The 66,569-nt window shown below is 49.8% G+C and overlaps 1 pseudogene; it reads left to right on the top strand.

The window, feature by feature from the left end:
* Positions 1–17,635: 17,635 nt before the first annotated feature.
* LOC144129720 (gamma-interferon-inducible lysosomal thiol reductase-like) lies at positions 17,636–18,279 on the top strand (annotated as a pseudogene).
* The last annotated feature ends 48,290 nt before the right edge of the window (positions 18,280–66,569 follow it).

The following is a 66,569-nucleotide window of genomic DNA, read 5'->3' as shown; positions in this document are numbered from 1 at the left end:
GATGAGGTCTTCAATTATCTGTGCTGGGGTTTCTTCCCAGTAGGCGTTAGTGATTACTCCTCTTACTGCACCATCCGGAGGGGCGATGTAGGCGGTGACGGTGTAGGCTTGGGTTCGAATTGAGATTTGTTTGATGGCGACCAGGCGTAGCGCGTCGGCTTGATGCTGGGTACTCATCGTGCAGGTGTTGTTTAGGGGGTGGATACGCAAGTTGGTGGCGTCCGGGACTTGGAGGTCCTTGGCTGCAGTTATGAGGGCCAGGCGAAGCTGGCGCGGTTGAAGGTCGTTTAAGTCCCCCTGTCATATGTATTAAGGAGCCTAAATAAAATTTTAAAGGAAAAAGAAAAAGAACCCAAGGTGGTCGAAATTATCACAGAGCCCTCCACTACGGCACCTCTCCCTTCTTTTTTTCTTTTACTCCCTCCTTTATCCGTTCCATACGGGCGCGGTTCAGATGTTCAACGATATATGAGACAGATAATGCGCCATTTGCTTTCTCCAAAAACCAAAAGAGAAAGAGAGCATAGGGGAGAAGTAATATGTACAAACTACACAATAAGAAATGTGTCCAGGTTGTGCGTGTTATTGAACTAGTCACGCGCACAACCTGGACACATTTCTTACTGTGTAAATAGTTTGTACATATTACTTCTCCCCCTATCCTCTCTTCCTGTCCCCTCACCTCTTTCATTTCATTTCTCCATTCTGCCTGCTACCCTTTATTTCCGCTGCCCCAGCTCAGTTGCATCAGTATCGATTGCAGATGCCGGGGCTAGAAAAATACTTTTCTTGCTTGTTTATTATAATATTAAAACCACTTACTAATACATCATATCTTTTTCTTCTGCCCGACGGATCCTCCACCGCGGGGCCTGGAGCACCTTAACCCTTTCAGCGCTGAATTATTTTTATGGCGCGGAAATTTTTTTTTTGCCTTAAGTACTCTAATTACCCAACAAAAAGCATGTTACAATCAAATATTACCTTTTGGACTCATTGATGTTCGAGATTGGATCATGTCCTATATATAGGACATCAGGGCTTGGAGGTTGTCAGAAATCAAAACACAAAGTTGCAATCTGAAGTTTATTTTCAAACAGAAACAGTTGTTTGGAGCTTTTTCTAGCAAAGGCTTAGGCTATTGCGTATGGAAGGCTCGAAAGCAGTTCTTTGCTGCAGATAAGCAAAGGTGCACATTGCACTTTTGGCACTTCACCTTGGGCTTGCCTTTGCATCCTTCAAGCTTGCATCGCTGCTGCTCTTCCTCTACTGAAGGCCAGTGACCAGTTTGGTCGTACCGAATGTCTTAGATTGGCCTCACTTCAATCAAGTTCGGCCCCTTCAGCGGCTGAAGTGGAGAGGAAAATGGCCGTCCGCGCTTCCGTGGCAACCCGGCAGAGCAAGCTTTTGCCAAGCTCTCTATTACATTCAGAGTGAACTCTAGTAAATCCATTTGATCCTTCATTTTGATTTTTTGGTGCTCGGCATGGCGCCTGTATTCCAACCACGAGTTTGTGACGCACAAATTGAAAAAGTGCGTTATTACACGCAGTGTCCATTTCTTCGATCGAATTGAGGTCCTGTAGAGGGACACCAAAAAATCTGTCTTGTCTACTCCCCCCATGCTTTCGTTGTACTGCTGCACAACTGCTGGGCGTTTCACATTTATGAAAGCCCCGTCTGCTTTGCTCAACCTTGTCACATCGCCTAGATCATCAACGCCAAGAAAATTCGATGCCAGGTTTACTGCTCGATTGTCCATCCATCGTGTGATCACAATTTTTCCGTCGCTGCTCACGAGGTAGTCTGATGACCCTCTTCCTTCTTTTTTCAGTTGTTTTTCCGTCTTCAAAGGGCATTTTTCAGTTCTGTTCTGGCGAATAGTGCCAGCAGCATAAATTGTTTTCTCAAGCAGCACACGGAGCACAGGCAGGGAGGTGAAATAGTTATCAAAAAACAACTTGTGCCCGATGCCATCAGGTATCCTGGATGCTAAATGGAGAACAAAGGCGCCTGTTACTCCGAACGTTTTCTTGATTTCTGAGCTAAGTTCTGTTGTGGAGCCTTGGTAAACGAGAAAATCATAAATTGTTCCCGACGCACCACACAACATGAACACTTTGACGCCCCAGGGGTTTGGCTTGCCTTTGGTGTATTGCTTGATATCAAGCTTCCCTTTGAACGGAATGATCTGTTCATCAATGCATAGGTGCTCCTCCAAAGGAAGATTATGGCATCTTTCTTGAAATGAATTCAGAAGTGGCCTTACTTTCCACAAGCGGTCATTATTGTTGTGATCTCCATTTACATCTACAATATGAAGACAGTTCCTGAGCTTTTCAAAGCGATTCCTGCACATGTTTACAGATGCCAAAAGTTCTGTTTTCATTGAAGGCTTCCAATACATGCGCAGCCGTGGATAGCGCAGAACACCCATTGTCAAATGAATTGCAATAAGTTTTCTGATTTCTTCTTCATTTGTCAGCACTGATTTTCCATCTTGGAAAACTGAGTATGTGTTGGTCTTGTCGGCTAACTCAATAAACACGCTTTTGGGCACATACTTTGAAAAATACTCGTAAGGCGTGAGAAGAGGATCGCGATAGCTTTCGTTCTCGTCAGCTACCGGCTTGAATTCAGTAGCTGGCTTTTCAAATGGTATCCTGCACCAGGAGCCGTACTCTCGAGCGCTCTCTTTATCCGGCTCTTCCTCGTCAGACGAGTCAGATAGCTCCTGCTGGTTGTCCCAGTCGCCGTCCACTGCATCGTCTAGCTCACCTGCTTCGCCTACCTCTTCTTCGTCATCGTTGATGTCCGATATATCGCCGTTGCCCAGTGCAGCAAAGATAATATCCGGATCATCGAGACGTGGCCTTCTTGAGCGAGGCAATCTCCTTGCCGAGTAGAACAACGCAGTAGGTATTGTCGCACCTACATAAAAAACAACGCGAAATTATTGCTCCCGTAAAAGTAAACACCGAACGCCCCCAAGTGAAACCTCCCGCTGATCGCTAACCCTTGAGCCCTGGTGTCCTTTATATAGGACACGTCATTCGTGGCCTCTTGTGACCGACATACAGCCCAATGTAGAAGCTGCTCTATGATTTTAGCATCTCGAAGGTCTTAAAAAGAACGTATATAATTCTCAGGGGCAGCATGCAAATTAGTCGTTGAGTAAACCAATCGCAAAATCTCGCTTACCTTCACTGCCGTCGCCCGCGCACGTTGTGACCGTGTAAGTACGCCACAGCCGGTGACACTGTCGATGCGCTCACCTCCCGCGATGCGTGGGTCGGGGTGCTGCTTGCGGAGATGGTCGTGGATGGCCGCACGCATGTCCTCTTGTGCAAGGGGCAGATCGCTGCCAGGTAGTTGGTGTGCTGCGGTCGCGAGGTCGTCAGCTTCTTCGTTGCCTGCGATGCCGCAGTGACCCATTGTGCACGCACGGCACAACCTCTCTGCGCGAGGCGCTCGATGCGCGAGCGAATGTCCCGCACTAGTGGGGTACCGCGGCCGTTAGATTGCAGGCGGCTGAGGGCGGCGCGGGAGTCGCACAGCAGAGCACTCCTGGGCGGCGGAGGGCCGAGGGTGAGCAGCAGGTCCAGCCCGAGCCGAATCCCCATCTACTCCGCCGTGGTAGAGGAGCCCAGGAAGGCTGCGTGTTGCTGGCTGTGCAGTCGCAGGGCGGGGATGGTGGCCGCCACAGCAAAAGAGCAGCTGTCGCGGGCCACTGAGCCGTCGGTGTACAGGGAGAGATGGTCCTGGAGCTCCTCGTGTATGACGGCTCTGGCCAGCTGCTGCACAGCACAGAGTGGTGTTCTCCGCTTTCCCGCAATGCCGACGACCTCTCGCTGCACCTCCGAGGCAGCAGGCCAGGGCACGCAGGAGCCGTAGGGGGGTGGGCCTTGGGTCAATTGCAATTGCTCATGATACTGGGTCATTAACGTTTTGGTGCAGTAGGGCACGAGGGGGAGGGGGGTAAAAGACCTGCATATCCTAACTCCCGTGTGTCCATTAATGTTTTCACAATCACCACCACCTTCCTAACCTGCTTCTTCCTTCCTAACCTGCATATAAAAGCGAAACGCAAAGGCGCCAGTGTGCTGCCGATATTACTGCACGTTAGATGCCAATCTGGTCGAAATTTTTGCAGAGCCCGCAACCACGGCACCTCTTTTGTCCTTTCTTTATTCATCCCCTCCTTTATCCCTTCTGCCCCGCCGCGGTGGCTCAGTGGTTAGGGCGCTCGGCTACTGATCCGGAGTTCCCGGGTTCGAACCCGACCGCGGCGGCTGCGTTTTTATGGAGGAAAAACGCTAAGGCGCCCGTGTGCTGTGCGATGTCAGGGCACGTTAAAGATCCCCAGGTGGTCGAATTTATTCCGGAGCCCTCCACTACGGACCCATTTGTTCCTCTTTTCTTTCACTCCCTCCTTTATCCCTTCCCTTACGGCGCGGTTCAGGTGTCCAACGATATATGAGACAGATACTGCGCCATTTCCTTTCCACCAAAAACCAATTATTATTATTATTATCCCTTCTCTTACGGCGTGGTTCGGGTGTTGCCGAGATGTGAAAGAGATACTGCGCCATTTCCTTTCGACAAAAACCAATTTAGAATTTACGTGGTGACTTAGCGGTTAGGACGCTCGGCTACTGATCGGGATTCCCGGGTTCGAACCCAACCGCAGCGGCTGTGTTTCGATGGAGACGCAACATGCACTGACATCTCACAGCACACGGGCGCCATAGCGTTTCTCCATAAAAAAGCGGCGGCTGCGTTTTTATGGAACCAAAACGGTAAGGCGCCCGTGTGGTGTGCGATGTCAGTGCACGTTAAAGATCCCCAGGTAGTAGAAATTATTCCTGAGCCCACTACTACGGCACTACTAAGTGCCTTAGCTCTCACTCATCACGTTTCGACATGTCGTGGGTTCTAGGGTTCTCACGGTCTAGGGTTCTCACGGGAGCGCATGCATTCATTCAGTGAACACACGCAGGCCTGCAAAGCCGAGCGTCGGGTCACCCTCCAGCTCATCAATCCCCCGAAAATTATCACCAGCCACTTTGGATTGGGTTCCAAACATGCACCTTACCCTCTGGAATAATGTCGACCACCTGGGGACCTTTAACGGGTGCTATGCGATGTCAGTGCACATTAAAGATCCCCAGGTGGTCGAAATTATTCCGGAGCCCCCCACTACGGCACCTCTTTCTTCCTTTCTTCTTTTACTCTCTCCTCTATCCCTTCCCTTACGGCGCGATTCAGGTGTTCAATGTTATATGCGACAGATACTGCGCTATTTCTTTTCCCCAAATCCAAATATTATTATTATTGTTAAACGCTAAGGCGCCCGTGTGCTATCCGATGTCAGTGCGCGTTCAAGATTCCCAGGCGGTCAAAATTATGCCGGAGCCCTCTCCTACGCCACCACTTCCTTCATTTCTTCTTTCACTGCCTCCTTTATTCCTTCCCTTACAGCGCAGTTCAGGTGTTCGCCAATATACATGAGACAAATAGGGCGCCATTTCCTTAACCAAAAAGCAATTTTCATTTTCTATTCACCAATGCTAACCGCCTCACGCCGAGGTTGAGGTGTCCACCGAGAAGTGAGACAGCCTTTTCTCGTGAACCATATTTCCACGTGACTGCAAAATGAGCGTGTGTCTGGAACCATAGTGTCAGACGTGAACACTGGTTCATATGCCCTTGAGCGAATGTTGAATGTGAGACTTTGCTTATTGCTACATTGCAGGTTGCTTAGAAGTCAAAGTATTGCTCGCTGTTTTAGCACGGCAAGATATTTTTTCTGTTGTTTTTGAAACAAGCGGGCACAAATGGAGGGCTCCTAAGCGTATTTCATAGAATATCAACCACCTGCTACAGCATCGTTCCTCTGTGGTTTTTACAGTAATACCTGCTTTCATGTGAGGCCTTCATTCATGGCCGTAAAGAACGCAATCCCTGCTTTCTTGTTAGAGCTTCACCCATCGCCTTAAAGAAATTTAGCCGACGATTGTTCTTTATACGCCGACGTTCGTGTGAGTAATTCGATTACGCAATGTATTTTGACGCCGAAAGCTCTGTTTCCCGTGGTCTGAACCTTCCCTAGAACCCTGCGGCGTCTGCGACCTTGAAGGTGCAGCAATAGATTTAGCTGCCCCAGAGTGAACACACCAGCTTCGCTGAGCACTGCACGGGAGCACTATGCTATTGCCGCAGCCGATTTCGCCTCATAATGAAGATGATGACCTCAGGCTTAGCGGTACATACTCTCGACGGACGTTTGGACGGGGTTAAACTACATTGCACACAGTCGTCTTCATCAACTTCGATCTGCTGCGCGAACATATGAGATTAGGTTAACCTCAATCAGAGCTCAACTTTGGTCTACGCCGCCGTCATACGTCCCGACGACCCCGCAAAGCAAAGCCATAAGCCAACTAGGGTAACCATATGCTTTCGCACGTGTTCTGGTTTTAAGTGTGTTAGCTCGCACTCATCACGTTTTGAGATTTAGTGGGGTCTGCTACCACCCTCGATTACAGCGCCATCGGTGGAAGCAACTACTCATTATGTTTCGATATTTCTTGAGGTCTCCTTCCTTCCCTTCTTCTCTCAGTTCATCATATATTCCTTACTTTACGGCGCGGTTCGGGTGTCCACGGAGATATGTTAGACAGTTAACGCGTATTTTAAAACCAATTTTCATCTTCCTTTTTTAAATTTTGACCACTCGGTCATCGGACAAACTTTTTTCGAGACTTTTGCAAAATTTCTGCCCTCAGGAATTCTATCTTGTCTACTGTAGGATGTGGGTGCTATAGAGCGAGTGTAAAAAGCGCAGGTATATACGTTGCATCTGGCTGTACAAATAGGCTGCAAAGCGACAAAACTTTTATTCCTGTATTCCACCTTGCTACCCTCACAAGCTGAATTTGTAGACGGCGCAGTTTTCGTTTTTATTTCGGCGGGCGCTCGAAGCGAGCGGACGTGTCTTTTAGCTCTCTGCTCCTTCGGACGCTGGGTCTAAGGCTTCGCGGCGCTTCGGGGTCTCCCCATTGAGGCCACAGACACCGTGAACGAGTGAATGCCTGTGTTAGGCGGTGACAATGAGCAACGCAGGGCAGGCCGCCCCCGCTCACGATCACGGAGACGAACGCCATCCAGAGCAAGGTCGTCCAGCACCATTCGGCGAATGCAGGCCGAGATCGCTGATCTGCGGGACAGGGTGAAGTGCCTGACGGCGGCGCTCATCACTACCTCGGAGAACCTCGAGTCCGTCATCGGGACCTTGGACGTGTCGCCGGTGGACCCACGCCTTCTAGCCTTGAGGGACGCCATGGCGCTCGCTCACCAGACGCAAAACTCCATGGCGGCTCCCTCCCCGCCATTTCTGGCCACTCCTGCGCTTCCTGCCGCCATTGCTACACCTGGGGAACCACCTATGATGCCCTCTCCCCCTGATGCTGCTGCTGCGGGCACACAGCGGACAGCTGCAGCCGAGGAGAGCATGTGCACGCCGATGTACGCGTCTGTTCTCGGAAAACGGCGACGCTCAACGGGGTCCGAGGAGGTGAGGGGCTCGGAAACCAAAAGGGACATCGCGGTGGCCAAGCGGGAAGCTCGAAGTCCCCCCACCGTCACTGTTCCCTCTCCCTCCACACTCGAAGGAGTCGGGCCTTCCCAGCACCAGCCCCATGGAGCGCACCTCCAGCCTGCTGCTGATGCTGCTGCTGTTGCTGCTGGGGCGACGGCGTCCGGAAGAAAACCGGGTACGACCTCACGAAATCCCGCTGCACGAGACCAGGCTGCGTCTTGGGCTTCGTCTGCTGGCAGCGAGCGCGCCCAACTCCGCGACGCTCCGCAGCAATGCGCAGCAGACAGCGGCGACGCTAATGCTGGGGCCAGCATGGTCCCGTGGCGCATTATAACTACCAAGGTGCAGCGGCGTCGGAGAGCTGCCCAGGAGCGAGCCGTGGCTGCCATGGAGGTCCCGTCCAGCCTGGTGGGGGCGGTGCTGTTTCGGCCCGCGAACGTGGGCACCGCCTTCATCAGAGAACAGGGCTGGGAGTTGGCCTAGGTGATCGAATCCCGCTCGGGCGTCCTCTCCGTCCGGATAAACATGCAGCGGAATGTGGTGGCAGTGGACGCGGGGAGCAGCGATGCTCTCCAGGCCCTGCTAGCCACAGTCGTCATGCGCGGCGTGCCGGTCTGCGCGAAGGAGCCTCCTCCTCGGAATCAATGTCCGGTGTGGACGGGCGCAGGATGGTAGTGGAGCTGCTAGCGGCGGCGGAGTCAACGGTACCGATGGTATCGACGTCTCTGCCGGGCAGCACACTCGCTCTCCGTGTTGCGGCGCCGACACCCCCGGCGTTGACCACCATATTCAAGCGCAGGCTCGCTGTCCGCCTCTGCCGTCCCCGACCGCTCCAATGTGCCAAGTGCCCCAGCTTGGGGGATGCCACTGAGGTGTGCCGTGCTCTTTCCCTATGCACGCGCTGCGGCGGGCCGCTGCCTTAACTGCGGGGGGCGGTACGAAGCCATTGACCCAGCGTGCCCGCACTGGCAGCGAGAGCGTACGTCACGTGGCCACTTTAATGGCCACATTCATGGCACCGATGTCCAGGCGGGTTGTCCGAGGCGCACCCAGGCCATAACAGCGGCCCCAGCCCAGCAAGATCAGCATACGCCGGGAGCGCTTTCTTTTGCGCAGGCCGTCTGGGGGGCACCCCAGCAGCAGCAGCCATCCAAGCAACGGCAGCGCCGGCAGCGGCAGCGGCGATCCGGTTGCCATCGCGCAGAGCGACGGGCGCGACGGACTGACAGAGCCGCCGACTGGACTGTCTACAACCGCTTGGACGCAGCAGCGCGCCGCCACGCCAACAAGCTATACCGCCGGCACTGGGCTTCACTATGCCAAAGGATGGAGGAAGATGTCAGCTCGAGGAGGCTGTTTGACACCCTGCGGCGCATCACCGAACCACAGGCAAACCGTCAACCGCTGGCCGCCCTCGCAATCGCTACCCTCACAAGCTGATTTCGTAGTCGGCGCTGTTTTCTGTATGACACAGCTGTAAGGATTCCGACTGCGTAGCTTTCTAGCAATGCGGGGCATGATTTTTATGGTGTTATATGCAGCTAAGTACTGATCAGCGCAAAAGGTAACATTAAACTCAGGAGAACAGTGGTTGCTTCCTTGCATTTAGCCCTGTATCAGTAGGTTACATTCCGCCGTCGTGCTTTCAGTGCAACATTTTTAACACCAATCTGTAGCGCCAGGGAGCAGTTTACTACCCGTGTAAACGTAAAATATAGCTCTCTCACTAGTACGTAGTGAGCAGTCGTGAACGTAATCCTTCGTCGCAGCTACCGTATTCTTTACTATTCGTAACCGCAGTGACACGCTAAACATTACGATGCACTTCCCACATAGGGTCACTAGTGTTTGCCCCGACAAATAAAAACTGACTGAGCATTGTACGCGCCACATCTCCTCTCTTTCAGAAGGTCTTCTCTCAAGACCACATGATAAAATGGCCACTGGTTGCAAATTCGCCTATTTACGAACATTCGAATAGTTCTTTTTCAAATAGCAGAATGGTTTAACTTGACACTGATGCAATGGCGTCGTTCAGGTTTTCTTTTGACAGATGGGCTACTCCCAGTGTCACGGCAAAGACCAAGGCGCAATAAAATAGTAAAGCCTACCTGGTGCATTCATCTCTCAACTGATTTACACCAACAGGTGTGCCAGTTAAAGCTGCTACCTATATAAATTACTCCTTTGCACCACCTAAAAAGCTGGAGCGACAGCCACCCGTGGGCGGGGCACGATGCAAATGGCATCGTCATTGAAGCCACACTTGAAATACTGTCATCATATTTTGGACTCAAGTCACAAAAGCTTCCCTTAGGTATCAGTTACACATGACAGGAAGGTACGTTGACGCCACGCCACTCGTTACAGCCAACGCAGCGATAGCCCAGCAATGTCAGCTAGTCAGAATTGCAACGTTTAATCATAAATCCATCTGGCGATGGAGTTTATTTAATCGGCCAAATCTAGAACATCAAAAGCCGACCGGCAATCTCAATTTAAAGCAGCCGATTGGCCCCTTGAAAAACGAAACCTGAAATGCACTTCACTACCTCCCGCATCCCTTTCCTCCCAACGCGTTTCTAGTTCCCCCGAGATTCGAGAGACCGGCTCGGATGTGGCGTGGATCGGACGCTCGCGCGAACGCTACTCGCTTCACCCATGCCCACCGCTGAATTCAGCGACGGTCAACACCAATCTTGCCTGGATTTCGTCTTCGAAGCTCGGACAACGCCGTCGGACGCATCGGCAAGTCCCTTTTTGCCTGTTTCTGCGGACTTTTCTGCGTTTCGGCTCTCGCCGGTACGCACGGCCCGCTAGGCCCACGCCAGGCCTAGCGACCCCGCTCTGACGGGGCTGTGCCGCATTATCTGAGTGGGATCTTCCTCCAACATTGGACATGGAAGTCACCGTGGAGGGGACTGACATTAGCCCCGAAGAAGTTTCGCACCAATATGGTTGGTTCACCGTCTGTGAATCGAAACGCTCCGGTCACGAACGCCAAAGGAATAACCCCGCGGCACACAATGGAACCGATCGCGCCGAGGGACAGGGCAGCATGCGGCACTCTGCCGACTCCTCTGCGAAAAAGCTTGGCCGACGACTTGCTCGACAATCGGTGGCGTCGAACCTACCTCGCCTATCCAAGGGCCTAACAAAGGTGATATTCCGGCCATCGGGCGGCCTCCGTATACTCGAGAGCTGTGGCCAACTCGGAATCTTTCAACTCATCCGGGACGCCGCGGGCCTCACCTTGGCAGAATCATCTGAAGACTGCATGCTACTCAACTTCAAGCAACACACCATACTGGTGGCCACCCATTCCGCGGTACGAGTGGAACGCTACTTAAACATCAAGGAGCTCATCTACGGCGCGAACAAGATCGCCATCACCTCGTATGTCGCCACGCCGGATGGCAGTGGCAAAGGAGTGATCCAAGGCGTTCCGAAACATCTATCGGACGCTGACATCGTTGCGAACCTTCAGCATCCATGGAATCCTCCAATATGTGGAGTCCGGCGTATGGGTGCGCAGTCGCAGACGGTAATCATTCTCTTCAACGGTGAGCGAGTTCCCCGTTGGATCAGCTTCGGTGGTGGCATGATTCGCTGCTGCCTCTACAAAAAAAAATACGAAGTGTGTTCTTTGTGCGGACAACTCGGACATTGCAGAGACGTTTGCCCGGACCCGAAAAACGCTCGCTGCCGCGGATGCGGCGTGGCCAATCCTCCTGAGACACATAGCTGCGAGCCTGAGTGTGCCTTGTGCGGTAAGGGCCATGAACTGGGCAGCAACAAATGCCGCGAAATCTACCGCACTCCATACATTGTCAGCAAACGCCGCCGGGAACAGGAACGCCAACATCTGACCCAGCATAGCCAAGAGTCGCCGCAGTCTAAAGAGCGACGCAGGCGCTCCAAAAGCAGAGGACGAACAAATTATAGACATCGATCCAGCTCCTTTCCACGACTGGAACCGAGAGGCCGGTCCGCCTCCAAATCCAGGACTCCTTCACACCAGCCACGGAACCCCGGTTTGAACCAGGACGCTGTCGGCACGCAAAAGGAAGGCTGGGCAGATAAAGCCTCCCAGAAATCTAACTCCAACCCCTCTGAGCTAGCAGACCTGAAAGTGCTGGTAGTGAAATTACTTCGTGAGGTCGAGGACCTAAAGAAAGAAAATGCCGCTCTAAAACAGCAACAAATGCAGGCTGGGTCACCGCCTACGACCGATGGCGCCAATAACCCTACCCCCTATACCTCCGCCGGAGCGGACATGCATGCTGAATCAACGCGGGCACCCCCGCCTAAGCGAAAAGCAGGCGATTCCCTGTCCGAAGGCCAAACACTAGCCGACACCATTCACAAAATTGAAGAAGCGCAAACGCAGACTAACAGCACCCTCATTCAAGTGCAGCTTACAATGACTTCCATCATGGAAGAATTATGCAGACACCGGCAGGAATTAATTAACTTAGGCAGCTGGCAGCAGGAAGCAGAGAGCAGGCTCCTTCCTCACAAAATTCGCAAACCCGCTTCTTCTGAAGCGGTATCCGACTAGCAACAACATGGCGCCACAACCCAATTACACCATCTGGCAGTAGAACTGCCGAGGATTTAGCCGCAAACGAGCTGTACTCCAACAATTCCTCAACAATAGGGACGGGCCAGACTTAATCGCACTACAAGAGACACAAACTAATAGCAAGCTAGCTGGGTATCAATCCTTTTCATCGGGGGGTGGAACGCTTGGAGTCACGACTCTTGCCAAACGAAATATTACGGTAGTACAGCACGATACCCCAGTCACAAATATCACACACGTGCTAGTCGAATTAATTCCGCCTAGGAAACCCGACCACAGTCTGTTTGTGCTGAATGTCTATAGCAGCCCAAAGTTACGGAAAGCAAGCTTCGGCCCGCTTTTTCAGGCGACCCTGAAGCTCGCAGGCAATCACCCCGTCATTTTCACGGGAGACTTTAATGCCCAACACCCGGCTTGGGGTTACGCACAGGAGGACATTAAAGGTAGAAAACTGTGGCTCACCGCACAACAGTGTGGATTGACTCTTCTTACAGATCCACTAGTCCCCGCCCGCTGCGGTAACAGTGTTTCCAGGAATACGTCTCCCGATCTGACTTTTGCTAAAAATTCGGGCACTCCAACATGGATAAACACTCAACAAAATTTCGGCAGCGATCACTACATATTGGAAATAGTGACCTCAAGTGGCCCCAAACGTCGTAGCGCTCGAGCCCCCACCCTTGTCTATTGGGACACGTTCCGCGCTAGAAGAGCCGCCCGAGAAGCTGATACCCCCGAAATAGTAGACATAGATATCTGGGCACAGGATCTTTGTCAAGATGCCAAAGCAGTCACCCATACGTTAGACCATGCTGACCACCTGGAGATTGCGGACAGCCGGCTTCTTCACCTATGGGAGGCAAAGGGAGGACTCGAGAACCGACTCAAACGACAGCGGTGGAACCGCAATCTGCGCAGAAGAATAGCTAGGCTAAACAAGGAGATCGAGGATCATGCAGCTAAACTTACTCAACAAAACTGGGATGACACATGCAACCAAATGGATCGCAATATGGGAGTCTCTAAGACTTGGCACTTGCTCCGTCATCTACTTGACCCTACAGGTAGCAGAACTGCAGAAGCTTGTGCATGAGTATGCAGGCCCACCAGAGGACCTTTTCCTTGAACTTAAAGATAGATATATTGGCAATGCTCCTATCCAAGCCTTCCCAGATTATGCTGGTCCGGAAAACACGCAGCTCGACTCCCCCATTACTGTGGGTGAGGTTAGGGCAGAGATTGCCAGGCTAAACTGCAAATTCGCCACTGGCCCAGATGCAGTATCCAACAAGATCCTCCGCAACCTGGATGAAGTGTCGCTACAATCACTAACTGAGTATATGCAGAAATGCTGGTCGGAGGGCTCCATCCCACAAATAGGGAAAACGGCAGAGATCATTCTCATCCCAAAGCCAGGGAAGGCACTCAGCCTTGAGAACCTCAGGCCGATTTCGCTCACGACTTGTGTAAGTAAGCTCATGGAGCACGTAGTTCATACCCGCCTCAACCGGTTTATGGAGGAGAACGAGCTGTACCCTCCAACCATGATTAGATTTCGACCAAAACTTTCTACGCAGGATGTAATGCTTCAGCTCAAACATCAGATTATTGAGGCAAAAACGCGGGACACCAGAATAATTCTTGGACTTGACCTGGAAAAGGCCTTTGACAATGTCAGCCATGATGCGATCTTGGAGAACCTTCATGAACTCGGGGTGGGAGCCCGGACCTTCAACTATATCCGCGACTTTCTCTCAGGTAGAAAGGCGCATTTTCAAGTAGGAGGTCTCCACTCGCATGACTTCCCCCTCAGCAACAAGGGCACCCCGCAGGGATCGGTCCTATCACCATTTCTCTTCAACGTTGCAATGTTGAAACTTCCTTACCAATTAGCGCAGGTTCCGCAACTCCACCACAGCCTCTATGCTGACGATATCACCTTGTGGACCGCCGAGGGCAATGATGCAGAAATCGAGGAGAGACTACAGCATGCAATAGATATCGTGGGGAACTATGTAGACCCTAGGGGGCTGCGGTGCTCTCCAGCCAAATCTGAATTTCTCATATTCCGCAACATCAGATCCCTTGCGCAAACCCCACCGGCCATCGAACTCAGTATTCGCGGAGTCCCCATTCCTCGTGTGCCCAAAATTAAAATCTTGGGCCTAATTCTACAAGAACACGGCTTCAATGGTGACGTAATTCGGAAGCTTCAGGGAACCTCGCTGCAAATTATGCGACTCATTCGCCGCATTAGTAATCGCCACTCGGGCTTGAAGGAAAGCAATACTCTCCGTTTAGTACAAGCCTTTGTGATAAGCCGCATAGCTTACGTATGCCCTTACCTACATCTCAAGTCAGCTGAACAAGAAAAAGTGGAGGCCATACTCAGAAAATGCGTCAAACAGGCAGTTGGGCTACCCATGCACACACCGACTGCGAAAGTGTTAGGTCTCGTTCTTCATAACACCCTAAGCGAGATTATTGAAGCGGTAACCGTCTCGCAGTACGAACGACTATCGGCCACACCAACTGGCAGACACATTCTGTCCACACTAGGCATAACATACGAACGACAAGGCGGACCCACAACTGACCTTCCCAAACATATACGCCAGCTTCTGGTCATTCCTCCACTACCTCGGAACATGCACCCAGATTTCCACGCTGAACGTCGTACAGAGAGAGCCAAATCATTAGGCAAACGCTTTCTTAATGATACCTCTGTGGTATATGTAGATGCGGCAGATTCTTCGGCTGACAAGATGGTAGCTGTGGTCACCACGGAACGTGGTACACTCATAACTGGGGGCACTATACGCACTCAGCACACACATGTTGGAGAAGAAACAGCCATTGCTCTAGCCATTGTGGGATCCTCGGCAGAAACCATTGTCAGCGACTCAAAATTGGCTCTACGTAACTACATGTTTGGAAGAATCTCCCCACAAGCAGCACGGATTCTGCTAAATTATCAGCCCACGCGGCGCATTCGCCTAATCTGGACGCCTGCTCATGCTTCCCTTGCTGGTAATGAGGCGGCTCATAACCTAGCTCGAGAACTGTCCCGCCGAGCTGGGTCGTGCAGCCCACCCGCCCTATACTGTGGCAAAGACAGGTTGTTTTCTTACAGAGAAATCCTGCAGCACTACAGGCTTGCAAGACTCAGATTCCCCCCAGCAGATAAAACGCTCTCCAAGCAACAGGCCAAAGCCTGGCGTAAACTTCAAACTAACACCTATCCAAATCCCCAATTGTGTAGCTTCTATTCAGAAGGATTCTGCTCAAACAAATGCAAAAATTGTGATGCGAAAACCCGATCTAAATCATAAGATCTGGAACTGCCCGCAGTCCCTACCCGCGAGTCACTTCATTACCGACTCTGCTCATTGGGAGGCTCTATTGCTCAGCCCCGACACGGGGATACAGATCAAGCTCCTCCAGCTGGCTGAAGACGCCGCCGCTGCCCAAGGGATAGCGGCCGCCGTTTAAGCGGGGGGCGACTTCGTGTCGCTCCTCTATATCCGTTGGAAATAAAGTTTCATAACCAACAACCCCCGAGATTCAGGCAGCAACTGCACTTTTACTTTCCTCAATATCAAAACAACGTTATTCGTTATCATTCGCAACGGTGACATGTTCAGGTAGATGTTCTTCTAAAAAGCATGTTGAAAAGTACCGCCTATGAATATTCCTTTCCCCCACAAGCAAACTCTTTAACATTCTGCCCTTCTGTCCTTTGAAAATTTATATGAACAAAGTGTTATACTCTGACACTTTCGGAACCCTGCCTTCAAGACTAAATAAGTTGCTGCCAGAACACTAGGTAAAGGTCAGCGCCACATTCTTCTTAAATGCTCAACCAGATACGACAAAGCAAGACCAGGTGCATATGTCTTCACAATATTTAGTAGTCTTCATGATCATGTATTGTGCGCTACTTAAAACGACCTTAAAACGGATGTCAAAATCTGAATATTTTAAGGCCAAAATATACAGAAAACACGTGATTCGTTTTCTTTCTTTTCCACTGTGTAGTTTCCTCACTATTTGTGTTTCAGTGCGTGTACACTTATCATGATATTTGTAGTGCCTTTACTTTTCGCTCGCCGATGTTGCCCGGCTTACTCCTGCAAGCCCCTTCTTGGCTTTATATGCCTCAGTCTGTATTTATCACAACATAATGTGGCAATAATATTAATATTATTATTATTATTATTTTCATTGGCAATTATTTCATGCTTGAAACCAATAAATGCAAGCCATTAATAGACAACCGATAACGAAAAAAGAGTAGAGTGCACTCAGAACATCGGTGCTAAGTATCGTACAACATTATATCGGTTTTGTACCGCCATAGTGAGGAAACAATTAAAACCTGTTTTTTTTAAATGTGTTAAAAATCTGTGAAACGATCAATACACCAGAAATGATGTCAAAAAAGAATTGGCTAAAAATTAGGTACCTTGTCATACGAGCGATAAAGATATTACATTTTACTATATAAGCACTACTGCTACAGCAACTTTAACAGCTAAAACAAAAAAACAGGTTATAATTACAGAAAACAGTCGGGAACAGAATACCACGCATTTTTGGGTCGAATACACTAGCGTGCCATCGTTTCAAACGTCGAGCAAATTTTGAAGATTATTTGCATTGAGAATGTCTAAAAGATTGTTGTCTTCATTTAGAAATGTTCGAGAAATTACGCTTTTACGGTACTTTCCTTGCATAGCCTTCACGTTTGACTACTGAAGCCGTTAGGCCTCTAATTATTAAGATTACACGGTACCTGTATAATATGAATGTTGTGTTTTGCGCTCGCCTAATGGTAGCAAAAGCTGCTTTATTTTTTATGCTTACAGAAGAAAGAAGATACGCTGATTCTTACATAATTTTCTTTGTATTTTTAGGTAAATCCATGGCTGGGTCACAGCTCTGTCGGAAGGACTTGTTGCGTATATTGTCTTTTTGTAGGCAAATTAAACTATTCTTTTCTGTGCAAGTAATCGCAGCCTAAGTGTGCTTGTAGAATATTTTTCTTATGTATCAGGTGTTCTTTCAGACAATGTTTTCTGCAGCCAAACATCGAAGACCACCTGTGCCACGTATAAGTGCAATGACGCTTAAGTGGCGCAGAATTTGATGATCTGATTACGAGCAAAAAACAAAATAGAATAGAAAAAATAGCTTGGGAGTAACAAATATTCTTAACATATAGCGCAAAGAAGATAAGTGGTTCAATGCCTCTTTACTTCTCACGGGAGAACACTCCATCTTATCAAAACAAAACGGCCTGACAAAGTATCCGCCTTAAGCATCAGCACCGATAGCCAACGTCAATATCAGCCAAGTTGAACAAAGCATTTCAGACCATCCGTCAACCATCGGAACGTACGGTCACCAAGACAGCGTCCGTGCTCCGCAGGGTTCTCAACACAGCAGAAATGCAGTCCTTGCGTCTCTCAGTCATCGCTTCAGCCGTCGTCCTCGCTTGTGCATTCTCTCCGCCGAAGCCTGTCAATGCGTCAACAGGAGGAGGAGCTCTTGTCAAAATAACTTATTTTTTTTACGAAGGCCTCGGCGAGGGTCGTCACAGTTTCATCCTGAATCAACTGCGTCCCACTTACGACAGGCTGGTAGACTACATCACCCTCGACCTCTTGCGGTTCGGAACTACCCACATGAAAGTCGTCAACGGTACCGTCATTTTCACGTGTCAGCACAGCCTGAAGAATGCTACGTCAGCGAGGTCCAGACGGGCGCAGTTAAATATGTCCACCCTCCCACGCAGCTGCTACATTTCATCGCCTGCATGCTTTCGGACACCGACTGGCCAGTGCTGGACATGTGCAGCCAGGGACCCGAGGGCAAGCGGCTGCTTTACGAGATGGGCAAGAGAATGCGGGGACACTACCCTACCATTGAATACGTGCCATGAGATGAATTCAATTGCGTTCACAACGAGACGATGGAAGTATTGGCCAGGCACGACCTCTTCAGCATGGTGTGTGACCTGCTTAAGCCAGAGAAGCCCTACGTGTGCAATACTGCTGAACGTGACCCTGGATATTGCTTGTCAAGATACTGAATGTGTGCACGGATGGCATTATGAGCTTCCTGTGATTTCAGGAGAGCGTATTTCTTTCTACGCATGCATAATTAGAGGGCGACTAGCCGACGACGCAACTCAACAAACAAAAATAGGCGTCTCCTTCTTCAGTCGGCAAGGCAACCTGGGCGTTAAATGCCTATATCAAACTATTAACTTCAGTTGGTGCATCACACACATGCTTTCTTTCATTTTATAGTAGGCGCAGCCAGATCCAGCCTATCTATAGTATTCCAGATTATGCGGCTAATTAAGGGTAATTTTAAACGCGCAAAACCAACTTACGCATCTCGCCCGTCCTATAGAATTGTCACACTATGAATGCTTGACGTTTAACTGCAAACTTCGTAGTCATGACCACATCCAGAGGTAGACGATTAAAGCAGAGAAGCACAACCGCAGGTCTCGTTTACTGATGCTTTCGTCAAGCATAAATTCGGTAATAAGCTACGTTATAGCAGGAATCACAATCCTGATTGTTTGTATTTTTGTACTTGTCTTCATGTCTTATAAACCGTTTTACCGCCCAGATGGTGCTGTGAACGTTGTAAAGCGATGTGAGGCCTAATGTGCAATACGGATTCGCGCACTCGGCTTAGAGATTGAGTTATACAGGAGAATAATTAAACTGTTTATTGAAATAAGTGAGGCGTATCAGTTGATGGAGGATCCCTTTGCGAAAACTAATACGTTTGGATTGGAATATACTTATGGATATCTATAACGTATTTTAACGTAATTTTGGGTTGATGAATGCACTAAATATATGCCGTAAAAAGGGTCCTGAAATTTGATGCTTTGTATTCGAAATATATTTTTAAAATTTGTAAGAAAAAAAAACATGCATGCTTCAAACATGTTTCAAACAGTGAAAAATTATGAATGTGGTTTTAGCAACTTTCAACATATGAAATGTATACTTTCGTAAATATGAAATTAATGCATTCGAAGTATGCATCACTTAAATCATGCCTCGAGCACGTTTCTAATAGGTGAAAAATTTTACACCTTGTCAATGTATTAAAAGTGTACTTTCGCAAATATGAAATTAATCAATTCGACGGATACGTCACTTAAACATTTTTCGAGCCCATTTCGAACCCGTGAAAAAATATGTATGCGGTTTTAGCATCTTGTCAATGTATTAAAAGTGTACTATCGTAAATATGAAATTGACCTTCCTTATCAGCAAATTTGAAGCACACTTTTAGCTTTCGTAGAACAATCTAGTGCTCGAAATCGGGTTTCGGGAAATGGCCTTTGCATGTCGACTATGTATTGAAAGGATACTTTCCACATAATACAATGAGCCGCCGCGGTGGCTCAGTGATTAGAGCGCTCGGCTACTTATCCGGAGTTTCCGGGCTTGAACCCGACCGCGGCGGCTCAGAACGCTAAGGCGCCCGTGTGCTGTGCGATGTCAGTGCACGTTAAAGATGCCTAGGTGGTCGAAATTATTCCGGAGCCCTCCACTACGGGTACCTCTTTCTTCCTTTGTTCTTTGACTCCCTCCTTTATCCCTTCCCTTACGGCGCAGTTCAGGTGCCCAACGATATATCAGACAAATACTGCACCATTTCCTTTCCTTCAAAACCATTATTATTATTATCTCAAGGACGCGCGTGTATTCGTTGGTTGACAGTTTGAATCCTGACTGAGCCTGAAGCAAGTTACGACTAACAATTCGGTTCCAGATAGACTGCAGATTCGAACGCGACCACATTCACGCTTGTGCGACAATTTGGGGGCCCACACTCTTTGTGCAAAAAGCGCCTCCCCGAGCAAGATAATGTCTCTCCTCTCGGGGAGGTGGGGGGGGGGGGGGGGGTATATATTAGCCAAGCCAAGTATCACGCTTCTCGGAACAGTTCCTGTTTGCTGACGTCGCTTTCCGTCGGCATTTCCTGCGTGGCGACATCTTTCCTGTTCAGGTCCCGTCACGTGACATTATATTGCCACAGAATTCTTGATGACAAAGCCTTTTATCTGGGATTGTCTGTCTCCTGATGCTCACAACCAGTTCAGTCATTACTTCTTCTATTGAGAACATTAATCAGTATTATACGGTTAATTCGACTAGCATACCTTTTGCAAGCCGAAGTGAATATATTTTAATGTATTAATCGCATATTTTAGTGTATCTTTAATGTAGTGTAATGTATTTATTGTATATTTTTAGCATACTTTTAGTTTATTTAATATATATTTTAGTCTTTTTTACTGTATTAGTTGTATGTTTTAGCGTATATTTAATGTACTTAAAGTGTATTTTTGTAATATTTTAATTGAACGCGATTTGTATTTTAATAGATTTTTAACCAATTTAAATATAATAAGCGGACAGAAATTGCACTTTCGATGCATTTGTAAGAATGTTCAAAATAGTACTCCTAGCATATTTAGAAATCATTCGTATGGTAATTTAATCATGGGGACAAAAATGCAAAATACGAAATTAATACAATGTATTCGATATGCATCTTTAGCACAGCCTTTTTTCGCTACGGGATGGCCGCTAAGAGGAGGAATGCTTGCGAAATTAGCTTGGGTAGAATATTGGGCGTGCTCTCATCTGGACGTTTTCAGAGTTTTTTGGCGACTGCGATCTCATGCTATGAGCGCTTTTTTCCTGTTTTGAGATTCATTTCGCTCCAATTGTTGTCCAAATCAGTTAAATGTCGTTCCAAAATCTCCGTGATCTTGACGCCAAAGCTGAGGCTGATTTATTTATTTATTTGAAATTCCTTACAGGCCCATTGGGCATTGTGTAAGGGGGCGAAAAAAAGATATAATACAGTGCATTAATAACCAAAGGAAACAAAAGGAAACGTACGCGACGCAAAATAATTCACTACAATACAGGATAATGGGCTTACCGAACGTGGAAACAAAGCGCGATTAAGGCAAACACGGAAACATGGCAAGCAAACATAAGTAAGAAAACATCCCAATGGCACGAGTGTAGCAGCAAAGCAAAGAACAATAATAGACTTGAACGTAGGTGTGCTAAATGACGGTTTCAGTGAAATATGTGATGAGTTTAGAATGGAAAGATTCTAGATTAGACGCGGAAGCGATGTTGTCTGGCAGATCATTCCATTATCTGATGGCTCGTGGTAATGCAGATGAGTTAAAAGCCAATGTGTCACCATATATTCTTGCGAAACTAAACTGATTATATAATCTTTTCGACGTGCGGGATGAGACATCGAGTTGAAATGAGGTAGTTCTATTGAAGTGCACATATTTGTGAAATAGTGTGAGGAGAGCGATGTCACGGCGCGTGCTTAATGATTGTAGAGAAAGATCTGTTTTAATCTGAGTGACGCTTGAGCGGCAGTTAAAGTTTCGTGAAATGAATCGTGCTGCCCTGTTTTGGATAGATTCTAACGCGATGATCATGTTCTTATGATAGGGAGACCAAATGGGAGAAGCAAATTCAAGTTGTGGGCGAACAAAAGTGAGGTATGTTAGTTTTCGAATATTAGATGGTGAATTTCGGAGATTACGGCGTAGGTATCCTAATGACTTTGAGGCGACGGCACATATGGATGAGATATGGTATGACCATGAAAGATCTGAAGAAAAGTTAACGCCGAGGTATTTGTAATGTGATACGTGAGAGAGTAGATCATTTTGAATACGGTATGTATAGCTAGATTTGTTATTTTTACGGGTGAAAGAGATGACTTTGCACTTGGATACATTAAGAGTCATTAACCATGAGTTGCACCAGTCGTTAATAGTAAGGAGGTCTGATTGGAGCGCCAGGTGGTCATTAGTAGATCTAATAGGGTGGTATATAATGCAATCATCCGCGAAAATTCGCATACTAGAAGTTATATTATTAGGTAAATCATTGATATAAATAAGGAATAATAAGGGACCAAGCACACTGCCCTGCTGTACACCGGAGTTAACTGGGGAAAGGTTAGAGGACAGATTATTAACAAATACGAACTGTTGGCGATGCGAGAGGAAGTTACGAAGCCATGTTAAAGTTAGCGAGTCTAGACGGAGTGATGATAATTTTGAAATCAAGCGGTAGTGAGCTACGCGGTCGAACGCTTTGGCAAAATCAAGGAATATACAGTCAGTTTGAAGGTTATTGTTCATATTAAAATGCAAATCAGTTGTTAGTTCGAATAACTGTGTTTCGCAGGAGAGACCCTTTCTAAACCCGTGTTGATTAGTGTAAAAAAAAGTTATTCTGCTCAAGATGACTAAAGACATGCGATGAAATTATATGTTCAAGCATTTTGCAGCAGATGCACGTGAGAGATAGAGGACGGTAATTTTCAGCGGAGTTTTTGTTTCCAGATTTAAAAATTGGCACTATTTTAGCTATCTTCCAGTTTGAGGGTAGTATTCCTGTAGTTAATGATTGCTGAAAAATATGAAATAAAATTTTGCTTGCCACTGGAACTGTATTTTTAAAAAATTTTGAACTAATGCCATCAACACCAGCCGAAGTAGATACCTTAAGAGAATTTATGAGACACGTGATGCCTTCTTCAGTCATCTGAATAGGTGTCATGTAGCGGTAATTAAGATCCGGAACTTCCGGAAGGGTGGAATGATCTTCAGAAGAGAACACAGATGAAAAGAAGGTGTTAAATATTGAGGGGCACTCGTTGTCTGAGATGGGGGTGTTGTTACTTTGTAGAGAGATGGAACTATCATCACGCTCAGGGCATACTTGTTTCCAAAACTTTTTGGGGTTAGTTTTCAAAAGGGCTGGAAGATCATGTGAAAAATATTTGTCTTTTGCCGCAGATAAGGCGGAGCAATAGAGTTTTAGTGCATCACTGTACTTGTTCCACGCAGAAATGGTACAGGCACGCTTAGCAGTCCGGTATAACCGCTTTTTCTTGTTCCTTAGTTGTTTAAGCCTTCTAGTAAACCAGGGATTAGATTTATCTTTAGTTATTTTGATCACAGGGACAAACCGGTTGATCAAATATGAAATCTTATCTCTAAAAAGTATCCAGTTTTCCTCAACGCATCGGTTGTTAATTGAAGGTAGAAATGTGTGATAAAAGAAGGTTTCTAGTTCTGTGTTGATAGCTGTGAAATTAGCCTTATTATAATCGTGAATCTTTTTTGTTACATAGCCCATAAACTGAACCGGGATGTCAACACTTAGCTGAAGTAAATGATGATCGCTGAATCCCTTTAAATGAGTTACTGATCCTATCGTTTCCGGTGCTGTAGTCAGTATCAGATCTAGTATGTTAGTGTCGCGTGTAGGTTGGTTTACAACCTGGAATAGGTTGAAATCGAGCGTCAGGTTACAAAACTCTGTAGAAATATGACAAGGTGATGATAGTTGAGCCCAGTTGATTCAAGGAAAATTAAAATCTCCGATGAGATAGATGCTATGAGCAGGACATAACTCTGTTGCTTTAGTAATACTGATACGCAATTCATTAACGAAAGGATGACTAGAATCTGGCGGGCGGTAACAAGCGCCTATCAGAATCCGATACGCGCTTATATACGAGAGTGAGTGAGTGAGTGAGTGAGTGGGTGGGTGAGTGAGTGAGTGAGTGAATGAATGAATGAATGAATTAGTGAGTGAGTGAGTGAGTGAGCGAGTAGTGAGTGAGTGAGTGAGTGAGTTGGTGAGTGAGTTAGTGAAAAACGTTATTGATATCTAGATTCCCTGGTCCTCTGAGGTCTTCAGATAGCTTCGTTCATCTTCTTGCAGAACGGTCGGTTGCCCTTAGTCCTGGGCTCCGCTGGATGCTGCTGCCAGTTGTGCTCGCCGGATCAGAAGTCCTTGGTCGACCCGGCGATCGCTGGAGAGCACTCCCTCCCATTGCTCCGCACTCGGGTTTGATATTACGGGTACCACGTGTATCTTCCGGCATGCCCACGTTATGTGATACAGATTGGGTGTTTCGTGGCACCAGGGGCATTTGTCATTGCACTGTGTGGAATGCATTTCGCTGAGTACGTTTAGGTTCGGGTTCGAGCCCGTTTGTAGCTGCCTCCACACCACAGAGTCATCTCTGCTTAGGGAGTTGTGCGGTGGCGGATACCGCTTTCTGCAGCCTTGTAGTAATTTAGTATCGCCGAATACTCTTGGCGCACAGGTTCGGTCTCCTCGAGGTCGCCTACGTTGGATGCTCGGTAATAAGTGTACCCTCGAGCTATCCTGTCCGCCTATTGGTTCCCTGACACTGCCGTGTGTCCCGGCGTCCATACTATTGTATGCCTAATTGGTTCTTCGTTTGGCTGTCGTTGTGTTATGTGGTCTCCGGGGTGGAGTACGCGGAGCGCTTCGTGCCCTATTCTGCCACATAGGTAGTGGCGGCACGCCGTTTGTGAGCCTGTAAGAATTGTTAGAGACCGTTTAGACCGATCGCCCACCGGTGCCGCTAGAGCAACGGCCGCTTCTTCAGCATCGGCTACCGTACAGTCTTGTAGTGATGCGCTGGTGATCTCGCGTAGGTTCGAATCAATCACCGTCGCTACCGCGTTGCAGTGGCTCTGCCCCTCTGCTCTGGAGTATGTGGCTGCTTCCACGTGTACCGTCGTTTCTTGGGGCGCTAGTGTGTTTTGTAGGTATTCAGCCCTCGCCTCTTAGCGTGCTTTGTGTATGTTGGGATCCATGTTCCTGGGTAAGGGTGCTATATATTCGAGAAAAATATTCCTAAACGCCCCAAGCTGCACTCACGTTACACGTTGGTCGCACGGCCTTCGCAGCAGGAATGAAATGATGTACCGTAACAGTTATTTCCGCATATCAACAGCCCTTGCTCGAGACTATATGGAAATACTGGTTTGCGTTACACAGGTCCCACCACACGGGGGAGTGTAGGTCGCCGTACTGGCAACGCATGGTGGTGCCATGCTTACTGTTACATGTGGGGACGCATGGGGCAGTAATACAGTAAGAAAAGGACGTCGGTCTGTATCATCTTAGGTTTCGTTTCCTGCCTTGTTCAACCATACCGCTCGACGTGCTCCGAGGCACTAGTGGTGCGCCTGTTAGTGGGTCCTCATTATTCCAAGGCTACTAGTGTGGAGTTGCGGAAAGCAGGACCGTTGAGAAGCCAACCGGACAGCTTTATACCCACCAGGCAAATCCCGGCACGAGCACGAGACGCCCGAGACGGGTGCCAGTCGCCGCGAGCCTCCCGCGAGCGCGCAGCAGCGCTGCCAAGCCAAGCGACGCAGATGGCCTAGCCACTGCATGTAGCTACTGCCTACAACAGCTAGGCGTTCTGGAAATTTTGAAATGTAAACGGGGCAGGGGTAAATAACTTCTGCATAAGCCATTGTTCAGCAAATACAGATGTACAGATGTCAGCGCCAATTCCTCCCATAGCACCCGGAGGGAAGCCAACGAGAGCATTGTATAGTCGTCATGAAAACGGTATCGAAAAGAAAATGGCATACTGTTCCGGAGTTCCCGGGTTCGAACCCGACCGCGGCGGCTGCATTTTTAAGCAGGCATAACGATAAGGCGCCCGTGAGCTGTGCGATGTCAGTGCACGCTAATGATCCCCAGGTGGTCGAAATTATTCCGGAGCCCTCCACTACGGCACCTCTTTCTTCCTTCTCTCACTCCCTCCTTTATCCCTTCCCTTACGGCGCGGTTCAGGCGTCCAAAGATATATGAGACAGATACTGCGCCATTTCCTTTCCCCAAAAACCAATAATTATTATTATTACAACAGGCTCTGTGGGCCATTGGAGACAATCTCACTGTCATGTATATGGCGTTGGAGTCCAACTGGAAAAACCTGCTTTGATTGCGTTCCGAACACTGGATAAGCAGCGCACCCTCCCTGCCGCCCTGGGAGGTGGCATGCAGTTAATGGTTGATCGCGAGAGATTGATCACGAAATCAACGCTGCGGCCTAGCTATTGCTGCAGTGCAGCATGTCAGTCACGACGCTTCAGCGCAAACGCATTCAAGCCATATCTCTCTCAACATCGGCACATGTATCAAAGCACGAATGAGGTGTCCGCATATATACAGGCAGCCAGTTGTGCGCCCTTCCTTTGCTCAAAGTTATCGCCGTCAAGTACATTGTCGACGCCAACGCCAATAAACACAGTGAACGCCGACATCTTTTGCTTTGTATATCCTGGATTAGCTGAGCTAATCCACATTAATTTTTTAAGCCGGGCCACTTCAGCTCCAGGCAGCTCATCCACCGACTAGAATAAACAAAGTATATATTTCCTTTTTGTTATGGACAAAGCTAACTGCATAATTAAACAGATGGGAAGGTGTACAAAAAATGACGGACAATTTACCGTTTTCAGTTATTCATATTAATTGGTCTTTTGGGAAAGGAAATGGCGCAATATCTGTCTCATATATCTTTGGACACCTGAACCGCGCTGTAAGGGAAGGGATAAAGGAGAGAGTGAAAGAAGAGAGGAAGAAAGCGGTGCCGTAGTGGAGGGCTCCGGAATAGTTTCGACCACCTGGGGATCTTTAACGTGCACTGACATCGTACAGCACACGGGCGCCTTAGCCTTAGCCTTAGCGTGTTTAGGCCAAATGCGAACTACGTGCGCTCGCATTTCGGTTTTAATTTCGGTTTTGGGTCCGGCTCGAGACGGCTTAAGAGGGAAATGCGATAGCTGTGTTCTGGATCCATTACGCTCGAATCTAAGCTCACTACGACATCCAAAGCACAGCACGTTCTGTGCTTTGTTCTGCTGATGCGATGAAATAGGGATCTAATGTAGTGGGGAAGCGATCAGTTCGCGCCAGCGCGCATTCGGAACCCACTCGCGGCCATTAGACTGTTTGCCATAAAGAGTTTTTCATAGTTGGCCAGAAAGCCTGCTGGCAGGCTGGCTCAGCAGCTGGGCAGATTTCGACTTGCCCACCGTGGCAGGTGGCCTGCTACCCGCCAAAGGCTTCGGACAGACTAACCTCGCGAATGCTGAGATTGGGAATTTTAGTGCTCGCGAAATAAAGGTTGCTTAGGCGTGACAATGTTGTGGTTGAAAGAAGAGGTGAGTAATTTAAATATGTTTTGTAGACCCGCCCGAAGGGTAATGCTATTCCTAGCTATTTATGAGCTTTCGTCTGAACCTCGGTGTTTCAGGTACTTCTGTTAAGGTTTGTTTGCCAGTAACAAAGCAAAAGGAAATATCCCGTTGTGTAGAAAGTAAACAAGACAGCTAGTAGTCAGGACTTCGCCTAATCAATTCCGACTGAAGCTGCAGTTTTTTTTTTATTTTTTACGCTTTTTGAAGCGAAAAGCTTCACTACGCCAGCTTTACGAGGCGTCACCTGGGCCGAAAGTGTGACCTTGAATGTAGCTAGAGGACAGTGGGACAAGCAAGTTTCACCTTGAATGTAGCTAGAGGTCCGACCATGAGCATAACTGGTGGTAGTCAGGTTCGACACATGGCGTAATAGAGCAGCTGCTGTTACGCCAACTATCTCGACTTCGACCATTGATCTCGACCGTTGAACTTGATCTTCGGTCAAGCGGGAAAGCGTCTGCCGGCAACGCATGCGCAGGTCATGAAAGTGAGTTCTGCATAAAACGCTGGTGCACTTTGATGAGTTCAGCGGAACGCTATGTGTGATCGATGTGGCGACTGCCGTGGAGAGCAGTATATGTGCGCCCCACCCACGTGTTGCGGTGAGGAGAGGAGGCACTTCAGGTGTGCTGTCTACTCCCTCCGTGACGTCACACACCTTGACCGAGCGGAGCGGGAAAGCGTCCGCTAGAATCGCGTGCGCAGGGCATCTAAGTGGGTTCTGCATAAAAAGGCAGGTGCGCTTTGATTTGTTACAGTGGTCTCCCTCCCAAGTACTGACCGAGCCCAGTATCAATACCTGATACCAATACCAGATTCTTCGTGCCAATACCTGATACTTGATTTAATGTCTGCTGTTGGTCCTTGTACACAAGGTATTAAACTTATTTTTGGAATATGGCGGAGTGCTTGACGCACTCTGGCACCGGTCGGCCCGGTATTGCACTGCATCCGGGATCGGCCCGGGCCCTATGGGCCTATTAGCCCGCGGCGCCTTTTCTATCTATATTTCACTCCTATCCTTTAAGTCTCCTATTTTCAGCACTGGGCAGCGAGCGTGGCTCGGCTTGTGCCAGTATGCAGGCTCATACTCTTTCCCTTTTCCACTTCCTTTCAGCAATCTTAGTCAGTCGGTCTGTGATGCGTTCAACCTAACACCAGTTGTGTTCGATGCGACGCCTGCAGAGGATACCGCCAGTCGCTCGCCCACAAGCGTAGCCAGGAAAAAAACAGCGTTTCGCTTTCGGCCAGGGTTAACCACAGCTAAGCCACCAGCAGCCTTTATTTCTTCCTTCATAACCTGCCTCACGGTGCGGTTGAGGTATACACCGAGAATTGAGAGAGCATTTTCTCATAACATTTCCACGTGGCTGCGAAATGAACCGGAGTTTCTGGAACCAAGATGTCAGAAACGAAACCTGCTGCTTATGAGCTTGAGTGAATATTCATTTAATATGAAACTTGGCTAAATGCTTCATTCGCGATTGCTGCGTAATGAAATTATTTCTCGCCGATTTAGCATGGCAAGATATTTTTGCGTGATTTTTTTAAACAATCAGACACAAAAGCAGTGCTCCTAAGCGTGTTTCATGGAATATCAACGAGCTGTAGAGGAATGGCTGTTGTGGCTTTTTCAGCAATACCAGTGTTCACGTTAGGGCTTGATTTAAAAATATTGGTATGCAATGATGTGCAAAAAGAAAAGTGATTTTGAAGTGTCTTTTTACGCCGAAAGCACTGTTTCAGAGGGTCCAAACCCAACCACGAATCTTGCGGAGTCTGTGGCCTTGACGCTGCATAATATACAATTTGTTTCTGGGGAAAGGAAATGGCACGGGCGCCTTGCCGTTTTTCCTCCATAAAAACGCAGTCGCCGCGGCGCCCGTGTGCTGTGCGATGTCAGTGCACGTTAAAGATCCCCAGGTGGTCGATATTATTCCGGAGCCCTCTAGTACGGCACCTCTCTCTTCCTATCTTCTTTCACTCCCTCCTTTATCCCTTCCCCTACGGCGCTCTTCAGGGGTCCAACGATATATCAGACAGATACTGCGCCATTTCCTTTCCCCAAAAAGCAAATAATATTATTATTCAGTATCTGTCTCATATATCGTCGGACACCTGAACCGCGCCTTAAGAGGGAACGCGACAGCAGACGCAGCGATCGGACGCGTGGCACATCGGCTCCGTCGATTTTCGACTGGAACCGCGGCAATCTGATGTAACACCTATCAAACCTGTGCGACTGCATCTGTGAAGTCAGCAGGATCCTGGAGACACCGATCTGACCCGGCGACGCCCAATTTTTGGCCATTTCGAGCAACCCTCCGCATCACCACGTAGCGGTCGAGCTAAGCCTAACGGCTTCGGCTCCCCCGCCGCTGGCTGCGGAGACGCCCGCCGGTCAACCGCTCAACATGGCTCTGCCTGAACGACGCGGCTACGACCCCACGACTCTGTCGTGGTCGTCTGTCCCTGCAAGCCAACTAGAGGATGGCCCATCCACCATTTCGGCGCAGCAAGCTGCCCTTTTTCAAGTCGTTGAAAGCCGGCGCCACCGCCGGCAAAACGCCCGAGGAGCTGCAACGCCCAAGACTCCTCTCGACAAATCAGCAACGGGAGACGCTCGCGCTCCGTCTTCTAAATGTCCACAAAAGTCATTTTCACCAGTCTCCAAGTGGACGCCGAAGCCGACGGTCAGGATGAACCCTGAGGATTACGTGATCGTGCTGCGGCCACGCAGTACGGTCGCCCTCAAGACAGCAATCCAGCAAGGTGAGCTCGGCGCTGCCATTTCGGAACTCATCGGCAGACAGCATATGAATGCGATTACAATTTCTCCCAATTGGGAGCAAAACATTATCGTCTGCGGCACGCAGAACCCCGAGGTAGCTCAAAAGCTTCTGACGGACATCCAAATTACAACCAGCAAAGGATCGCTCCCGCTTCACGGACACCTCAAGCTCACCGGTGATGTGTGTCGTGGTGTGATTTCTGTGCATAACCTTGAAACCAGCGAATCCTTGAAACATAGTGTGCAGTGGCGCGGTGGTGATTTAGTCCATGTGCGCAAGCTGGGAAAATCGAATGTAGCTGTGTTGACTTTCGAGGGACGCAGCGTTCCGCGTTACGTCCATTATAATGCAGAACTGACTCCCGTCAAGGAGTACAAAAAAACGGTGCCAGCGTGCTACCGTTGCGGCACACTGGGGCACCGGGTGGACAACTGTCCCACCCCGGTCAAGGAAAGATGCGGCCTTTGTGGTCAAAACGTGGGGCTTGGTACTGAGGGGATGGCCCCCCACGTCTGCAATCCTATGTGCTTAATCTGCGGGGGCCCGCACCTCACCAGCTCCCGCGAATGCACCGCCAAATTCATCAAGCTGCCGCAGCCAGGGCCCAGGACGCCATCCAAGGGAGCCAATTCCGGCGCTACACGGGGAGGGCGGCAGCAAAACAACCAGAAGACGCCACGACGTGGCGTGATGCCTCCCCCAGGCAAGACAGCAACGGTAACGCCACCCCCCGGAACAGCGGAGTTCCCAGCTCTCAGCGCTTCACCTGGCGGCGCCGCCTGCAACCAACCCAAGGAAGGCAGCTGGGCGAGGGTCGTCTCCTCTTCTTCCCCTCCTCCCTCCTCCCCCACCAGCACGGCCGAGACGCAAGAACTCAAGCGCGAGCTCGTCCTCTTGCGAGCTCAAAACGAAAAACTAGCCAGCGAGCTTAACTCACTCAAAGCCAAATTCCCTACTCCGCCCGCGTCGAGCGACGAGGAAGAAAATATCACAGACAGGGAGATTCCTACTAATGTGGAGAGTCGCGCCGCGGCCCTGGAGAGCCGGGTGACCGCAATTGAAACACAATTGGCTGACCTCCCCCAAATTATCCACGATACCATTGCGCGTCAGGAGGAGAGTGTCATCGCACAGGTGACCCAAGCCGTAACTCACATTATCCAAAAATGGATAAAAGACAATCCGCTCGTCCTTAAACGCGTAGGGCCTATCAGGGACGATAACCGCCCCTCCAAATTCAACAGAGTTATTCCCGATGAATTTGACTTCTCGGAAGACTCCTCCACGTCTGCGCCGGGCACTAGCGGACTGGGGAGTCTTAACAACGTAACCCCACCCTCTGCCTCTGACCATGGCCCCCAACCCTAAGTCGCGAGCAAGAGCAACTCAGCCGCTTACAATAACGCAGTGGAACTGCCGAGGTCTCAAGAACCGCACGAAGCGGACTCATCTCCGCATCTATCTTGAGACCTTTGAGTTTCTCGTCGCCGTGGTTGCCCTTCAGGAACCCGGCGCCGGTGCCAAACCCACAAACTACACTACATTTCAACACAACCCGCAGACATGTATACTTTTTCGCAAGCAGTATACTGCGCAGGAAGTCACGCTCCCCACAACACCGCCTTTCCCATACACGATGGTGTCCGTGCTGCCCCTAAAGCGGTCTGACCCACCTGTACACATTCTAAACATTTACTGCCCACCTAAACTTAAGAACGTCACGTTCAATGAAATTTTCACCCAAGCAATGCAGGTGGCTGGAAGGGATCCCCTTCTGATCGTCGGCGACTTCAACGCCCCGAGCAGGCTATGGGGGTACCCCCGGGAGGACAGACGTGGGCGGAAGCTTGCAGAACTTCTTTCCACACTTGGACTTACTCTACACACTGATCCCGCCAACCCAACACGTGTCGGCAATTCGATTCAACGAGATACTTGCCCGGACCTCACATTTACACGCAACATACGCCATGCCGATTGGCTGAATACAGAGGACACTCTGGGTAGTGATCACTGTATAATCAACACCACCATTTACATGCGTCCCCTGAAACGCCCACTAACACAAGCTCGTGTACCGGACTGGACGACTTTCCGCACATCTCTACCTATCGTAGATCCCCTCCAGTCGGGATACGACGCATGGTCCAAATCGCTCACGTCTACACTCACGCAACACGAGAAGCAGATACAGCTCACAGAAACACAAACGGACGTGGACAACCACTTGCTCCACCTTTGGGAGGCCCGCCGCAACCTCACCAAACGATGGAAGAAACAGAAACATAACAGACGCCTAAAGAAACGCATCCTCGAACTCACACAACAAGCAGCGGAATATGCTACTCAGCTAGCCGACACTAACTGGGTGGACCGGTGCAACGCGGCTGCGCGCCACATGTCTGGCCGCAACACGTGGCGCCTATTCCGCGCTCTCATCGATCCAATACAAACACGCACGGAAACCCAACGCCACTTACATAGGGCATTGCACAACTTTACAGGAACGACAACACAGCTAGCGCACACGCTCAGGGATCGATACCTTTGCACCACTAAGAACCCCCGGCAGGCGGCGTACTCGTATGCAGGCGAAGAGAACACGGAGCTGGACAAGCCGTTCCAGCTCCACGACCTCCGGGCGGCCTTAAGCAAGATGAAGCGTGGCACTGCACCTGGGCGCGACAAGGTTACGGTCAAGCTTTTGGCCAACCTTCCCGACGCAGCCTACGCCGCGCTTCTCAAATACATCAATAGCATTTGGGACGGAGACAATCCTCTCCCTCTCGATTGGAAATCGGCTCTCGTGACCTTGATTCCGAAGGCCGGCAAACCTATCGATGTGGAGAACCTTCGCCCCATCTCTCTGACGTCTTGTGTCGGCAAGCTGATGGAGACGATGGTGCGCGACAGACTCTCCGATTATCTCGAAACACAGCACATTTTCGCGGACACCATGTTCGGTTTTCGTCCTCACAAGTCAGCACAGGATATACTTCTGCAGCTCCACCACGACATTTTAGATCCTGTCGAATGTCCCCACAAGGACAAGGTGGTCCTGGCCTTGGATCTTAAAGGCGCATTCGACAACGTCAAACATGCAGTAATCCTGGACCACCTCAGTAACACCAACTGTGGCCACAAAACATTCCATTACATAAGTTAATTTCTTGCAGACCGTCAAGCCTATATACGCATACAAGATGCGGAACACGGGCCATACACCATCGGCTCGAGGGGAACACCTCAAGGCGCGGTCCTGTCTCCCCTGCTCTTCAATTTGGCAATGCTTCGCCTTCCCTCCAAATTGTCTTCTCTGCCCGGGATACATCACGCTCTTTATGCGGATGACATTACAATCTAGGCCACGCAAGGCAACCTGGGCCACATGGAGTCCTGCCTGCAAGCAGCAGCGACCCTAGTCGACGACTACGCGGCCTGCTGCGGACTCCAGTGCGCCCCAGCTAAATCAAAATTTGTGCACTTACGTCCCTCCCCCCGGGACACAACCCCGCTTCGCATCAGTCTCCCCTCGGGACCGATCCGGAAGGCCAAGGAGATCCGCGTCCTTGGCCTCTTCATACACCACCAACGCAGAGTCGACACCACCATAGCCAAACTTCGCACGGTGGGAGACCAGGTGGGCCGAATGGTCCGCCGGGTCTCAAACAAGCGGGGCGGATTACGAAGCAAGGATGCACTGCGGCTTGCCCATGCTTTCGTAACGAGTAGAATCCTCTACTCAACTCCCTACTTGCACCTGCGCAAACATGATGATGACCAACTGGAGGTCATCCTGCGGAAAGTCATCAAGCGGGCTCTCGATCTTCCGATGACAACGTCCAACCAGCGGCTTCTGGCCTTGGGCGTGGGGAACACATTTCGGGAGCTTCGAGAGGCCAACTTATGCAACCAATACACGCGTCTTGCACAGACCACGTCCGGTCGCCGCCTCTTGGACCGGCTACACATCAAACACGACTACCACATTGAGGAAAGGGAGAGAGTGCCAGAACCCTGGAGACGCGCCCTCCGGGTCCGACCCCTTCCCCGCAACATGTCCAGTGAAGACCATAGCGGTCGTCGCCAGGCGCGCGCGGAAGCGTTGGCGCGATACTATGGTAACCAAGAACATGTGTATTACGTAGACGTTGCCGGCCCACACCACGGGGGGTGGTACACGGCCGCAGTCGTACACAACACAAACACAGTTAACGGGCTCACTTTCAAAGCCTACAGCGCAACACACGCGGAGGAGATTGCCATTGCTCTGGCTCTCACGAATCCCAAGTCAAAACACATCATCACCGACTCGCGAGGGGCCTGTCGGAACTATGAGTTGGGCTGGGCTCCCCCGCTTGCCTGGCGCATACTGGAATATAGCTGTTGATCTGAAGATCCAACTCCACGCAACCTGATTTGGGCTGCCGGTCACCAGGGCCTCCAGGGAAACGAACAGGCCGATCAGGCCGCCCGCGCACTCTCTCCCCGGGCTATCTCCCTGTCCTTGGAAGGGTACTCCCATCAGACAATCTGGCCATTACATTCAAACAAATCACCGATTACTACAAGGAGGAGCACCGGCGCTACCCGGCCCCTTGTAAGGGTCTGGATTGCGCTGACGAGCGCCTCCTCATCAAAATTCTCACTAACACTGTACTGTGCCCGGCGGTGCTTAAACACTTCAATACATCCTTTGATGGCACGTGCCAGTTCTGTGGGGAGGTGTCTGACACCTTCCACATGGTTTGGGCGTGTCAATCTAACCCATCTATCCCCCCCAACCCCACCAGAGAGGACTGGGAGGCGGCCCTGCTCGGCTGTCAAGACCTGAAGAGCCAAAAGGCCTTGGTTCAACGGACGCGGGCGGCGTTGCTTGCCAATGGGGCCCCGGAATAGGGGCTCCACCTAGTACTGTGAGGGGAAAGGGCCAATAGGGTCCTACCCCAATCACCTTTCTGTAAAAATTTAATTGCTTATAAATGTTTTTCACCACCACCACCACCTTAAGAGAAGAGATAAAGGAGGAAATGAAGGAAGAAAGAGGCGCCGTAGTGGATGGCTACGGATTAATTTCCACCACCTGGGGGATCTTTAACGTGCACTGGCATAGCACAGCCCGAGCACCTAAGCTATTTTCCTCCATAAAAACGCAGCCGCCGCGGTCGGGTTCGAACCTAAGAAATCCGGATCAATAGCCGAGCACCCTAACCGCTGAGCCACCGCGGCAGGTAAGCGGCGGGTTGACGGTGCAGAAATACATTTTGCCGCGGCTGGGTTTCGAATCGGCGGCGGCGCGAACAGATCAGCTTCGCTGGGCACTGCACCGCAGCACTATGCTATCGCCGCAGCCGATCACGCTTCAAGATGGTGATGATAACCTCAGGCTTAGTGGCACATATTCACAGCGTGGGATTGGCCAGGGTTTAAGTGCAGCACACTCTCGCCATGTGCTCTGCACGCAGCCTGGCTTGCTTAAGTTCGATCTGCGGCGCGAACCGATCACATCAGCTTAACGTCATTCAGAGCTTAACCTGAGCCTAACATCGCTGCCAGACGTGCCGGCGACCCAGCAAAGGAAAACCTAGAGCCAACCACTCATGCTTTCGCGGGTTTACTCCTTTTTGTAGCGAAAGCTACACTAGGCTGGTAAGCGGTACATTTTGGGTAAGGGCCCCTAGTAGCAACACGCACGTGTCACTAGTGGTACCGAGCCACAGGTGCTGCACCGTTGCGCAGCGCAGTGCCTTTCCTCAAAATTCAATGTCAAAGTTTCGAATTCCTCTTTCTTGATTTCTTCTCTCCCGCCTTCCTTTATGCCTTTCCTTACGGCGCGGCTCGGTTGTCCACCGAGATATGTGAGACAACTACTGTGGCATTTCGTTTCATCAAAAAAACTCCTTTGCTCCTTTCCTTAGGGCGTCGTTCTGCTGTGCACCGAGATATGTGAGACTGATTCTGTCGCGTTTTGTTTCGTCAGAAACCGATGTAACTGATCCGCCGCCGTTCATTGTGTTCATTGGCGCTGACAACTTTGCATAGGCAGTTCATTTTTGCGAAAGGAAAGGCGCACAACTGCGTCGTGGCTGAGTGGGCACAGCCTAGCTTTCATGTACTGTACATGGCGGCGTTGGTGTAAATTTGTAATTAAAAATTGATTTTGGGGGAATGGTGAAATATCTGTCTCACATATTGCCCGAGACTTGGACCGCGCTGTAAGGAAGCGACAAAGGAGGAACTAAGAGAAGAAAGGAAGAGGTGCCGTAGTCAACGATTAGTTGGTTGGTAACTTTATTTAAAAGTTCTGCAGAGCTTTCGCCGACGGGACCTAATGTCTCCCACGTGGGGACATTGAAGTGTTGCTTCTCCGTCGCCTCGCGGGCCTGCTGGACGGCCCAGAGTTGGTCACCGAGGCTGGGGCTGCGCAAGGCAGCGGCCCACCGCGGCAGGAGGGTTGCGGAGTCAGCACCGTCAGGGTTTTTGCTACAGTCCCAGAGCATGTGGGGTAAAGTTGCTATTGCAGTGTGGCAGACCTTGCATATATTTTTCTGGTATGTTCCGGGGCAGAGTCTGTGGTATTGTGCCGGGTTGCGGTACGTGAGCGCCTGCAGTTGTCTGAGGGCTACCGTGTGCGCCCTGTCCAGCTTGTCGCTGGGTGGAGGGAAGGTTCGGCGGGCCGGGCAGAGGGCCTTGGTAATTTCGTTGTAGCTTGTCAAACAGTGTTTGGTGCTGTCCTATGGACGACGGTCGCCGGCGCGGTTCGCGAGCTCGCGCGCTTTGGCGTGTGGCGTCTCGTTTCGGTTTTCTACAGCCTCGTTTCGGTTGCGGTATGTGTTCGATACTTCTCCCATGTGCGCCGGTAACCACTGGATTCTGGTATGAAAAGCTTCCTCCCACTGGACTTTTAGATTGCTCAGGATTCGGGCCGCTGTCTGTGAGATCCATCCTTTGGCGAAGTTTTTGACCGTTTGTCGCGAGTCGCAGAGAACTGTGGTGCACGTCGGATCCGTGAGGGCGAGGGCCACCGCCGCTTCCTCCGCTTTTTCTGCGCGCTCGCAAGCTACACTTGCCGTTATGCGCGTCTCGCCACTCGAATCGACGGCCGCAACCACGAATCGCGAGCGTTCTGCGTATTCCGCGGCGTCAACTATCCTTGTCCTCCTTTCGTCTCCGTGGCTGTGTAGGAGAGCTCTGGCCGTGGCCACTCTTCTTCCCAGGTTGTGTTCTGGGTGGACGTTCCGTGTAATCGGGGCGATTCTTAGAGTTTGTCTGATCGCGTCCGGAACAGCGACTTTCTTGCCTTGTTCTGCATGGTAACGGATTCCGACACTTTCCATGATCTGGCACCCTGCTCTCGTGCCCGCTAATCTTTCTAGTTGTGAAGAGCGCTGCGCCTCGGCGATTTCGGTAAGCGTGTTGTGAAGCCCGAGCTGGAGCAAGCGTTGCGTGCTGGTGGACTCGGGTAGACCCAGTGCTATCTCATACACCCTGCGGATGAGGACGTTGATCTTTGCTTCTTCTCCTTTGTACCAGTTGTGAAATGCCGCGACGTACGAATATGGCTCATGACGAAAGAGTGTATGAGTCATGTGAGACTCGCTTCCCTCATTCCGTTTCTTCTGCTGGTAAACCTCTTGAGGATTCGCACGGCGTTAGCCGTCTTGTGCTGTAATTTAGTGATCGTTTCGCCGTTCACGCCATTGGCTTCGATTATCATGCCAAGGACCCTAATTCTGTGCCCTATCTTGATGGTTGCTCCGTTGCTTGTGCGTAGTCTGATCTCTTCGTATTCTCGTCTGGTCGTTGCCGCATTCTGACCACACCCGGGTGGTCTGCCCCTCTGCGTAGGGTGGTAGAGTAGGAGTTCCAACTTTGTAGGCGAACATAGTATTCCCGTACCCACAAGGTATTCCTCTATTGTCTCGATTGCTATTTGCAGTGCCGTTTCGATGTGACCGTCGCTGCCTTCGTGCACCCAGAGCGTTATGTCGTCGGCGTATATGGTGTGGCGGACGTCTTCGATTTCTTGCAGCTTTTCTGCTAGCCCGATCATGACGAGGTTGAAGAGCATGGGCGAGACGACGGAGCCCTGCGGGGTGTCGGTGCTTCCCAGCGTTTGCTATTCTAGCTGGATATCCCCTGCCCCTAAAAAAGCTCGCCTGTCTGTCAAAAAATAACGTAGTTGTACTAGCATACACCTAGGTTTTGCCGCGATATCTGGTGTAAGGTCTTGCCGTCTTGCCGTCAAGCATCTGGTGCTTCAGTTGTAACATTGCGTCTTGCGTGAATAATTGGGGGCGGAATCCTATTATGGATGGTGGGTATACCCCTTTCTGCTTAAGTGGGCTTGCCAGCGGTTAAGCAGTGCGTGCTCCGTGGTCTTGCCGACGCACGACGTTAGGGATATTGAGCGAAGGTTGTCGAGGCTGGGCGGTTTTCTGGGTTTGGGGTTTAGTATCATTCTCACAGTTTTCCACTTGTGCGGGAGGCTGCCGCGCTGCCAGCACTCATTGATGAATGGCATTAACTGATCCATGGATCGGTCGTCGAGATTCTTTAGGGCGGGGCTAATCAGCCCCGCCGTGGAAGACCAGCCAGTCCTGATCTCCAGGGGCCTGGCGGCTAGAGAAGCATATGGGTCCCGTGAAGAGGGAACCACTCCCATCGACGGCGTCTAAGCAGACGTCGAGCTCGAATCAATAAAGTTGTTTCTCTCTCTCTCTCTCGACACCCCGTCGGGGCCCGGCGCCGATCTGCTGTGTAGGTTGTGCAGCGCCATCCTGATCTCTTCTACGTTTAAGTCCTTATCCAGTTCTGCGTTCGGATCCCCCTCATATGGGCCGTGTTGTGCGGTCGAAGTGTGCGGCAAGTACTTCGCACGTAACCGGGCGGTCACTGCATCTTCACCGTGCTTCTCGAGCTCCTTGTGTAATAGACGTGCGAGGCAGTTCCTCTGGTTGGACTTGGTCTTCGTTTCGTAGAACAGATGCCTGAGCAGCTTCCACGATTGCCCGTTGTGTAGTTGGCCGTCGACTGCGTCGCATAACTAATCCCATTGCCGGCGGTTGAGCGTTCGGCAGTGCTCCTCGATGTTGCGGTTGATCTCCGCTATTGTTTTTCTGAGTCTCCGATTGAGTGTCTCGCTCTTCCACCTGGCCAGAACAGAGTTCTTCGCCTAAATGAGAAGCGCCAGGCGGCTGTCCATCTTGTCAGTTTCAACCTCGGTTTCGACGGTCTTGGCTGACGCTTTGGCGTCTGCAACCAGCGAGCGGGTCCAGGCTTCGATGTCCGTGACTATCTCCTGAAGACTCTTGTTGGTCTCGTTTATTTCTGAATTCTTCCCAATCGGTCCATTTGAAATTTCGCTTACTGCCCTGCGCCATGTCCATAGTCTGTACGTGTATTTCGACAATCATGTGGTCACTCCCCAGGTCGGTCGACATGTTTTTCCACGTGGTAGCCGTCGTCCCGGCATTTCGGACGAACGTCAGGTCCGGGGTCGTGTCTCTCGTAGTGGAGTTACCGATTCTCGTCGGGTGCGCCGGATCCGTAAGTAACGTGAAGTCGAGTTCCTGCGCATCTTGCCTGAGTTGTCTTCCCTTGGTCGTGCTGTAGCCGTAACCCCATGCCGTGTATGCCGCGTTGAAATTTCCCCATGCAATCAGCGTCCGGGACCGGGCAATCTTGAGCGTCTTCTGAAACAGCGCTCGGAAGCGTTGGCGGCTTTTCGACGGGCTGCTGTATACGTTCAGTATGAATATAATTTTTTTCCTCTGCTTGGTGGGTACCAGTTCGATGAGAGCGTGTTCCATCTGGACGCCGCTTAGTTCGTGGTCAACGAATGTGATACGCTTCCTAACGAGTGTGCATACACCCTTCCCCTCGATTTTGCTGCCTTGCGTTTTGTAGCCTGTTATGGTAGCCGCGTTGGTGAGCATTTCTTGGAGTAATATTACGTCCGCTTTACGTGTTGCGTGCCTGATGTGTTGCTGTAGAACTTCCTGCTGTAGAACGAAGCCGCGGCAGTTCCACTGCCTTATTACTATCCCTTGGTTATCGTTGTCCATGTTGATGCTGATGCAAGCTACCCGGCTGCAATTGATGGTGGTTCGGTCCCGCATCACTGCTCGCCGGTACCTATCCGTGTTGCGTGAATACGAAGTGATTCAGTATTATCTGCATGTTTCCTTCAAGGTTAGTGCTCCTGTTTGCGAGGCCGAGGAATGTTGCGTGTAGGGTCTCAATGGTACCTTGCATTGTGCATAGCATTTTTTTGATGTCTGTAATTTCCACTCGCACCTGGCTCTCGAAACCGCCTTCGTGGTGTTGTATCGCCCGTTTCTTCTGGGCGGGCACGTCCGCGTCAGGAACGCTCGCCTGTTCCTGCTGTTGTTCGTTCTGATTGTTTTGTTCCATCCCGGCACGCTCGCGTCTGAGTTCTCGCATCTCTTGCATTAGCTTTTGGACTTGTTCGCGCATTACCGCGTTCTCTTTCCTTAGCGAATCTAAAATGACATTATCGGCTTTTTGATTCTGCTCTGTGACTGCAGGCGCTGGCACGACCCCCTCCCGCGCGATGCCCCGGACTGTGGCCGCCCAGCTCACCTTGTCTCCGGGAGTTGGCGTCCTGGATCTCGATCTTGTCGGAGCGCGGTTGTGCCTTTGACGACTGCGGGACCGGGGCCGGCCACGGGATCGCGATGTGGATCTGGGTCTGTGCGGCTGGATGGGCGGGAAGTCTTGCTGTGTCAGTTGGGATGTGTGTTTTGGCGCTTCCATCGTCGCTTTCGAATCACATACGGAGTCTTGTACCTTGCTTTGCAGGCCTTGTCTGCCGTCATGTGAGCGCCGCCGCATGGGTTACACTTAGGCGAGCATTGGTGCCCCCGGTCTGGGTTGCGGCCTGCAAATGCGGTTGGCGGGATTTGGGCAAACGTACATGCGGTGGCCGAGGCGTCCGCACTTGTAAAAGGTGTCAATTTGCATGCGATACAACGTACAACGAACGAGTGTTGCGCTGTACCTGACGAGGTTGGGCCCTTTGAGTCCGTCGAAGGCAATTGCAACCGTGGTCGTAGTACCTATGCGTTTGGCCGAGAGTGCCAGTGAGTTTCTCGGGTTTACAATATTCTCGTTCAGTTCTCGGGTCTGTCCTGAATGGGGGTGCCACGAATCACTCCCTTGGTTGTATTATCGGGTGCCGTTTCGTACGCGTTCACTTTGTGCGGTTTCCCTTGGATTTGAATTTGTCGCAGTTTTTGGCATAGCCGTCCGCGTTCGCTCGTTTCGGTGTGCTGACGACGACGATGTTCTGGTACGAGTTCGGGCAGACCGTGTCTTCCGCACTTTCGTCTCCCATTATGTCGGCGGCCGCGAATATTGCGTCGGTGTCCGTCGGGGCGCCGATCTTAACGATGGTGAAGCCGCCTTTAGGCCGAACCACAATTTTAATTTCCTCCTTCGGTAGTTTGGGTATGCGACCCGCTTTGATAAACTTTCTTTGACATGCTTGGGTTTCGTACCTTGCTGGCCGGTGCCAGGCGCGTTCACTCATGCATCGATGTCGTGCGTCGAATTTGCACCGTGGTCTCGGGGTCTCGAACGCCGCGCTCCGGCGGTCTTCCATCCGGCTTCGGTAATTTCGTCGGCGGAAATGTCTTCCCTCATCACTTGCACGTTCATTCTTGAGTCACGTTCGTCGGCTTGTGCCGCTTCATTGGAGAGAGTCCGCATACGTGGCGCCGCGCCTGTCAGCGAAGCGCAGCGGTTTCGCCAGCTTGGCCTAGCGTCTGGCGTACACGCCTAGACCTAGTGAGGCTATGGCGGGGTCGGAGCGGAGAAAGTGCCATATCTCTGCGAAGAATGGTGGCCCACCTCAAAACTAGGTATCCGTCGATGCCCCTCGACTTCACGGATCCATTGGTGAAAGGTTGGCGATGAAATGCAGTTGAAATCGCTGCGAAATCATTTGTAGAAGACAGAGCCGATGCGAACGCGTCCGCTCACCTCAGTGATCGCAGCGCCCTCCCCCGTAGTGGAGGAATCCGGAATAATTTTGACCACCTGGGAATCTTTAAAGGGGCTCTGAAAGGGGCTCTAATAAAGTTGCAGTTTGGCTGGGGTGTTAAAGCATCATCAACATCATCATCATCATCATCATCATCATCATCATCAGCCTTACTACACCCACTGCAGGGCAAAGGCCTCTCCCATGTCTCTCCAATTAACCCTATCCTTTGCCAGCTGCATCCACCCTTTGCTGCAAACTCCTTAATCTCACCCGCCCACCTAACCTTCTGCCGCCCACTGCCACGCTTACTTTCTCTTGGAATCCACTCCGTTACCCTTAAGGACCAGCGATTATCTTGCCTTCGCATTACATGCCCTGCCCAAGCCCATTTCTTTCTCTTGATTTCTACTAGGATGTCATTAACCCGTGTTTGTTCCCTTACCCACTCTGCCCGCTTCCGATCTCTTAACGTTACACCTATCATTTTTCTTTCCATGGCTCGCTGCGTTGTCCTTAACTTAAGCTGAACTCTTTTCGTTAGCCTCCACGTTTCTGCCCCGTAGGTGAGTACCGGTAATATTATGCTGTTGTACACTTTCCTATTGAGAGAAATTGGTAAACTGCCACTCATGATCTGCGAGAATTTGCCATATGCGCTCCACCCCATTCTTATCCTTCTAGTTATCTCCCTCTCATGATCCGGATCAGCTGTCACTACCTGTCCTAAGTAGACGTATTCTGTCACAATTTCTAGGCTCTCGCTGCCAAAAGTGAACTGTTGTTCTCTTGCTAGGCTGTTGGACATTACCTTGGTTTTCTGCATGTTAATCTTTAGACCCATCGATATGCTCTGCCTGTCTAACTCATTGACCATGATTTGCAGTTCACCTCCTGAGTGACTCAGCAAGGCAATGCCATCAGCAAATCGCAGATTATTTAGGTATTCTCCATTTATTGTTATTCCCAACTGTTCCCAATTCAGGCCTCGAAATACCTCCTGTAAACATGCGGTGAACAGCATTGGCGAGATCGTGTCTCCTTGCCTGACGCCGTTCCTTATTCGAATTTTATTGCTGACTTTATGGAGGACTATAGTAGCTGTGCAGTTGCTATATATATCTTCCAGTATTTTGACATAAGGCTCTTCTACCCCCTGATTACGCAATGCCTGTATGACTGCTGAGATTTCCACTGAGTCGAATGCTTTCTCGTAATCAATGAAAGCTATATATAGAGGTTGGTTATATTCTGCGCATTTCTCTATCACCTGATGGACGGACTAAGGGACGGACACATACTTTGCTATCGCGGGTTAGAGGATAGACGAGAACTAGGTGTGGGATTCCTCATTAATAAGGATATAGCTGGCAACGTAGAGGAGTTCTACAGTATTAACGAGAGGGTAGCAGCTATAGTAATTAGGATGAATAGGAGGTACAAGCTGAAAGTGGTGCAGGCCTACGCACCCACATCCAGCCATGATGACCAGACCGTTGAAAGTTTCTGTGAGGACGTAGAATCGGCAATAAATAAAGTAAAATCGCAGTACACTGTACTGATGGGCGACTTCAATGCCAAGGTGGGCACGAAGCAGGCTGACGACCACGCGGTAGGTGACTATGGGATAGGCTCTAGAAATAGCAGCGGAGAGTTATTAGTCGAATTCGCGGATAGAAATAATTTACGGATCATGAACACCTTCTTCCGCAAACGAGAAAACGCAAACGAGAGTGGACCTGGAAGAGCCCCAATGGTGAGATTAAAAATAAAATCGACTTCATACTATGCGCTAAACCTGGCATCATTCAGGATGTGGCCGTCCTCGGAAAGGTGCGTTGTAGCGACCACAGAATGGTAAGTTCGAGAATTAGCTTAGACTTGAAGAGGGAACGGAAGAAAAGCTAGTGAAGAAGAAGACCATTAACGAGTTAGCCGTTAGAGGGAAAGCACAGGAGTTTAGGATAGCGCTGCAAAACAGATATTCGGCTTTAAGTGAGGAAGATGATCTTGATGTTCATTCAATGCACGATAATCTGACATCGATAAATACGAAGTGCGCAGTAGAAGTAGGCGGTAGGACAGTTCGAAAAGATACCGGGAAGCTATCTCAGGTGACGAAAGATCTGATTAAGAAGCGCCAAAACATGAGGGCATCTAACCCTACCGATAGAATAGAACTAACGGAGCTATCAAAGTTAATAAATAAGCGCAAGGTAGCCGACATAAGGAAGTTTAATATGGAGAGAATCGAGCATACTATAAAGAACGGAGGTAGCCTAAAAACCGTGAAGAGTAAACAAGGCATAGGTGAAAACCAGATGTATGCTATAAGAGACAAGCAGGGCAATGTCATTAGCAATATGGACAAGATAGTTAACGTAGCCGAAGAGTTCTACGGAGACCTGTACAGTAGCCAATGTAATCAGATCGTTAATGAGAAAGACAGCAGTGCACAGCAATGCGTCATCCCGCCAGTAACGAAAGATGAAGTAAAGAAAGCCTTAGAAGCAATGAAAAGGGAAAAAGCAGCTGGGGAGGATCAGGTAACAGCAGATCTGTTGAAGGATGGAGAACACATCGTGCTAGAAAAACTAGCCACCCTGTATACGCATGCCTTATGACCTCGACCGTACCAGAAGCTTGGAAGAATGCAAACATTATCTTAATTCATAACAAGGGAGACGCCAAGACTTGAAAAATTACAAGCCAATCAGCTTACTATCCGTTGCCTACAAAGTATTTACTAAGGTAATCGCTAATAGAGTTAGGACAACGTTAGACTTTAATCAACCAAATGATCAGGCAGGCTTTCGTAAAGGATATTCCACAATGTTAAAGCATGCCTCTTCACAAATATTGTCCAGCAAGAAACTTCATAACGGGCTTTGTAAAAGTTATCTGTAGTCAAAATTAGAATTTCAGTCTTCGCGCTGTTTCCTCTCCTCTCGTACACTTTTTGAACGCTGGAAGGTCAGCGCTCCTCCGCTGGCCCCACCTTCGATAGCCGCAGTGGCAGAGTAGTTAGGGCACTCGGCTACTGATCCGGAGTTCCCGGGTTCGAACCCGATCGCGGCGGCTGCGCTTTTATGGGCAAAAAACGCTAAGGCGCTCGTGTGCTATGCGATGTAAGTGCGCGTTAAAGATCCCCTGGTGGTCGAAATTATTCCGGAGCCCTCCACTACGGCACCTTGCAAGGTCGTCATGCGCTTCAGGTTGTTCGCGTCTCTTTTCCTCGTATGTTTTTTTTTTTGCATTTGCATCCCCGAGGCCGCGTCGCTAAGACGCCAGGCGTCTTCGGGAGAAACTTTTGTTTGTGGTGCGCGGTCGCGTTCTGTGCAGTTGCACCCGCGGCTCGTGGCCGAGAGGCCACGTGCCTCCGCTAAGGAACTTCGGCTTGTCTTTTGTTTGTGGGTCCGAGTGGAGGCCGGGCGCCTTAGGCGACACGGTCCGCGCTTTCATCACCCGGCTTTCGATGAGTTTGTTAACGCGGGTCCGCTCCGACTTTGCGTAGAGAGAGCATGAGTGTGCCGGGTCTTGTTCTCGCACTGACATGGGAGGCACCATGTGTCTCCATAGATGGCGCACCGCGCATCATTAAGGGCACGAGTCTCCGAACGCCTTCGGCGAACCACACCCACGCGTTAGTTCGGTGGCTGGGTTTGCGCTTTTCTTTGCTGAACCTCGGAACCACTGCTCGTAAATTTGCGCTTCTCCGCGGGAATGGGTTTCCTGACATGGCGGACCGAGGCCCAGACGCGTCGGCGTCCCAGCCCCGTCTGCGATACATCCATTCCCAGAAATCTGGGGGAAAGTGACGTTGGGAATGTGGGAGTGCGGAAAGAATGATTGCTATCGGGAAGAAACCCTGTGACGGCCGCGAGCTCTGAGCGGGGCGGCTGTGGAGGCCGGTGTCGGTAGGAGGCGGACTTCCTCCCGCATGCTCGCTTAGGATGGCGGACTGTCCTAGGTCGAAGGGCGGCCCAGCTCAGTTATTCTGTATCTATGCTGCTGCAATCATTTTAACTGCAGTGTACTTTTTTATTGTTGTCAACAAGTGTATAATGAAATCAGTTTTCTCAGTTAATCCGGTCAATTCGAGAGGTTTATTTGGCGAAGCAGTGAAACGGGACCTACGAAGAAGAAGAGAGGGTTTAAAGCGAAGGAGAGCAAGAAAAAGTAAAAATCTTTACTGCATGGCGCAGCGTGCGACAGGATCAGCGTTTTCTGTCAGACTTCGGCGACCTTCAAACCTTTCGAGAACGAAGACGACCGGGCCGATGGACCGTGCCTGAGTAACGTCTCCGCCGTAAGAGGATAGCAGCAAAAGTCGTCCAGCATTGCGGTCAACGGACCGAGCCAGCGGTGCTCAACGCGTCAACGGAAAGGCAGGCCAATGCCTAGCGACCGACTTCGCAGCATCCGGTCGTCTCTAGGAGCAGCGGTCGACGGACGGAACAACCGGCTCTTTGTGTGTCAACGGATCGACACATCAGCGCTGACGGACTAGCGTTACAGCAGCCGCAGAGTTACAGCTCAACGGATCGAGCAGCGGTGCCATCATACCACAAGAGGCACATTGGCCGCTGACGGACTAGCCGTGTACTTTCACGGTTGCAGAGCCTCACATCAAACGGAAAGCAACGAGAGCTACGGACGGCAAAGGAACGGTACTGTGCCTAAAATCGACCTGAGAGCGAGACGCATGCGCATCAGGCGCGGGTGTCGGGGACGACAGGGCATGCCTCTCCTGTAGTAAGGTGAGTGGTTCTTCTACTGGTCCTCGGAACCCACTGATGCGGAATTAAGGCGTCAAGGCGAGTCACGGGCCTTTTGCATGATACTGCGTAGGAGTGCAGTTGTGGCAAAAATGAGTACTGACGAGACTGGGAGTCACAGCACAGATTCAAGTATGGATCAAGTGCCGGGAACAGAAAGTGCGACGGGAGCAGCGAAGGGGGCAGGTGATGCCGCAGATTCAAATGCGGCCATGCGGCGGCTGGAGATGGAGCTGGAGTTGAGGAAAACCACGCTGCTTATCGAGCCAGAAAGAACCCGGCAGTTGGAGCTGCTAACCGGTTCACCACAGGGCTCGCAGCCGGGTGGGTGGCAGACGCGCGAAGAAACATTAGCGTATTTCGCTAAATGTCTAAAGAGCTTGCTGACTCCAATTCCCACGGATCCAGAAGTCCAGGTATGGCTTGATGGAGTCGAGGGCATTTTTCGCTCCTTTATGGTGCCGGACGAGGTCAAGAGCCATTTACTTTTGCCTGTAGTAAGCGCAAGAATCCCGCACCTTTTCTCAAAACTCTCTACCGAAGAGCTCGACAGATACGATCGGGTCAAACAGACCATTCTGTCCGAGCTCCGACTGTCCCCAGGCGACTACCTCAGGCAGTTCCGTTGTTCCCTGCCAGGGCGAAACGCGACCTGGCAACACTTCGCGTCGCGCATTGAGAGTTACCATGCTTTTTACATGTTGGCGCGGGAATTAAGACGCTCGAGCACCTAGCCTTGAACGTGGCAGATCACATGAAGCAGGCGTTGAGCACTGAGGCATAAAAATATGTCAAGCGAGAGGAAGGAGACAGCTGGGTGAAGCCCCACGAAATAGGGAAGCTAGAGGAGGCGTTCGAGGACTGTGAGGGTAAAGGCTCGGGAGTGAAGCAAATATTGGCGGCCAAAAGGCCTCTTTGCGGCCAACCAACCAGCACCTTTTCAAAAGTCGGTCCCAGCTTCGCGGGAAAAGCCGCATGCTTCGAGGCCCTCGGCGTGCTTTATTTGCAATGACCCACATTTTGCCCGGTCGTGCCCTAAAAACCAGGCAAATGGGAACACGCAGAAGAAAAACGTAAACAGGGTAGCTGAAGGCAAATATAGCGCCGCTGACAGCTACGGAGACGTAGGCATAGATACACCCGGGCAGAGGGCTACCGTGGATATTCAGTCCAGTGCGGAGCCCATAAATACGGAAGGACTGGCCTCTCTTAAGTACGTCGACTTGGGATGCGGCGAGGTGGTTCTCAGGGCGCCAATTGACACCGGCGCAGAAATAACGGTGATTAAACAAGGCGCTATACCCAGTAACCTGATGTAGCAGGTAGGAAACGTCACGCTTGTTGCCGCATTTGGTGCTAGAGTGCATGGTAGCAGGACTAGCTCGGGTGCCACTCAGCATAGCCGCAGGCCGTGATCGGCATGTTAGAGAGCGCTTCACTGCTTTGCTCCATGACGAAGGAGCTGGCGTCCAAAGAAGCTGACTGCTTGCTCGCCGCCGAGGCTTGGCACATGCTAGAACAGACGCGTAGAAACTCTTACGAGATCCCCGGCCAGAGAATGGAGGTGGCCGACGCACGGGCCGCAGATAGTTGTGGGGAGGAGGAACCTCAGTCACGGGCAAACGCCGAGGCAGACCAGACAACGGAGGAGGTACTTGTGGCCGCGAGCGAGATGTGTCCCGAGGAAGCAAGAGCACAAGGGAATGAGGTATTGCGCGATGCGCAGCGGTAGGACGAGAGCCTGGCCGATGTCTGTCGACAGGGCAAAGTGGGCAGTCACGGGGTGTTCGTGCGGGACGGGCTACTCTATCACAAAGACAAAATTGCCGGCGTACTCTACGAGCAGCTAGTGCTGCCGAGGGAAAGGAGAAGGGAAGTAATGATTCTGGCGCATGAGTCCCCGTGGGGAGGGCACCTCGGGAAGAGGAAAACGGCAAACAGAATTAAGATGAGCGTCTACTGGCCAGGAGTCAATGCGGATATCAACGACGAGCATTGTCGGACCTGTCATGGGTGCCAAATGAGGTACGACCGCCGAACAATAGAACGAGTCCCTATCACACCACTCACGCGGCCTAGTTACCACTTTCAGGTAGTGAACGTCGATGTGGTCGGACCGGTGAGTCCTCCATCAGCAAAGGGCCACAAATACGCACTTTGCGTCACTGACCTGCACACACGATGGCCAGAGGTCGTGTGCCAAACGGCGCTTACAGCACGCAAAACGTGTTACGCGCTCCTCGAGATTTGTTCACGCACTGGCGTACCAGAGACGACATGCAGTGACCAGGGCACTAATTTTGCCCTAGGCCCCTCCCACTACGGCGTGGGCGTCCTCAACCTAGGGAATGTGGCGAATAAGAAGGATATAAATATCGACAAGGAGTACGGAAGAAACAACGCTCAGGACGATATCGTTCGCCAAGGGGGCCTTCAGCGCCGAAGCCCGACGGCGTGCAGCTTCTGCCAGCAACCGTTCGAGCTCAACTCCGGAGCCCCTCCATCGTCCCCATGAAGTCGTCGGCACGTAAGCTCGGACACCCCAGCCTCTGATGTATAATCATAATCATGTATAATTATTGAATATATCTCTTTGTTTAAACTGAGCCATACGGTGTCTCTTTGCCTCTCCGTCCCGTGTAGACCTGCGCATTATGGGGGGGGGGGGTCTTCACATCTTCTTTTAACATTTCTGCAGGACGCGGATCTTGTTTATAAATGGTTACAGCAGGAAAGGACTATGGCCTACTGTGATTGAATGTGTGCGTAGATGGTGTGTTCCGTAGTGGACTACGTTATACTGTGAGTAAATGTGTGTATGGATTGTGGCACTGCAATGGCCTATGTTCTACTGTGACTGAATATGTGCATAGATGGTGACTTCTGGAGTGGACTGTGATCTGGACTGTGTGGATTGATTGTGTGCATAGATGTTGACTGCGGGAGAGAATGTGTGCTATTATAAGAGACTACGCATAGCTGGGTAGAAGCGACAGGCTTTAGGACATTATTAATACAGAACAGACGCTACGGTGGAGCAATTGCCGGCAGATATAGAAAGGCTAACCCCATCTGTAGCATTCACACCTCAACTCAGAACAACTCAAAGAAGATTGCTGTCCGTACCTCCAGAAGTGTGAACCAGTAGACACAATGAGAGTCATACTCTATTGAGACCTACAAAACAATCAGGAAACGAATAGTCTATCAGATTCTTGACACTTATTTGTGTGCCAGCGTACTGTTCTTATAGGCCTGTTGGTATATACAATACACTGTTTGGCCTATAAGACCAATATTCTAGCAAGCCTATAGGACCAGTACACTGACACAACCATAGCTGCCAATAATCTGATAGGCTATCGCTTTCCTATGGGTTCTTTTTTTTTTTGATAGGGCCAACAGTTGGACGGGGCCAGCCTTGGGCCATGATAGTGCCAATGATAAAGGCCCTGACACTCAATTAGCATTTTTTTTAATCTTCGGCCAAGTACTTTGTGCAATGTTTGTTCTGGTATTTTTTCATCTTGCAGTTTAGGTAGTTTCTGGCATGCTTTGGCTTACGTTGTTGATATTAGACTGAATATTATAGGCCTCGTTATAATTTCTTTTCAGGTGTAAGCAGTGGCACTTGGCTGGAAACTTGATAGAAACCATTAGTGTGCGCAGAGAAGAAATGACACCTGCAAGAAAATTTTATTTTTTACCTCCAATGAAAAACGAAAAGGGGACTGAAGTGCAGAAACATGAAATTAATCTGGTGGAAAAGTATGAAGACTGTTTTCAGCAACGTGTTCCAGGTCCCAGAGATCGTGAGCCAACACTGTCCTGTTTCACTTCAAAGAGCCTCCATGTTGCACCTGCTTTAAGAGAGTTAAAAGCAACATGTAAACACATACTCATGCTCACGATCTAAATGTGCGTTCTAGAGATGCCAATTAGAAGTTAAAAATTGAACGAGGGAAGAGATTTTACTTTAGAAAAGGGCGGAAAATCGGGTACTTATTAGGGATTCATAATGTTGTAATACCACAACAGAATTTTGTTCGCTTACACCAGGGCTGACGCTGCCAAAAAAAAGCGGGAGAAGAATATGCCTGTTCAGCAAGCCTATCATGGTTGAGGCATATTTTATGTTTAAGTACCTGGCGATTTATTAATGTTTATTTTTGGAAAATTAGAGATAGGTTTTACATAAAATGGAACCGAACACAAAGTGAAAAGAGCGATAAAATATCGATGTACCAATATGCCATGCAATTAGCACTTCACGCATCGATCAGTAATGGAACAAATATGCGAAATGGCCTTTGTTTTTCCATTGCTATAAACTCTGAAGCAAACTTATACCCAGTTTACGCTGCTGAAAGCACACATGGGCACTCTCACGAGGGCAGGCCCTATGAGTGTCCTCACCCTCACCTCATGGCAGATTCAGTCGGTGAGAAGAGGGCGACGAAGGAATGGCGCAGAAAAATTTCTGGGAAGAGTGACAGTGAGGGAGGGCAAGGCAGACGTGTTTAGGGTGATGCAGTGCCATATATTCTCTTCGGAAGAGTTCGGCGGTTTTTTTTATCTTGCCGCCAGTCTCGAAACAACAGAAGAGGCATCTGGCAACACAGCCCACTCGCCGCGCTGGCGCCGTTTTTTGCCGAGGTCGCGCGCGCATTGTGGCGTTTCGGAAGCTGCTGTGCGGGGCTCTGCATACTTTGTGTCCGAGCTGCTGCTTCTTTAGCTGCTACTCACGCATGTATAATTTCGCTGACTTGCACGGAAACCCAAATGGGGGCCAGCAGAGCCATATATCCTCTTGAGTCGGCCGGCCGGCAGCTACCAGGATCCCATCCGCTGGCGTCGGGAAAATGAGCTAAAATTTGCTCTTCAGGTGAATAATAAATCCCGAGATAAAAAATACGAAAATTATATCATTTTTGAGCATCGCTGACACTGAGTTGCTGGTGGAAGTAACAAGTGTGGTACAAGCAAATTTCAAACCTCTCACAGCTGCCGCATGGCACCCGCCAATGCGGTCCGGCTCGCTTGGAGTCCGCTAGCTCTACACCTGGAGGCGTCGCGGAAATTGTTAATATTTTTTTTTTCACTGTGAGGACGCTGTTGACGTTAAAGCGATGTCACAAGTAGGCATTTTATTAGAGCGCAAGCGACTACCGAAGCGCCGTCCGCGGCGGCTTCGATGCGAAACAGGCTTTAGGCCTATAGCAACGACCAGGGCTGCCGGGAAGCAGCCCTGCTCATCGCCCGGCGTGCCCGCAAGCGCCATGGTGGATGCCGAAAGCTGCGTAACCGCGCAGGCATGCTGTCATTGCTGTAATATACGAGCTTTCTAATAGCATTGCTGTTTTGTCTTTTCTCGTGGGAACGCGAAATACACGGAGCCAAGAATGCCTGCCTGCCGGCCGCCGACATCAGAAAAATAAGCTAAAATATGTTCTTGACATAAATAATTAGCCCAGGGTTAGATAACTGTGAAAAATATACAATCTTTGAGGATCGCTGACGAATACGGAGCCCCTGGCAGAACTACCAACTGAGATTCAAGCACATTTCATGCCCCATCCACCTCGCATTTGTCGTTGGCTCACCGTCGCAGTAAGCTCGCCCGGCGTCCGCTATATATCTGCTGCTGAAGGCGTCGCAGAAATTTACATTCTTTTTAATTTTATTAAGAGATTATGCTGTTGGCAGCTCAGCGATATCAAGAGTAGACCTTTTATTATGGCGCAAGCAAGATCCGAAACACCGTCCTCTGCGGCTTCGAAGCGAAAGACCTAGCGACGACCAGGGCAACCAGGCAGCAGCCGAGTTCGTAGCCCGGCGCGCCCGCAAGGGGCACCGTTGCCGAAAGCTCGGTACTTGCGCTGGCATGCTTTGTCGCTGCTCGACCATAGCAGGAAGCCTTTCTGGTAAGATGGTTGTTTTTTTTTCTGGTGCGACCATGAAGTACACGAAGCCACAATTATTAGGCGTCGCAATTGTGCCAAGCGAAATCGATGCGAGAAATTCCCGCTGCGAGGGGAATCAAACTGACGAAATGGCGAATACAAAACGTGCAGCCTGTAAGGCGTGTCTGACTGAACGAAATGCCGAGTATACGATGCACGGTACCTGCTTTTAAGCTCGGTTCGCCAGTCTGTTAGATGCAAACTGGAGGAGCAGCTCCTGGCCTCCGCGCCTAAAGGGACGATTATTTATTTTGTTTTGATGGCCAATTTAAAATACACCGTGTTAGTACTAAAAGATGCGAGCTTTTTTGCACTCGGCCTTTTACCGCGAACCACAACCTTAATGCAGTACATTTGCAATATCCCGTCTTTCGTCCGTTCACTGACAGTGTCGTGCTGTTCTGCTCTGCCTTGTCTGTATGTAGACCTTGGCTTGGACACTACCTCTTCAAGCAAAGCTTCGAACACGCACGTCATTTGCCGTTATTTTCTTCCATAACAGCTTTTCCGAAACACCGCAATAGCTCGCTCACCAAGGCGAGCTCCGAGTACCTCGGCACAAAATGGCCGACAGCGTCGCTGCAAACACGGCCGTCTGTCAGCCTCGCCCCTCCGCCGAACTCTCCCGAAGGGAATATATGGCTCTGGGGTGATGGTGTGCCACAAAGGTGGTTCCTGCCAATGCCTTTCCTTAAGTTTCCAGTATTGGGCTGCAGTTCAGTTCTTCAGTCAGGAATCTCCACGTGACAGTTTTCACAGACTCTAAAGAAGCCCTCCAAGGCCTGCAAGCTGCACTACGCCGCGGGTCGCACGAACAACTCGTTGCAGAAATCAGCAAGCTGCACCACGGCGCCACATTGAAAAGGCATGCCATAATTTTCCAGTGGCTGCCAGGACACTGCAGTAATAAAGGAAATGACCTGACAGACGAGGCTTCCCGTTCTGCCCACAATGAGAGGATCCCTCTCAATATCCCTGTAACGAGAGCTGACGCAGCGTGTGGTCTTCGTTCTTCGGCGCTCGAGCTCACACTTTCAGCGTGCAACACGGGAGAGTTCTGCAACCGTCGCCTCAGAGCATTGGACCCCGGACTGCGCCTCCGTCTTCCATCTGACGTAGCGTGTCACGAACCAACATTGCTGTACCGTCTATGACTCGGCGTTGCCTTCACAAATCAATATGCTTTCCGGATCGGGATGGCCGACAGCCCTTCTTGTGAAAGCTGCGTCTGCGAAGAGTCAATCCGTCATCTCCTGTGTGAGTGCCCTGCATTTGTGAAAGAAAGACATAAGCTGCATTGCACTCTGGACCGCCGTGATTCACACCTTTTCTCAGAGGACAAGATCCTCGGTCCGTGGCCACAACAGTCGATTGCCATCAAAGCTTACAAGGCACTGTATTTTTTTTTTACGAACAGCTGCCTTGATTGACAGATTGGGACTGTGTTTGCCGTTCCTTCTCTCTTCCCTTTTTCATCCCCTCATTCCCTTCCCCAGTGCCGGGTAGCCAACCCGAAGCCATTCTGATTATCATCCCTTCCTTTCCTCCTTCTCTTTATCTATCTATCCCGTCTTGGGCACAGCCGGTTCTATGCACAACACCAGTAGACGACGACTGAAGGAAAATTACTAAACAAGAACTACCTAAAGGAGAGCTTGGGTACGAACGCCTTCTTTGGACGACCCTTCTGTTCGCCCGTACCCATGGCCGCTCCGACTTATGCCGCAGGATTTTCACCACGGGCTCTCCTGCCTCCCTCCCTGATCACACCACCCCCGTACGCACGGCTGGCCGCCGATGCTGCTGCACACGCTGCCGACTGGGGCTACGCACACAGCTGCATGGTGACGATCGCCTAAAAGAAAAGGATGCTTGGCAGCTTCGTGTCGAAGCTCGCTGCACACGGCTGAGTCGCTGCCCATAAAGAGGTCCTGGCCTTTCTCTCACGGTTCTTCACGAAGAGTGCAGGGGTTGCCGTTGGTACTAATGGATCCCATTTCTTCACAGTTCCTTTTCGTGTTATTGAAGCAGACCATGATGTAGCTTTGCTCCAAACTTAAGCTCAATCACCTTGAACATTCTTCAAGTAGCAGCAAATTATTCAAGATTGGAAACACAAGCCTTCGATGTTAAATTGCCTCTTCGATGCATCCTCGCGGAAAGAGAAAATGCGTGCCTGCCTGCTAACCGCGATGATCATCGAACATAGGTTTTGCTTATGGCGTTCCTGCGTTCTGTGCGCTCTTTTCTCCTACTTCAGTTGTTGTTGTGACTAAGGAGAAAGGGGAGGGGAGGGGGTGTTGCTGCTTTTCTCCTTATCGTTTCATGTTTTTTACACTAACTTTCATTCCGCCTCAACCCTTCCCTGCCCTTCGCGGGTGGGTTTGCAACAAAACTATCTTCACCCCGGTTATCCCCCGGTCTTTGTTCTTCCTCCGCTCTGCTTAACGTGCGTTCGTTTCCGGCCTGACTTCGCTGTGCTAACTTTTCACCCTCCGCGCATTTAACATTTCCCGGACGGGTATTCAAAGTCAAAGCCGAAGCGATCTTTATATTGAAAGTAAAAGGCATTACATAAAGAATATTCGCGATAAAATAAAATAAAATGCACCAGACAGGCGTAATGAGCCAAAATTGAAAACTAAATAAAAAATAAACACACAAACAGAAATAAAGAATGGCTTAGATCAAAATGCGCACTTGAAGTAACACTTTAAAAAAACTCAGGGCGATAAGGAACAGCAAACAAAAGTTCATAAAAGTCAACAAATCGTTGAAATAAACGGGTGGAGGTCCGGGCCCTTCCCTGTTGCCAATAAGGAAAAACTTGCAGCACAGCTTAAAGTTATTTGCAAGCTTCAATTTAGTAGGCACTGTGTTCCAGACTTTTGCGCCGGAAAATTGAACTAAGTGTTCTCCGTATAAATTCCGACAGGCAGGCGAATTCAAATTTTCATTTAATGTACGTCTTGTGTTACGGTAGGGTAATAGGAAAAAACGCAGTGGTAGACGAGTACTAGCATTGATAATATTGTCACGTAGTGGTGACGGCAGTCGAAGCAGCGATGAAGACGGACGAAAGGGTCTTCTAAAATAACTGTTTATTGGGCTGACTTGCACCCAAAATGGACTGAATCACTCGGCGGCGGCGAAGCGACAAGCGTGCTCGGCGGTCGTCGAACAGAATGCCGGCCGCTGTCGGCCGTGCTCAATTTAAAGCTGATAGCGAACTTTCGAGATGAAGAGCGCAAAGTTACTAGAACATTCCGGAACAACGTAGAATCAGCTCTGCCTGGCTGCGATCAATCGAGATAAATCTAGTCGCGTCCTGCGTAGCAAAAAAAGCGATGAAGTGATGTGGCGGCAGATTTGAAAAACGAACACACTGCAAACATTCGCGGCATTATTCCCCTCTCAAAGAAGCATCGACCCGATGCATTGAAACAAATAATGCGACTAGTAAGGAAAAAAAAACGGATCTTGCGAAAATAGAGCATGGAAATGCAGCGGCCTTTAGCGCACATAATACGGCTTCAGACGGACTACATGGACAACTTCTGGTCGTACGCGGCGTCGCTGGGATGCAGTCATTGCGTCAGGGATAACTTCATAATCCAGTTCACCCAGCCGACGAAGAACCTTGTACGGGCCGAAATAGCGGCGCAAAAGCTTTTCACTCAATCCACGGCGGCGAATGGGCGTCCACACCCAGACTTGGTCTCCTGGCTTGTATTCCGCATTGCGTCTTCGTAGGTTGTAGCGTCTGGCGTCGGACCACTGCTGATCTTTGATCCGTAATCGGGCAAGCCTTCGAGCTTCTTCTGCGCGTTAAAGGTAGGCGGCAACGTCGACGTTCTCTTCTTCTGTAACGTTAGGCAGCATGGCGTCTAGCGTGGTCGTGGCCTCCCTGCCTTGGACGAGCCTAAAAGGCGTCATCTGGGTGGTCTCCTGCACAGCGGTGTTGTAGGCGAAGACGACGTAAGGGAGGATGACATCCCAGGTTTTGTGTTCGGCATTGACATACATAATGAGCATAGCGGCGATGGTTTTGTTCAGGCGCTCGGTCAGTCCGTTGGTCTGCGGATGGTATGCAGTTGTCCTCCGGTGGCTGATTTGGCTGTAGCGCAGGATGGCTTGCGTTAGTTCCGCCGTGAATGCTGTTCCTCTGTCCGTGATGAGTAAGCCTGTTATACTCAGTGGCACAGGCAGGGGCCTATTGGTTTACATTCTTTTTCTGACTGCCCCACCATACTTTTTGTCCGTGATGAGCACATCAGGGGCGCCGTGTCCAAGAATGCACTCCACGAAAAATTTGGCGACTTCTGCTGCTGTTCCGTTCGGTAGGGCTTTCGCCTCGGCGTAGCGGGTCAGGTAGTCGGTCGCTATGATGATCCACTTATTTCCAGATGTTGACGTTGGAAAAGGGCCAAGCAAGTCCATGACAATCTGCTGAAAGAACCTTGAGGCAGGTTCAATGGGGCTCAGAAATCCTGCTGGTCGTGTGGGAGGAGTTTTTCGTCGCTGACAATCTCGGCAGGTTTTCACATAGTGTGCGACATCGGCAGACAGTCGGGGCCAGTAATACTTGTCTTGAATGCAGCGGAGGGTGCGAGTAAACCCGAGATGTCCAGCTGTCGGCTCGTCGTGTGAAGCGTGTAGAATTTCTTCGCGGAGACAAATAGGTACAACAAGGAGGTAGGCTGTTTTGTTCGCGGTAAAGTTCTTTTCACAAGGACCTCATTCTGCACACAGAAGGAAGACAGTCCTCGCTTGAATGAAGCGGGGGGTGAAGAAACCTTGCCTTCCAGGTACTCGATGAGGCCTTTTAGGTCGGGGTCCGAGCGTTGCTGCTGAGCAAAAGAGCTGGGGCTGATGGGTCCTAGAAAGGCGTCCTCATCGTCGTCCGGCGGCGGTGCATCTACAGGGGCTCGTGAGAGGCAATCGGCGTCAGAGTGTTTGCGTCCGGACTTGTAAACGACGGTGACGTCAAACTCCCGGAGACGCAGACTCCATCGAGCGAGTCGACCAGAGGGGTCCTTCAAATTGGCAAGCCAGCAGAGCGCGTGGTGGTCGCTGACCACCTTGAACGGCCGTCCGTAGAGGTAGGGGCGGAATTTTGACGTAGCCCAGATAATGGCAAGGCACTCCTCAGATGTCGAATAGTTTGCCTCGGCCTTGGAAAGGGAACGGCTAGCGTATGCGATGATTTTCTCCAGCCTGTCGTTTTTTTGAACAAGGACGGCGCCTAGTCCCACGCTGCTTGCGTGGGTATGAACTTCAGTATCGGCGTTTTTATCAAAATGCGCAAGGATTGGTGGGGACGGTAATCGACGCTGAAGTTCCTTGAAGGCTTCTGCTTGCGGCGCTTCCCAATTAAATGGCACGTCTGCCTTCGTCAGTTGTGTCAGGGGCTCGGCGATGCGCGAAAAGTTTTTCACAAATCGTCGGTAGTATGCGTACAGTCCGAGAAATCTGTGCACTGCTTTCTTATCGGCCGGCGGTGGAAACTGTTCAATAGCAGCTGTTTTCTGCGGGTCTGGGCGTACTCCTTCCTTGCTAACGATGTGGCCTAGAAACAGCAGCTCTTCGTCAGCAAAGCTGCATTTCTCTGCTTTCAAGGTTAGGCCAGACGACTTGATTGCGTCTAGTACTGTTCGAAGTCTTTTGAGGTGCTCTTCAAAGTTTGAGGCGAAGACAACGACGTCATATAAATATACCAGACAAATTTGCCACTTCAGGCCTGCCAGCACTGTATCCATTACTCGCTGAAGCGTCGCTTATGCGGAACAGAGACCAAATGGCATCACCTTGAACTCAAACAGCCCATCCGGAGTGATGAATGCTGTCTTCTCGCGATCTCTTTCGTCGACCTCAATTTCCCAGTAGCCGCTCTTGAGGTGCATCGATGAGAAATATTTGGCGTTGCAAAGGCGGTCCAGTGTGTCGTCGATGCGAGGGAGGGGGTAGACGTCCTTTATTTATTTTATTTATTTATACTGCGGAGTCGCTTCACTCCAAGCAGGGGTGAACAAAGGTACAAGTAAAAAATAAACAAGATATATATATATATATATATATATATATATATATATATATATATATATATATATATATATATATATATATATATATATATATATATAGACTAGCGCCATTCAAAAGCGAACAGATGATGCGAAAAAAAGCAAAAAACAAGGATTTCACATACAAAAGGCTCTCAAATTGTCAACAAACATTTCTACATTCGGGCTATTCACTACACACTTCGGGAGTTTATTCCAGTCTGTAATCGATTTTACAAAAAATGAGTGTTTAACTGTATTACAATATGCACGAAATTCTTGTAGCATTTTGCCATGGTTATAACGCGTACCTGCTCGCGAAACAGGAGTAATATAATCATGAACGTTTATTTTAATGAGATTATTATATATTAGGTACAGAAATTTCAACCTAGCTTCAGTGCGCCTTGTCTGCAGGGATTCTAGGCCAATAGATTTGATCATAGCTGTTACACTATCTGTTCGTTTGTATCTGTTGCAAATGAAACGGGCTGCGATTCTTTGCACTCTTTCTAATTTGGAAATATTCTTGGCTGTAAATGGGTCCCATAAACAACAGGCATATTCCAGACGAGGCCGCACCAAAGCCTTATACGCTGCCAGTTTCACGTGTTTTGGGGCATTTGGCAGTTTACGCCTCAAACACCATAGAGTCTTCAGTGCTTTCCCGCAAGTAATATTGATGTGGGCATCCCAGTTTAGGTGATTAGATATCTGGACTTCAAGGTATTTTACAGATGAGGATTCTGGAAGTGAAACGCCAGCTATACAATATGGATGAGTCAAAACAGTTTTCTTTTTACAAATTCTAAGTACCAAACATTTATTAACGTTAAGAAGCATACCCCATTGGTTGCACCAGTTTGAGATCTTCTGCAGGTTACTGTTAAGCTTAATTTGGTCCGCTGTGGAGTTAACTAGGGAGTATAAAACGCAGTCATCAGCAAATAGTTTAACTCTAACTTCGGAATCAACCACATTAATTATGTCATTTACGTAAATGAAAAATAGGATAGGCCCCAGAACAGATCCTTGCGGAACACCAGATGAAACCGGAAGTGCATCAGAGTACTCATCGCCAACATGAACGTATTGAAATATGTCTTCTAAGTAGGCTCTAATAAGGTCAATAATGTTAGGATTGATTCCGGCAGTGTAAAGCTTTCCTACGAGTTTGGTGTGCGGTACCTTATCGAAGGCTTTGGCGAAGTGAAGAAAAACAGCGTCCATTTGTTGCTTGTTGTTAACTGCAATAAAAAAATCATGGCAAGTGGTTATCAGTTGTGAGACGGTAGATAAGCCTCGCCTAAATCCATGTTGCTGATCACACAAGAAGTGGGTCGACTCCAGAAATTCTGTCGAAGCTCGGCAGATCACATGCTCCAACATTTTGCAACTGGTCGAGACCAAAGATATTGGGCGATAATTAGATACGCAAGATGGGTCATTGCCTTTAAAAACGGGTACGACACGTGCGGTTTTCCATTCTGATGGGACTGCGCACTGAGACAAACAGGCTTTGAAAATAACTTCCAGGTAATGCGATAACCATTCTGCGTAACGGCGGAGAAAAGCTGAAGGGATGTTATCAAGCCCGCTAGACTTTTTAACGTCAAGCTTCAGAAGAAGATTCAAAATACCTTCGCGGGAAATAGTAACATCTGGCATTAAAGAAGTGTAGCCGTCTGGCTTAGAAGGAAAAGTCGAGCTTTTATCGGTATACACTGATTGAAAATACTCATTAAACACATCAGCAATATCTTTTGACCCTTTTAGAGGAGAACCATTAACTGTTAATGACACATTGCGTTGTTTATTAGCATTAATGTATCGATAGAACTTTTCCGATGCTTCACTGAGAAAACGCCCAAGCGTAACATTAAAAAAGCAGTCCCTAGCTTGCTTGATCTTATTTCTTAATAGACTGCCTATCATACTCTCATTACACTTATTACGAATACTTGACTGCCGCATTCGCTTTAGCTTACGTTTGGTGTGGATGACGTCCCGCGTAATCCATGGGTTATGTTTTTTTTCTTAATAACACTAAGAACGTACATTGTCAAGCAATCGAGGCATATCTTTTTAAACATGCACCATAACACATTTACATTCTCCTCAGCCCTAAAGCTGTCAAGGTGGGTCTCTAAGAAATCCAAAATTCCTACATCATCAGCTTTATTAAAATTCTTCACAACAATGGGACGCTTTTTGGTGTCAACATAAGCCGATAGGGAAAAAACACAGGAAACAAGATTATGATCAGATACACCCTTCAAAACATCAACAGAAACACACATAAGGGCAAAGCTAATGAACACTAAGTCAAGAATGTGCGATGCAGAGGCACAGATCCTGGTTGGTCTGTAAACAATCTGGGTCAGATTACATGTGAAAGCAGTGTCCAAAAGGAGCTCAGAATGACCAGAATTGGCACCCATAGTACTCATGTGGATCCCATCTATATCAGGCAAGTTGAAATCGCCACCTAAAATCAACTTCACTCGGTCGCCCCGGAAGCGTTGAACGTAATCGCACAGCTCTTCAAGAAAGGTGACATCCGCATTAGGAGGTCGATATACTACGCCTACGATATACTACGCCTGTGTTGCCACAGAAATCAATCTTGCAAAAAAGACTTTCGTGGTTAGGAATACCCGGCAGCATCACCGAAGATATACTTTCCTTAAGCACTATCGCGACTCCACCTCCACGTGTCGCTCTGTCGCATCGCAATATTCTGTAGGCGGGGGGAACAATTGAGCCATCAGGGATTTCAGAATGAAGCCAGGTTTCTGTCAGAAACGTAATGTGCGGGTCCAGGTCGTAAAGGAGTGCTTCGAATTCGGCTGTCTTATTTGCGATGCTTTGAGCGTTAAAGGAAACGAATCTAAGTCTTTCGTTTCTGATTCCGTGTGACAATACGTGTCGTTGAGGCAACACGGACACTGCCAGAATCTTCGCCTTCGGAATCTTCTTTGCATTCTTTTGAAATGGTAAGTTTCCGTCTTTCATTCCTTTCTTCATCCCAGACGTATGTGTCAGCGTTCAAAACTAGCTTGTCAAATTTTAGGTAAGCCTTATCCTCAGGTCTGCAATTATCTTTAACAGTAGACCACAGCAGCTTCCGTACTTTTTGAATTCTAAACGGGTAGTCCTCAGATAGTGACATACCTGAGCCTTTCAGCTTCTTCGCATTCCTAAGAAGGTTCATTTCTTCATTAAAATCGAAGAACCGCATTACCACTGGTCGATCCTTATCTTCTAATTGCCTGCCGAAGCGGTGTATGCGTTCAACGCTCCCGACGGTAATACCTAGTTTTTCTTCAAACACTTCTGTTAACACAGCATCCCTAAGGCTCTTCGGGGTTTCTGCACCGTCTTCCTTGATCCCAAAGATAATCAAGTTATTACGCCGAGAGCGATATCCCAGGTCATCAACCTTGCTACACAATGATGCAATTTGTTCACGCAGCTCCAGAACAGTACTCTCACATTCCTCTACCCTCTTTATTGTCTGTGTGAAAGATTCTATTTTTTTTTCTTCAATAGAAGCCAGCCTCCGGTTTGAGTCTGATATATGACCGTCCAAGTTCTCCCTGATAGATTTCAGCTCAGTTGCAGACACTTTTTGATTTTCAATAATGGTTTCCAACTGATCAGACACTGACAAGGTGGGGCCTAGATTGGTTTCAACGTCCCCACTCAACAAGAGCACCAGTAGGCAAAATGAGTCAAAGCAACCCGCAACACACTCGCATAGCACCTCTGAGCAAGGGAGCACAACCAAACACAAAGAGTCACTTTTAAATGCAAGGCGTTGCTTGTTACTGACCTGCACAAAAAAGACGAGGCACTTTAGACGCGTCTGCATCCTGCAGCTGCTCCCTTGCTCACTGACGAAGAACGCCTGTGGGGCGTTTCCCGATGCGTCCAACGATGTCGATGTCACTCTGTCGTGTCCGTGAAGCGCACGGAAATGTTCCGATAAGTTCGCAAAGCTTGAATTCAACGCTGAACTGTGACTTGTAACTATGGTCAAGACAGGTGCACGCAAACCACGGTGGACGGTACAGGGTAATTCCGGTGAAGCTGTATCTTCGTAGGAGGGACCGCCGCATGTAGTAAAAGCCTGCACAAAAAAGTCGAGGCACTTTAGACGCGCCTGCATCCTGCAGCTGCTCCCTTGCTCACTGACGAAGAACGCCTGGGGGGCGTTTCTCGATGCGTCCAACGATGTCGATGTCACTCTGTCGTGTCCGTGAAGAGCACGGAAATGTTCCGATAAGTTCGCAAAGCTTGAATTCAACGCTGAACTGTGACTTGTGACTATGGTCAAGACAGGTGCACGCAAACCACGGTGGAAGGTGCAGGGTAATTCCGGTGAAGCTGTATCTTCGTAGGAGGGACCGCCGCATGTAGCAAAAGCCTGCACAAAAAAGACGAGGCATTTTAGACGCGTCTGCATCCTGCAGCTGCTCCCTTGCTCACTCCCTTGTTTTGTTGTTCAAGCGGCGGTAATTCACGCGGAATCGAAGTGAGCCGTCTTTCTTTCTCACTAGAACAACCGGTGCCGCCCATGGGCTGTTTGAAGGCTGGATGACGTCGTCGCGAAGCCAACCTTCGACTTGGTCCCGGATGGCTTGTCGTTCTCGCGGTGACACACGGTAGGGGCTTTGAAGGAGAGGTCGGACGTGTTGATCCGTTATAATGCGATGCTTGGCAATTGGCGTCTGTCGCACCTTCGACGATGTCGAAAAACATTCACTGTAGCTTTGAAGCAGATTGCGGATCTGGTCTTGTCTATTCCGGTGCAGGGCTTGGTTGATGTCGAAAGTGGGCGAGTTCTCTTGGTCAGGCGAATCTTCTGCGGAGGGGTCGGAGAGGGCGAAGAAGTCTCGTACGTCAGATATTTCGTCGAAGAAAGCAATGGTCGTTCCTCTGTTAATGTGCCGGCATTCTTCGCTCAAGTTAGTCAGCAGTACTTCGGCCTGGCCATTGCGCAAATGTGCGGTGCTGATTCCTCGGTCTAGGAGCAACTTCATGTAGCCCTCGATGATGGCTTCAGCGTTAATGGCTTTCGTGGCGCCTATGGTCAGGATAACGCTTGATCGGGGTGGGACGCTCACATCTCCCTCCAGGACACTCAGGGCAACGTGATTTTCCCTAGTTTTCATCGAAGCGATGGCTTCGTCCGTCGAAAGCATGATCAGCTTGGATCGCAGGTCGATGATCGCCTGATGCTCATTAAGGAAATCCATACCCAAGATCACTTCGCGGGAGCATTGTGGTAGCACAACAAAGGTCGCAGGATAGGTATGTCCTTTGACAGTCACTCGCGCTGTGCAGCGTCCTGATGGCGTAATGAGGTGGCCCCCTGCGGTGCGAATTTGTGGGCCGTCCCAAGCCGTTGTGATTTTTCTCAGCTGCGCAGCGAGTGTTCCATTCATCACCGAGTAATCGGCTCCTGTGTCTACTAGAGCGGTAACTTTCCCGCCGTCGATAGTCACTTCTAAGTCAGAGGTCCTGGCTCTTGCGTTGCACGTCGCTCTTGGCGTCGGGTCACGGCTTCGTCGTGTATGCGAGTCGCGGGTGGGGCGTATGGTCGCAGCTCTTCTGGGTGGCGGCGTCGTTTTCAAGGCAGCCTGCGTCGTGGTCGGGGTTCTCATTGTGTGCGGCGTCGGTGCAGCGAGTGCCGGTTCTTCATGCGGAGTAGCGGGTACAGCGTCTTCATGGGGAGTGGTCGGAGCAGGATCTTCGGCGTTTCGCTCGAGAGCAACCTCACCTCCAGAGGTTGCGGCCTTCAGTTTCCCCTACGGGGGCTGGGAGACCTACCTCGTACCGCGGCTGCGTAGGTACGGCGTGGCGACGCAAAGCGCGAGGTTGACGGCGATGGTGAGCGCGAAAAGCGGTTCGGCGTGTACCCTTCTCGACGCAGGTACTCGTCGATTTCCTGCGAACGTTGCCCGAAGCGTGGTCGTGGGGCGTTAATGGCAAATCCTCGAAGACCGATACGTCGGTACGGGCAGTGACGAAGAATATGGCCGGCCTCACTGCAATGGAAGCACAACGGCCGGTTGTCGGAAGTCCTCCAGGCGTCGCATTTCCTGGGGCTTGAGCGTCGGTCATAGGCTGGGCGGGCGGGGGCTGGGAGGCATGCGAGAGGTACTGGGATCGATACCCAGCACCTCCACCAGATGTCACGTAGTGGTGACGACAGTCGAAGCAGCGATGAAGACGCACGAAATTGTCTTCTAAAAGAACTGTTTATTGGGCTGACTTGCACCCAAAATGGACTGAATCACTCGGCGGCGGCGAAGCGACAAGCGTGCTCGGCGGTCGCCGAACAGAATGCCGGCCGCTGTCTTCCGTGCTCAATTGAAAGCTGATAGCGAACTTTCGAGATAAAGGGCGTAAAGTTACTAGAACATTCCGGAACAACGTAGAATCAGCTCTGCCTGGCTACGATCAATCGAGATAAATCTAGTCGCGTCTTGCGTAGCAAACAAAGCGATAAAGTGATGTGGCGGCAGATTTGAAAAACGAACACACTGCAAATATTCGCGGCAATATTGTCACGACCTGAGGAGCCCTGCAGGTAGGCGTCGGGGAGAATCCAAGATTGAGAGCTTTTAATTAAAGACCCAGGCTCTAGGTCACACAGCCAGAGCGCCTCTCGAGACCCAACCACCGCTTGGTCGGCATTTGGACTAAGCGTGGAGGCCGCGCGGCGCGTTAGGCACGTGGCAATATTATTTACCAATACCCATAGTCTGCAATAAAGCATAGATTCAAATGGTAATACACGATGCTTCTTGTATAGACAACTGCAGCTATTGTTTGAAGACACATCATCCAGTTACGTGCAATGCTCTCTTCTGTTGTCTCTGTAAGGGAAATAAATATGTTTTTTATGTTTGACCCCAAGATTTGCAGCAGTAGCATATGTGACAGTGAAACAGCGAAAAGTACAAGAAACGGAGTACATTGCACGGAAAATGCTGTTTTGCATTAAGAAGTGCGTAGCAGCTCAAAAGCTGTCTTTTTGCGCACCTTCCCGATGTGTTCTTTCCAATGCAGGTGTCGATCAAAGATGATACCTTGGTATTTGTAAAAAGCCACCTGCTGAATCCAACCTGAAGAAGCCAACCTGCTGAACGGCTTGCGAGAGGTGCTTCACGAAAATAGAAAAACAAAACCGGACCCACTACGGACCCTTGCGGAACCCCGCAAGTGGTGGGTAGGAATTCAGAATGTGTGTTCCTCACAACTATTTTTTGTTTTCTGTCCAGAGGTAACTGGCGAGGAGCTGCCAAAAATTATTATTAAGGCCACATGCGCAAAGACACGTGACTGAAGGAGCGGACAGACACACGTGTCTGTCTCCTCCTTTATTGTCGTCTTTTTGCTTTTAATCTTGCAGAAACTTGTAGTGACAGACACATTCAAACGTCTTTATTATGTCGAGAAATACTGCTATTGCTAGCTGGTTTTTGCGAAGAGCAGTGTTTGCTGCGAAAGTGTTACAACGTCAGTAGTTCATTTCTCTGAAACAAAGCCATGGTGCCCTGCACAAATTACGTTATTATCAAGCAGAAACTTATTAAATTGTAGCGCTAATTGAATTTGGAAAAGCGAATTTA

This window comes from Amblyomma americanum, chromosome 4 (assembly GCF_052857255.1).
Source record: "Amblyomma americanum isolate KBUSLIRL-KWMA chromosome 4, ASM5285725v1, whole genome shotgun sequence".
Classification (NCBI taxonomy): domain Eukaryota; kingdom Metazoa; phylum Arthropoda; class Arachnida; order Ixodida; family Ixodidae; genus Amblyomma; species Amblyomma americanum.
This window is presented reverse-complemented; position numbering and strand designations above follow the sequence as displayed.